The sequence below is a fragment of the Taudactylus pleione genome, unplaced genomic scaffold (genome assembly GCF_031769625.1).
Source record: "Taudactylus pleione unplaced genomic scaffold, aTauple2 ptg000139l, whole genome shotgun sequence".
Taxonomy (NCBI): Eukaryota; Metazoa; Chordata; class Amphibia; order Anura; family Myobatrachidae; genus Taudactylus; species Taudactylus pleione.
This window is the reverse complement of record NW_028284541.1, coordinates 7,718,784-7,788,155: the sequence shown is the minus strand read 5'-3', so window position 1 is coordinate 7,788,155 and position 69,372 is coordinate 7,718,784.

Sequence of the window (69,372 nt, the reverse complement as noted above, 5' to 3'; positions counted from 1 at the left end):
GTATCTCTCTATCAAAGCCCCGAGAAGTACACCGGGCACTGGGGGCAGGCTGAGGTTGCTTGGATGCCGAGTATCAGCGAATATATAGGTAAACTAGCAACAGAGCTTCGGAGCATAGCTGTTACTGCATAGATGCTGGACTGGAAGTCATCTTGCCATCTTAATTTTAAAACCAGGCAGAAGAATCAACCTTTATGATCGCAGTGATACATGTTTTATACGAACTGAAATTTTCATTTTTGGCCAGAATTGGAGGACTGGTGCATAGGGAAATTTCATGTGAAACAAAAAAACATTTCCGTCTCCCATTTTAAAACCAGGCACTGGAATAAACTTCTCTCACCACAGTTATACATTTTAGAAAGGTACCTATAATTTAAAGTGGAAAATGGGTATCTAAAGTTTAAAGTGGAATTTGGAGTATTTTTGGAATTTTACTTTTTGGCCAAAATTAAGGTTTAAAAACATTTCCATCTCTTATTTTAAGACCACACATAAAAATCAACTTTTGCAATCTCAATGCTACATTTTGAATAGGAACCTAAAGTTCAAAGCAGAAATTGGAACACTTTTGGAATATCATGTGCTGCAAAATAAATGTTTCCCTCTCCCATTTTAAAACCACGTGGTATTGTTGCTATGTGCAACATCACCACTTGTCTGTTTTAGAAGCTTTTGTAAACATATCCCTTAATGTACTGCAAAAATATTTCCATCTGCCATTTTAAAACCAGGCACAAGAATAACTTTCTGTCACCACAGTGATACATTTTGGTTAGGTACCGAAAGATTAAACTGGAAAATTGTGACATTTTTGGCCAAAGTTGAGAGTCTGGGGCTTAGAAAAATTGAATGTGCTGTAAATAACATTTCTCAACAAAATTTTTTAAATACTCTGTCATGTGAATGTGTTTTTGCCTAATTTAGGGATACTGAATACAGTGGAAAAAAATTTGATTTTCTCTATCTACATTGCTTAGTTACAAACAAATAACAAAAGTGGTAATAGCTATATCTGAAAAACATTATATTGTCATGGTCTGGGTAATATGTAGATCCAGCTCAGGACCCCTGATGTGCGTAAGAAATGAGGTGGCTTGATGATAGTTTGGCTCATGGGTAGGAACAGCAGCATACACTAGTGACAGTGTAGGATCCACAGACTTATGATAAGCATGGACACTGGACTGGAACCAGAGTGAGCAGACCAGATCCACTGGGCAACCCCTCATCTAGTGACCTGTGAAGGCCAGTAAGACCAGGAATATACTCCAGAGACAAGGGTGACCTCCGGAACTCAGTACAGTATAGTACTGGTAAATAGAAAGTGAGAACTCAAGCCAGGAATTGCAGTCTTATATAGTCAGAGTACAGAGACAGGATACGTAATCCAGTTTACTGGACAGCTCAGTGTACAGACAGTATCTGCCCACTAAACCCTAGCCCTGGAATCAGCAGCCTTCTCTAAGCCAGCCCAAGACATTAGCATACAGTGCAGGGAAACCAATACAAGGTCAGCACAATTGTATAGGTAATAAGGGGGTACACACGCGCTTAGATGCTAGACAACCTTTTTATGTGTGTACTCTGCTGCTAAGAAGTAAGAGGGTACACTTCACCTTACCCTCATCAAACAAATATAAATACACACTAAATAACTTCCAGCGCTATACAACATAGAAACGTTATCAATAATAATATCTCAAAGGTTTATTGTGGGTAAATTAAGTCAAGCTTAAAATTCATCTGCATATATATATATATATATATATATATGTATATATATATATATATGGAATAAAATAAAATTTGTGGTCCTAATACCAGTATACAACAATTACATATAACATATATAAAGTGGCAAGGTGCTTTTGATCTTGTGTGCCAACTATACTGGTAATCTGGGTGATTACCTATAAAAAAATCAATGTCAAAGTTCTATTCTATAAATCGTATAGAATATCTCTTATTTGTAAAGAGGGAGACATTATAGATCTCTACCTCAATGATCATGGAACACAGGGCCTGATTCAGACCCGCTCTCGAACGCTATGCGCTCGCAAGTGGGTCGATGGTGCCCTCAGTGCGCATGCGCACGATGGAGCTGGCTCCGTCGTACGCATGCGTAAGACCCGGATAGCAACGGGCAAACCGTCGCTCCGGGTCTCGTACCAAAGGGGGTGTGCTGTTGATGTTGCCCAGATTACCGGTATAGTTGGCACACAAGATCAAAAGCACCTTGCCACTTTATATATGTTATATGTAATTGTTTTGTCTTTATTGTTGTATACCGGTATTAGTACCACGAATGTTATTTTATTCTTAAGTTATATACAGATTAATTTTATGCTTGACTTAATTTACCCATAATAAACCTTTAAGATGTTATTATTGAATACGTTTCTATGTCTTAAAGCGCTGGAAGTAATTTAGTGTGCAGCACAATTATATAACCTGATAACCTGGACAACCACTAAGCATAGAGTAAAACAGCATAAAAAGCTTGCATGCACTGGGGAGGGGGCCCGGGGCTATCCGGGGAGGCCCCCCGCTCGATCGTGGACCCCGCGGTTCAGGAACCCCGGTCGCCTCAACTCTCGTGGGACGGCAGTCGCCTTAAGTCACTCTGGCGCACGCCGCGCTCCCCTTCCAGCTTGAGGCGACCAACTCGTTCGGTGTTACCTCGGCCGCCCCAGGTTCTGGGGTCGTGAAAATTTCGGGGGACCCCCTTGGTTCTCTGACGGTGATCCTTCAAGCAAGCATCGTCCGGGGAGTTATTTAGAATCCCCAGAGTCCAAGAGCCCAATGGTGGGGTATCTTTGAAGGGTTAGCTTTCTCAGTGGTTTCCACCAATTTGGCCCATTTTTGGTGAGGATCTAAGTCCAGGGCTTTCCAGCCGGAGGGTACCTGTCGGGAGTCTCTGGTCCCCCGGGAAGTGGGTTCAAAAGTCCCACGAAGTGAGGCGCGATTTTCTCCATGATCCTATGGAGCTAGAGCCCCAAAATTTGGTGAGGTGGTAGCCACACTCCTTTAGCTAATTTAGTGGGTATTAGCTAGTCTCTAGCCCCCTTGGTTCTCTAACGGTGATCCTTCAAGCAAGCATCGTCCGGGGACCTATTTCAATGGGGGGGTATCTTTGACGGGTTAGCTTTCTCAGCGGTTTCCACCGATTTGGCCCATTTTTGGTGAATATCTAAGTCCAGGGCTTTCCAGCCGGAGGGCACCGGTCCGGAGTCTCTGGTCCCCCGGGAAGTGGGTTCAAAAGTCCCTCGAAATTCTGCGCAATTTTCTCCATGATCCTATGGAGCTAGCCCCGAAATTTGGTGAGGTGGTAGCCCCACTCCTTTAGCTAACTTAGGAGAAAAAAGCTAGTCTCTAGCCCCCTTGGTTCTCTAACCGTGATCCTTCAAGCAAGTGTTGTCCGGGGACGCTTTCGAATCCCCCAAGTCCAAGAGCCCAATGGGGGGTATCTTTGACAGGTCAGCTTTCTCATTGTTTTCCACAGATTTGGACCATTTTTGGTGAATATCTAAGTCCAGGGCTTTCCAGCCGGAGGGCACCGGTCCGGATTCTCTAGTCCCCCAGGAAGTGGGTTCAAAAGTCCCGCGAAGTTCCGCGCAATTTTCTCCATGATCCTATGGAGCTAGCCCCGAAATTTGGTTAGGTGGTAGCCCCACTCCTTTAGCTAACTTTTGGAAAAAAAGCTAGTCTCTAGCCCCCTTGGTTCTCTAACGGTGATTCTTCATCAAGCATCGTCCGGGGAGCTATTTCGAATCCCCCGCGTCCAAGAGCCCAATGGGGGGAATCATTGACAGGTCAGCTTTCTCAGCGGTTTCCACCGATTTTACCCATTTTTGGTGAATATCTAAGTCCAGGGCTTTCCATCCGAAGGGCACCAGTCCAGAGTCTCTAGTCCCCCGGGAAGTGGGTTCAAAAGTCCGGCGAAATTCTGCACTATTTTCTCCATGATCCTATGGAGCTAGAGCCCCGAAATTTGGTGAGGTGGTAGCCCCTCTCCTTTACCTAACTTAGGAGAAAAAAAGCTAGTCTCTAGCCCCCTTGGTTCTCTAACCGCGCTCCTTCAAGCAAGTGTTGTCCAGGGACGCTTTCGAATCCCCCGCGTCCAAGAGCCCAATGGGGGAGTATCTTTGATGGGTCAGCTTTCTCAGCAGTTTCCACCGATTTGGCCCATTTTTTGTGAATATCTAAGTCCAGGGCTGTCCAGCCGGAGGGCACCAATCCGGAGTCTCTGGTCCCCCTGGAAGTGGGTACAATAGTCCTGCAAAGACTAGCGCGATTTTCTCCATGATCCTGTGGAGCTAGAGCCTCGAAATTTGGTGTGTTGGTAGCCCCACTCCTTTAGCTAATTTAGTGGGTATTAGCTAGTCTCTAGCCCCCTTGGTTCTCTAATGGTGATCCTTCAAGCAAGCGTCATCCGGGGAGCTATTTCGAATCCCCCGCGTCCAACAGCCCAATGGGGGGTATCTTTGACTGGTCAGCTTTCTCAGCGGTTTCCACCGATTTGACCCATTTTTGGTGAATATCTAAGTGCAGGGCTTTCCAGCCGGAGGGCACCGGTCCGGAGTCTCTTGTCCCCCGGGAAGTGGGTTCAAAAGTCCAGCGAAGTGAGGCGCGATTTTCTCAATGATCCTATGGAGCTAGAGCCTCGATATTTGGTGAGGTGGTAGCCCCACTCCTTTAGCTAATTTGGGAGAAAAAAGCTAGTCTCTAGCCCCCTTGGTTCTCTAACCACGATCCTTCAAGCATGTGTTGTCCGGGGACGCTATCGAATCCCCCTCGTCCAAGAGCCCAATGGGGGAATATCTTTGACGGGTCAGCTTTCTCAGCGGTTTCCACAGATTTGGCCCATTTTTGGTGAATATCTAAGTGCAGGGCTTTCCAGCCGGAGGGCACCGGTCCGGAGTCTCTAGTCCCCCGGGAAGTGGGTTCAAAAGTCCAGCGAAGTGAGGCGCGATTTTCTCAATGATCCTATGGAGCTAGAGCCTCGATATTTGGTGAGGTGGTAGCCCCACTCCTTTAGCTAATTTGGGAGAAAAAAGCTAGTCTCTAGCCCCCTTGGTTCTCTAACCGCGATCCTTCAAGCATGTGTTGTCCGGGGACGCTATCGAATCCCCCTCGTCCAAGAGCCCAATGGGGGAATATCTTTGACGGGTCAGCTTTCTCAGCGGTTTCCACAGATTTGGCCCATTTTTGGTGAATATCTAAGTCCAGGGCTTTCCATCCGAAGGGCACCAGTCCGGAGTCTCTAGTCCCATAGGAAGTGGGTTCAAAAGTCCGGCGAAATTCTGCACTATTTTCTCCATGATCCTATGGAGCTAGAGCCCCGAAATTTGGTGAGGTGGTAGCCCCACTCCTTTACCTAACTTAGGAGAAAAAAAGCTAGTCTCTAGCCCCCTTGGTTCTCTAACCGCGCTCCTTCAAGCAAAAGTTGTCCAGGGACGCTTTCGAATCCCCCGCGTCCAAGAGCCCAATGGGGGAGTATCTTTGATGGGTCAGCTTTCTCAGCAGTTTCCACTGATTTGGCCCATTTTTTGTGAATATCTAAGTCCAGGGCTGTCCAGCCGGAGGACACCAATCCGGAGTCTCTGGTCCCCCGGGAAGTGGGTTCAATAGTCCTGCAAAGACTAGCGCGATTTTCTCCATGATCCTGTGGAGCTAGAGCCTCGAAATTTGGTGTGTTGGTAGCCCCACTCCTTTAGCTAATTTAGTGGGTATTAGCTATTCTCTAGCCCCCTTGGTTCTCTAATGGTGATCCTTCAAGCAAGCGTCATCCGGGGAGCTATTTCGAATCCCCCGCGTCCAACAGCCCAATGGGGGAATATCTTTGATGGGTCAGCTTTCTCAGCAGTTTCCACAGATTTGGCCAATTTGTGGTGAATATCTATGTCCAGGGCTGTCCAGCCGGATGGCACCAGTCCGGAGTCTCTGGTCCCCCGGGAAGTGGGTTCAAAAGTCCTGCAAAGACAAGCGCGATTTTCTCCATGTATCCTGTGGAGCTAGAGCCTCGAAATTAGGTGTGTTGGTAGCCCCACTCCTTTAGCTAATTTAGTGGGTATTAGTTAGTCTCTAGCCCCCTTCGTTCTCTAATGGTGATCCTTCAAGCAAGCATCGTCCGGGGACCTATTTCGAATCCCCTGCTTCCAAGAGCCCAATGGGGGGTATCTATGACGGGTCAGCTTTCTCAGTGGTTTCCACAGATTTGGCCCATTTTTGGTAAATATCTAAGTCAAGGGCTGTCCAGCCGGAGGGCACCAGTCCGGAGTCTCTAGTCCCCCGGGAAGTGGGTTCAAAAGTCCTGCCAAGACCCGCGTGATTTTCTCCATGATCCTGTGGAGCTAGAGCCTCGAAATTTGGTGAGGTGGTAGCCCCACTCCTTTAGCTAACTTAGGAGAAAAAAAGCTAGTCTCTAGCCCCATTGCATATCTAACCATGATCCTTCAAGCAAGCGTCGTCCGGGGAGCTATTTCGAATCCCCCGCGTCCAAGAGCCCAATGGGGGGTATCTTTGACAGGTCAGCTTTCTCAGCGGTTTCAACTGATTTGGCCCGTATTTGGTGAATATCTAAGTCCAGGGCTGTCCATCCGAAGGGCACCAGTCCGGAGTCTCTAGTCCCCCGGGAAGTGGGTTCAAAAGTCCTGCAAAGACCCGCGCGATTTTCTGAATGATCCTGTGGAGCTAGAGCATCGAAATTTGGTGTGTTGGTAGCCCCACTCCTTTAACTAATTTAATGGGTATTAGTTAGTCTCTAGCCCCCTTGGTTCTCTAACGGTGATCCTTCAAGCAAGTATCATCCGGGGAGCTATTTCGAATCCCCCGCGTCCAAGAGCCCAATGGGGGTATCTTTGACGGGTCAGCTTTCTCAGCAGTTTCCACCAATTTTGCCCATTTTTGGTGTATATCTAAGTGCAGGGCTTTCCAGCCGGAGGGCACCGCTCCAGAGTCTCTAGTCCCCCGGGAAGTGGGTTCAAATGTCCAGCGAAGTGAGGCGTGATTTTCTCCATGATGCTATGGAGCTAGAGCCTCGAAATTTGGTGAGGTGGTAGCCCCACTCCTTTAGCTGATTTGGGAGAAAAAAGCTAGTCTCTAGCCCCCTTGGTTCTCTAATGGTGATCCTTCAAGCAAGCGTCATCCGGGGAGCTATTTCGAATCCCCCGCGTCCAACAGCCCAATGGGGGAATATCTTTGACGGGTCAGCTTTCTCAGCGGTTTCCACAGATTTGGCCCATTTTTGGTGAATATCTAAGTCCAGGGCTGTCCAGCCGGATGGCACCAGTCCGGAGTCTCTGGTCCCCCGGGAAGTGGGTTCAAAAGTCCTGCAAAGACAAGCGCGATTTTCTCCATGTATCCTGTGGAGCTAGAGCCTCGAAATTAGGTGTGTTGGTAGCCCCACTCCTTTAGTTAATTTAGTGGGTATTAGTTAGTCTCTAGCCCCCTTCGTTCTCTAATGGTGATCCTTCAAGCAAGCATCGTCCGGGGACCTATTTCGAATCCCCTGCTTCCAAGAGCCCAATGGGGGGTATCTATGACGGGTCAGCTTTCTCAGTGGTTCCACAGATTTGGCCCATTTTTGGTAAATATCTAAGTCAAGGGCTGTCCAGCCGGAGGGCACCAGTCCGGAGTCTCTAGTCCCCCGGGAAGTGGGTTCAAAAGTCCTGCAAAGACCCGCGTGATTTTCTCCATGATCCTGTGGAGCTAGAGCCTCGAAATTTGGTGAGGTGGTAGCCCCACTCCTTTAGCTAACTTAGGAGAAAAAAAGCTAGTCTCTAGCCCCATTGCATATCTAACCATGATCCTTCAAGCAAGCGTCGTCCGGGGAGCTATTTCGAATCCCCCGCGTCCAAGAGCCCAATGGGGGGTATCTTTGACAGGTCAGCTTTCTCAGCGGTTTCCACTGATTTGGCCCATATTTGGTGAATATCTAAGTCCAGGGCTGTCCATCCGAAGGGCACCAGTCCGGAGTCTCTAGTCCCCCGGGAAGTGGGTTCAAAAGTCCTGCAAAGATCCGCGCGATTTTCTGAATGATCCTGTGGAGCTAGAGCCTCGAAATTTGGTGTGTTGGTAGCCCCACTCCTTTAACTAATTTAATGGGTATTAGTTAGTCTCTAGCCCCCTTGGTTCTCTAACGGTGATCCTTCAAGCAAGTATCATCCGGGGAGCTATTTCGAATCCCCCGCGTCCAAGAGCCCAATGGGGGGTATCTTTGACGGGTCAGCTTTCTCAGCAGTTTCCACCAATTTTGCCGATTTTTGGTGTATATCTAAGTGCAGGGCTTTCCAGCCGGAGGGCACCGCTCCAGAGTCTCTAGTCCCCCGGGAAGTGGGTTCAAATGTCCAGCGAAGTGAGGCGTGATTTTCTCCATGATCCTATGGAGCTAGAGCCTCGAAATTTGGTGAGGTGGTAGCCCCACTCCTTTAGCTGATTTGGGAGAAAAAAGCTAGTCTCTAGCCCCCTTGGTTCTCTAACCGCGATCCTTCAAGCAAGTGTTGTCCAGGGAAGCTTTCGAATCCCCCGCGTCCAAGAGCCCAATGGGGGAGTATCTTTGATGGGTCAGCTTTCTCAGCGGTTTCCACTGGTTTGGCACATTTTTGGTGAATATCTAAGTCCATGGCTGTCCAGCCGGAGGGCACCAGCCCGTAGTCTGTGGTCCCCCGGGAAGTGGGTTCAAAAGTCCTGCAAAGACCCGCGTGATTTTCTCCATGATCCTGTGGAGCTAGAGCCTCGAAATTTGGTGTGTTGGTAGCGCCACTCCTTTAGCTAATTTAGTAGGTATTAGCTAGTCTCTAGCCCCCTTGGTTCTCTAGCGGTGATCCTTCTAGCAAGCATCATCCTGGGAGCTCTTTCGAATCCCCCGCGTCCAAGAGCCCAATGCGTGGTATTTTTGACGGGTCAGCTTTCTCAGCAGTTTCCACCGATTTTGCCCATTTTTGGTGAATATCTAAGTGCAGGGCTTTCCAGCCGGAGGGCACCGGTCTGGAGTCTCTAGTCCCCTGGGAAGTGGGTTCAAAAGTCCAGCAAAGTGAGGCGCGATTTTCTCCATGATCCTATGGAGCTAGAGCCTCGAAGGTTGGTGAGGTGGTAGCCCAACTCCTTTAGCTAATTTGGGAGAAAAAAAGCTAGTATCTAGGCCCGTTAGTTCTCTAACTGTGATCCTTCAAGCAAGTGTTGTCCGGGGACGCTTTTGAATCCCCCTCGTCCAAGAGCCCAATGGGGGAATATCTTTGATGGGTCAGCTTTCTCAGTGGTTTCCACCGATTTGGCACTTTTTTGGTGAATATCTAAGTCCAGGGCTGTCCAGCCGGAGGACACCAGTCTGGAGTCTCTGGTCCCCCGGGAAGTGGGTTCAAAAGTCCTACAAAGACCCACGCGATTTTCTGAATGATCCTGTAGAGCTAGAGCCTCGAAATTTGGTGTGGTGGTAGCCCCACTCCTTTAGCTAATTTAATGGGTATTAGTTAGTCTCTAGCCCCCTTGGTTCTCTAACGGTGATCCTTCAAGCAAGCATCATCCGGGGAGCTATTTCGAATCCCCTGCGTCCAAGAGCCCAATATATATTTGACGGGTCAGCTTTCTCAGCAGTTTCCACCAATTTTGCCCATTTTTGGTGAATATCTAAGTCCAGGGCTTTCCAGCCGGAGGGCACCGGTCCAGAGTCTCTAGTACCCTGTGAAGTGGGTTCAAATGTCCAGCGAAGTGAGGCGCGATTTTCTCCATGATCCTCCATGATTTTCTCCATGATCCACCGATTTTGCCCATTTTTGGTGAATATCTAAGTGCAGGGCTTTCCAGCCGGAGGGCACCGGTCCGGAGTCTCTAGTCCCCTGGGAAGTGGGTTCAAAAGTCCAGCAAAATGAGGCGTGATTTTCTCCATGATCTTATGGAGCTAGAGCCTCGAAGGTTGGTGAGGTGGTAGCCCCACTCCTTTAGCTAATTTGGGAGAAAAAAAGCTAGTCTCTAGGCCCCTTGGTTCTCTAACCGCGATCCTTCAAGCAAGTACAGTCCGGGGACGCTTTCGAATCCCCCTCGTCCAAGAGCCCAATGGGGGAATATCTTTGAAGGGTCAGCTTTCTCAGCGGTTTCCACCAATTTGGCACATTTTTGGTGATTATCTAAGTCCAGGGCTGTCCAGTCGGAGGGCACCAGTCCGGAGTCTCTGGTCCCCCGGGAAGTGGGTTCAAAAGTCCTGCAAAGACCCGCGCGATTTTCTCCATGATCCTGTGGAGCTAGAGCCTCGAAATTTGGTGTGTTGGTAGCGCCACTCCTTTAGCTAATTTAGTGGGTATTAGTTAGTCTGTAGCCCCCTTGGTTCTCTAACGGTGATCCTTCAAGCAAGCATCATCCGGGGAGCTATTTCGAATCCCCCGCGTCCAAGAGCCCAATGGGGGGTATCTTTGACGGGTCAGCTTTCTCAGCAGTTTCCACCAACTTTGCCCATTTTTGGTGTATATCTAAGTGCAGGGCTTTCCAGCCGGAGGGCACAAGTACAGAGTCTCTAGTCCCCCGGGAAGTGGGTTCAAAAGTCATACGAAGTGAGGCGCGATTTTCTCCATGATCCTATGGAGCTAGAGCCTCGAAATTTGGTGAGGTGGTAGCCCCACTCTTTTAGCTAATTTGGGAGAAAAAAAGCTAGTCTCTAGGCCCCTTGGTTCTCTAACCGCGATCCTTCAAGCAAGTGTTGTCCGGGGACGCTTTCGAATCCCCCTCGTCCAAGAGCCCAATGGAGGAATATCTTTGACGGGTCAGCTTTCTCAGCGGTTTCCACCGATTTGGCACATTTTTGGTGAATATCTAAGTCCAGGGCTGTCCAGCCGGAGGGCACCAGTCCGGAGTCTATGGTCACCCGGGAAGTGGGTTCAAAAGTCCTGTAAAGACCCGCGCGATTTTCTCCATGATCCTGTGGAGCTAGAGCCTCGAAATTTGGTGTGTTGGTAGCCCCACTCCTTTAGCTAATTTAGTGGGCATTAGCTAGTCTCTAGCCCCTTGGTTCTCTAACGGTGATCCTTCTAGCAAGCATCATCCGGGGAGCTCTTTCGAATCCCCCTCATCTAAGAGCCCAATGGGTGGTATTTTTGACGGGTCAGCTTTCTCAGCAGTTTCCACCGATTTTGCCCATTTTTGGTGAATATCTAAGTGCAGGGCTTTCCAGCCGGAGGGCACTGGTCCGGAGTCTCTAGTCCCCTGGGAAGTGGGTTCAAAAGTCCAGCAAAGTGAGGCACGATTTTCTCCATGATCCTATGGAGCTAGAGCCTCGAAGCTTGGTGAGGTGGTAGCCCCACTCCTTTAGCTAATTTGGGAGAAAAAATGCTAGTCTCTAGGCCCTTTGGTTCTCTAACCACGATCCTTCAAGCAAGTGTTGTCCGGGGACGCTTTTGAATCCCCCTCGTCCAAGAGCCCAATGGGGGAATATCTTTGACGGGTCAGCTTTCTCAGCGGTTTCCACCGATTTGGCACATTTTTGGTGAATATCTAAGTCCAGGGCTGTCCAGCCGGAGGGCACCAGCCTGGAGTCTGTGGTCCCCCGGGAAGTGGGTTCAAAAGTCCTGCAAAGACCCGCGCAATTTTCTCCATGATCCTGTGGAGCTAGAGCCTCGAAATTTGGTGTGTTGGTAGCACCACTCCTTTAGCTAATTTAGTAGGTATTAGCTAGTCTCTAGCCCCTTTGGTTCTCTAGCGGTGATCCTTCTAGCAAGCATCATCCAGGGAGCTCTTTCGAATCCCCCGCGTCCAAGAGCCCAATGCGTGGTATTTTTGACGGGTCAGCTTTCTCAGCAGTTTCCACCGATTTTGCCCATTTTTGGTGAATATCTAAGTGCAGGGCTTTCCAGCCGGAGGGCACCGGTCCGGAGTCTCTAGTCCCCTGGGAAGTGGGTTCAAAAGTCCAGCAAAGTGAGGCGCAATTTTCTCCATGATCCTATGGAGCTAGAGCCTCGAAGGTTGGTGAGGTGGTAGCCCCACTCCTTTAGCTAATTTGGGAGAAAAAAAGCTAGTCTCTAGGCCCCTTAGTTCTCTAACTGCGATCCTTCAAGCAAGTGTTGTCCGGGGACGCTTTCGAATCCCCCTCGTCCAAGAGCCCAATGGGGTAATATCTTTGATGGGTCAGCTTTCTCAGTGGTTTCCACCGATTTGGCACATTTTTGGTGAATATCTAAGTCCAGGGCTGTCCAGCCGGAGGACACCAGTCTGGAGTCTCTGGTCCCCCGGGAAGTGGGTTCAAAAGTCCTACAAAGACCCACGCGATTTTCTGAATGATCCTGTGGAGCTAGAGCCTCGAAATTTGGTGTGGTGGTAGCCCCAATCCTTTAGCTAATTTAATGGGTATTAGTTAGTCTCTAGCCCCCTTGGTTCTCTAACGGTGATCCTTCAAGCAAGCATCTTCCGGGGAGCTATTTCGAATCCCCTGCGTCCAAGAGCCCAATATATATTTGACGGGTCAGCTTTCTCAGCAGTTTCCACCAATTTTGCCCATTTTTGGTGAATATCTAAGTCCAGGGCTTTCCAGCCGGAGGGCAATGGTCCAGAGTCTCTAGTCCCCTGTGAAGTGGGTTCAAATGTCCAGCGAAGTGAGGCGCGATTTTCTCCATGATCCTCCACGATTTTCTCCATGATCCACCGATTTTGCCCATTTTTGGTGAATATCTATGTCCAGGGCTGTCCAGCCGGAGGGCACTGGTCCGGAGTCTCTAGTCCCCCGGGAAGTGGGTTCAAAAGTCCTGCAAAGACCCACGCGATTTTCTGAATGATCCTGTGGAGCTAGAGCTAGAAGGTTGGTGAGGTGGTAGCCCCACTCCTTTAGCTAATTTGGGAGAAAAAAAGCTAGTCTCTAGGCCCCTTCGTTCTCTAACCGCTATCCTTCAAGCAAGTGTTGTCCGGGGACGCTTTCGAATCCCCCTCGTCCAAGAGCCCAATGGGGGAATATCTTTGACGGGTCAGCTCTCTCAGCGGTTTCCACCGATTTGGCACATTTTTCGTGAATATCTAAGTCCAGGGCTGTCCAGCCGGAGGACACCAGTCTGGAGTCTCTGGTCCCCCGGGAAGTGGGTTCAAAAGTCCTGCAAAGACCCACGCAATTTTCTCCATGATCCTGTGGAGCTAGAGCCTCGAAATTTTGTGTGGTGGTAGCCCCACTCCTTTAGCTAATTTAGTGGGCATTAGCTAGTCTCTAGCCCCCTTGGTTCTCTAACGGTGATCCTTCTAGCAAGCATCATCCGGGGAGCTCTTTCAAATCCCCCTCGTCCAAGAGCCCAATGGGTGGTATTTTTGACGGGTCAGCTTTCTCAGCAGTTTCCACCGATTTTACCCATTTTTGGTGAATATCTAAGTGCAGGGCGTTCCAGCCGGAGGGCACTGGTCCGTAGTCTCTAGTCCCCTGGGAAGTGGGTTCAAAAGTCCAGCAAAGTGAGGCACGATTTTCTCAATGATCCTATGGAGCTAGAGCCTCGAAGCTTGGTGAGGTGGTAGCCCCACTCCTTTAGCTAATTTGGGAGAAAAAAAGCTAGTCTCTAGGCCCCTTGGTTCTCTAACCGTGATCCTTCAAGCAAGTGTTGTCCGGGGACGCTTTCGAATCCCCCTCGTCCAAGAGCCCAATGGGGGAGTATCTTTGATGGGTCAGCTTTCTCAGCGGTTTCCACCGATTTGGCACATTTTTGGTGAATATCTAAGTCCATGGCTGTCCAGCCGGAGGGCACCAGCCCGTAGTCTGTGGTCCCCCAGGAAGTGGGTTCAAAAGTCCTGCAAAGACCCGCGTGATTTTCTCCATGATCCTGTGGAGCTAGAGCCTCGAAATTTGGTGTGTTGGTAGCGCCACTCTTATAGCTAATTTAGTAGGTATTAGCTAGTCTCTAGCCCCCTTGGTTCTCTAGCGGTGATCCTTCTAGCAAGCATCATCCTGGGAGCTCTTTCGAATCCCCCGCGTCCAAGAGCCCAATGCGTGGTATTTTTGACGGGTCAGCTTTCTCAGCAGTTTCCACCGATTTTGCCCATTTTTGGTGAATATCTAAGTGCAGGGCTTTCCAGCCGGAGGGCACCGGTCTGGAGTCTCTAGTCCCCTGGGAAGTGGGTTCAAAAGTCCAGCAAAGTGAGGCACGATTTTCTCCATGATCCTATGGAGCTAGAGCCTCGAAGGTTGGTGAGGTGGTAGCCCAACTCCTTTAGCTAATTTGGGAGAAAAAAAGCTAGTATCTAGGCCCCTTAGTTCTCTAACTAGGATCCTTCAAGCAAGTGTTGTCCGGGGACGCTTTCGAATCCCCCTCGTCCAAGAGCCCAATGGGGGAATATCTTTGAAGGGTCAGCTTTCTCAGCGGTTTCCACCAATTTGGCACATTTTTGGTGAATATCTAAGTCCAGGGCTGTCCAGTCGGAGGGCACCAGTCCGGAGTCTCTGGTCCCCCGGGAAGTGGGTTCAAAAGTCCTGCAAAGACCCGCGCGATTTTCTCCATGATCCTGTGGAGCTAGAGCCTCGAAATTTGGTGTGTTGGTAGCGCCACTCCTTTAGCTAATTTAGTGGGTATTAGTTAGTCTGTAGCCCCCTTGGTTCTCTAACGGTGATCCTTCAAGCAAGTATCATCCGGGGAGCTATTTCGAATCCCCCGCGTCCAAGAGCCCAATCTTTGACGGGTCAGCTTTCTCAGCAGTTTCCACCAACTTTGCCCATTTTTGGTGTATATCTAAGTGCAGGGCTTTCCAGCCGGAGGGCACAAGTACAGAGTCTCTAGTCCCCTGGGAAGTGGGTTCAAAAGTCATACGAAGTGAGGCGCGATTTTCTCCATGATCCTATGGAGCTAGAGCCTCGAAATTTGGTGAGGTGGTAGCCCCACTCTTTTAGCTAATTTGGGAGAAAAAAAGCTAGTCTCTAGGCCCCTTGGTTCTCTAACCGCGATCCTTCAAGCAAGTGTTGTCCGGGGACGCTTTCGAATCCCGCTCGTCCAAGAGCCCAATGGGGGAATATCTTTGACGGGTCAGCTTTCTCAGCGGTTTCCACCGATTTGGCACTTTTTTGGTGAATATCTAAGTCCAGGGCTGTCCAGCCGGAGGACACCAGTCTGGAGTCTCTGGTCCCCCGGGAAGTGGGTTCAAAAGTCCTACAAAGACCCACGCGATTTTCTGAATGATCCTGTGGAGCTAGAGCCTCGAAATTTGGTGTGGTGGTAGCCCCACTCCTTTAGCTAATTTAATGGGTATTAGTTAGTCTCTAGCCCCCTTGGTTCTCTAACGGTGATCCTTCAAGCAAGCATCATCCGGGGAGCTATTTCGAATCCCCTGCGTCCAAGAGCCCAATATATATTTGACGGGTCAGCTTTCTCAGCAGTTTCCACCAATTTTGCCCATTTTTGGTGAATATCTAAGTCCAGGGCTTTCCAGCCAGAGGGCAATGGTCCAGAGTCTCTAGTCCCCTGTGAAGTGAGTTCAAATGTCCAGCGAAGTGAGGCGCGATTTTCTCCATGATCCTCCACGATTTTCTCCATGATCCACCGATTTTGCCCATTTTTGGTGAATATCTAAGTGCAGGGCTTTCCAGCCGGGCACTGGTCCGGAGTCTCTAGTCCCCCGGGAAGTGGGTTAAAAAGTCCAGCAAAGTGAGGCGCGATTTTCTCCATGATCCTATGGAGCTAGAGCCTCGAAGGTTGGTGAGGTGGTAGCCCCACTCCTTTAGCTAATTTGGGAGAAAAAAGCTAGTCTCTAGGCCCCTTAGTTCTCTAACCGCGATCCTTCAAGCAAGTGTTGTCCGGGGACGCTTTCGAATCCCCCTCGTCCAAGAGCCCAATGGGGGAATATCTTTGATGGGTCAGCTTTCTCAGCGGTTTCCACCGATTTGGCACATTTTTGGTGAATATCTAAGTCCAGGGCTGTCCAGTCGGAGGGCACCAGTCCGGAGTCTCTGGTCCCCCGGGAAGTGGGTTCAAAAGTCCTGCGAAGACCCGCGCGATTTTCTCCATGATCCTGTGGAGCTAGAGCCTCGACATTTGGTGTGTTGGTAGCGCCACTCCTTTAGCTAATTTAGTGGGTATTATTTAGTCTGTAGCCCCTTGGTTCTCTAACGGTGATCCTTCAAGCAAGCATCATCCGGGGAGCTATTTCGAATCCCCTGCATCCAAGAGCCCAATGGGGGGTATCTTTGATGGGTCAGCTTTCTCAGCAGTTTCCACCAATTTTGCCCATTTTTGGTGAATATCTAAGTGCAGGGCTTTCCAGCCGGAGGGCACCGGTCCAGAGTCTCTAGTCCCCCGGGAAGTGGGTTCAAAAGACCTGCAAAGACCCGCGTGATTTTCTGAATGATCCTGTGGAGCTAGAGCCTCGAAATTTGGTGTGTTGGTAGCCCCACTCCTTTAGCTAATTTAGTGGGTATTAGCTAGTCTCTAGCCCCCTTGGTTCTCTAGCGGTGATCCTTCTAGCAAGCATCATCCAGGGAGCTCTTTCGAATCCCCCGCGTCCAGGAGCCCAATGCGTGGTATTTTTGACGGGTCAGCTTTCTCAGCAGTTTCCACCGATTTTGCCCATTTTTGGTGAATATCTAAGTGCAGGGCTTTCCAGCCGGAGGGCACCGGTCCGGAGTCTCTAGTCCCCTGGGAAGTGGGTTCAAAAGTCCAGCAAAGTGAGACGTGATTTTCTCCATGATCCTATGGAGCTAGAGCTAGAAGGTTGGTGAGGTGGTAGCCCCACTCCTTTAGCTAATTTGGGAGAAAAAAAGCTAGTCTCTAGGCCCCTTGGTTCTCTAACCGCGATCCTTCAAGCAAGTGTTGTCCGTGGACGCTTTCGAATCCCCCTCGTCCAAGAGCCCAATGGGGGAATATCTTTGACGGGTCAGCTTTCTCAGCGGTTTCCACCGATTTGGCACATTTTTGGTGAATATCTAAGTCCAGGGCTGTCCAGCCGGAGGACACCAGTCTGGAGTCTCTGGTCCCCCGGGAAGTGGGTTCAAAAGTCCTACAAAGACCCACGCGATTTTCTGAATGATCCTGTGGATCTAGAGCCTCGAAATTTGGTGTGTTGGTAGCCCCACTCCTTTAGCTAATTTAATGGGTATTAGTTAGTCTCTAGCCCCTTGGTTCTCTAATGCTGATCCTTCAAGCAAGCATCATCCGGGGAGCTATTTCGAATCCCCTGCGTCCAAGAGCCCAATGGGGGGTATATTTGACGGGTCAGCTTTCTCAGCAGTTTCCACCAATTTTGCCCATTTTTGGTGAATATCTAAGTCCAGGGCTTTCCAGCCGGAGGGCAACGGTCCAGAGTCTATAGTCCCCTGGGAAGTGGGTTCAAATGTCCAGCGAAGTGAGGCGCGATTTTCTCCATGATCCTATGGAGCTAGAGCCTCGAAGGTTGGTGAGGTGGTAGCCCCACTCCTTTAGCTAATTTGGGAGAAAAAAAGCTAGTCTCTAGGCCCCTTGGTTGTCTAACCGAGATCCTTCAAGCAAGTGTTGTCCGGGGACGCTTTTGAATCCCCCTCGTCCAAGAGCCCAATGGGGGAGTATATTTGACGGGTCAGCTTTCTCAGCGGTTTCCACCGATTTGGCACATTTTTGGTGAATATCTAAGTCCAGGGCTGTCCAGCCGGAGGGCACCAGTCCGGAGTCTCTGGTCCCCCGGGAAGTGGGTTCAAAAGTCCTGCAAAGACCCGCGCAATTTTCTCCATGATCCTGTGGAGCTAGAGCCTCGAAATTTGGTGTGTTGGTAGCCCCACTCCTTTAGCTAATTTAGTGGGCATTAGCTAGTCTCTAGCCCCGTTGGTTCTCTAACGGTGATCCTTCTAGCAAGCATCATCCGGGGAGCTCTTTCGAATCCCCCTCGTCCAAGAGCCCAATGGGTGGTATTTTTGACGGGTCAGCTTTCTCAGCAGTTTCCACCGATTTTACCCATTTTTGGTGAATATCTAAGTGCAGGGCTTTCCACCCGGAGGGCACCGGTCCGGAGTCTCTTGTCCCCTGGGAAGTGGGTTCAAAAGTCCAGCAAAGTGAGGCACGATTTTCTCAATGATCCTTTGGAGCTAGAGCCTCGAAGCTTGGTGAGGTGGTAGCCCCACTCCTTTAGCTAATTTGGGAGAAAAAAAGCTAGTCTCTAGGCCCCTTGGTTCTCTTACCGCGATCCTTCAAGCAAGTGTTGTCCGGGGACACTTTCGAATCCCCCTCGTCCAAGAGCCCAATGGGGGAGTATCTTTGACGGGTCAGCTTTCTCAGCGGTTTCCACAGATTTGGCCCATTTTTGGTGAATATCTAAGTCCAGGGCTGTCCAGCCGGAGGGCACCAGCCGGGAGTCTGTGGTCCCCCGGGAAGTGGGTTCAAAAGTCCTGCAAAGACCCGCGCGATTTTCTCCATAATCCTGTGGAGCTAGAGCCTCGAAATTTGGTGTGTTGGTAGCGCCACTCCTTTAGCTAATTTAGTGGGTATTAGCTAGTCTCTAGCCCCCTTGGTTCTCTAGCGGTGATCCTTCTAGCAAGCATCATCCGGGGAGCTCTTTCGAATCCACCGCGTCCAAGAGCCCAATGCGTGGTATTTTTGATGGGTCAGCTTTCTCAGCAGTTTCCACCGATATTGCCCATTTTTGGTGAATATCTAAGTGCAGGGCTTTCCAGCTGGAGGGCACCGGTCCAGAGTCTCTAGTCCCCTGGGAAGTGGGTTCAAAAGTCCACCAAAGTGAGGCGCGATTTTCTCCATGATCCTATGGAGCTAGAGCCTCGAAGGTTGGTGAGGTGGTAGCCCCACTCCTTTAGCTAATTTGGGAGAAAAAAAGCTAGTCTCTAGGCCCCTTAGTTCTCTAACCGCGATCCTTCAAGCAAGTGTTGTCCGGGGACGCTTTCGAATCCCCCTCGTCCAAGAGCCCAATGGGGGAATATCTTTGATGGGTCAGCTTTCTCAGCGGTTTCCACCGATTTGGCACATTTTTGGTGAATATCTAAGTCAAGGGCTGTCTATCCGGAGGACACCAGTCTGGAGTCTCTGGTCCCCCGGGAAGTGGGTTCAAAAGTCCTACAAAGACCCACGCGATTTTCTGAATGATCCTGTGGAGCTAGAGCCTCGAAATTTGGTGTGGTGGTAGCCCCACTCCTTTAGCTAATTTAATGGGTATTAGTTAGTCTCTAGCCCTCTTGGTTCTCTAACGGTGATCCTTCAAGCAAGCATCATCCGGGGAGCTATTTCGAATCCCCTGCGTCCAAGAGCCCAATATATATTTGACGGGTCAGCTTTCTCAGCAGTTTCCACCAATTTTGCCCATTTTTGGTGAATATCTAAGTTCAGGGCTTTCCAGCCGGAGGGCTCCGGTCCAGAGTCTCTAGTCCCCTGTGAAGTGGGTTCAAATGTCCAGCGAAGTGAGGCGCGATTTTCTCCATGATCCTCCACGATTTTCTCCATGATCCACCGATTTTGCCCATTTTTGGTGAATATCTAAGTGCAGGGCTTTCCAGCCGGAGGGCCCTGGTCTGGAGTCTCTAGTCCCCCGGGAAGTGGGTTCAAAAGTCCAGCAAAGTGAGGCGCGATTTTCTCCATGATCCTATGGAGCTAGAGCCTCGAAGGTTGGTGAGGTGGTAGCCCCACTCCTTTAGCTAATTTGGGAGAAAAAAAGCTAGTCTCTAGGCCCCTTAGTTCTCTAACCGCGATCCTTCAAGCAGGTGTTGTCCGGGGACGCTTTCGAATCCCCCTCGTCCAAGAGCCCAATGGGGGAATATCTTTGATGGGTCAGCTTTCTCAGCGGTTTCCACTGATTTGGCACATTTTTGGTGAATATCTAAGTCCAGGGCTGTCCAGTCGGAGGGCACCAGTCCGGAGTCTCTGGTCCCCCGGGAAGTGGGTTCAAAAGTCCTGCGAAGACCCGCGCAATTTTCTCCATGATCCTGTGGAGCTAGAGCTTCGACATTTGGTGTGTTGGTAGCGCCACTCCTTTAGCTAATTTAGTGGGTATTAGTTAGTCTCTAGCCCCCTTGGTTCTCTAACGGTGATCCTTCAAGCAAGCATCATCCGGGGAGCTATTTCGAATCCCCCGCGTCCAAGAGCCCAATGGGGGGTATCATTGACGGGTCAGCTTTCTCAGCAGTTTCCACCAATTTTGCCCATTTTTGGTGTATATCTAAGTGCAGGGCTTTCCAGCCGGAGGGCACCAGTCCAGAGTCTCTAGTCCCCCGGGAAGTGGGTTCAAAAGTCATGCGAAGTGAGGCGCGATTTTCTCCATGATCCTATGGAGCTAGAGCCTCGAAATTTGGGGAGGTGGTAGCCCCACTCCTTTAGCTAATTTGTGAGAATAAAGCTAGTCTCTAGCCCCCTTGGTTCTCTAACCGCGATCCTTCAAGCAAGTGTTGTCCAGGGACGCTTTTGAATCCCCCGCGTCCAAGAGCCCAATGGGGGAGTATCTTTGACGGGTCAGCTTTCTCAGCAGTTTCCACCAATTTTGCCCATTTTTGGTGAATATCTAAGTGCAGGGCTTTCCAGCCGGAGGGTACTGGTCCAGAGTCTCTAGTCCCCCGGGAAGTGGGTTCAAATGTCCAGCGAAGTGAGGCGCGATTTTCTCCATGATCCTATGGAGCTAGAGCCTCGAAAGTTGGTGAGGTGGTAGCCCCACTCCTTTAGCTAATTTGGGAGAAAAAAAGCTAGTCTCTAGCCCCCTTGGTTCTCTAACCGTGATCCTTCAAGCAAGTGTTGTCTGGGGACACTTTCGAATCCCCCTCGTCCAAGAGCCCAATGGGGAATATCTTTGACGGGTCAGCTTTCTCAGCGGTTTCCACCAATTTGGCACATTTTTGGTGAATATCTAAGTCCAGGGCTGTCCAGCCGGAGGGCACCAGTCCGGACCCTCTGGTCCCCTGGGAAGTGGGTTCAAAAGTCCTGCAAAGACCCGCGCGATTTTCTGAATGATCCTGTGGAGCTAGAGCCTCGAAATTTGGTGTGTTGGTAGCCCCACTCCTTTAGCTAATTTAATGGGTATTAGTTAGTCTCTAGCCCCCTTGGTTCTCTAACGGCGATCCTTCAAGCAAGCATCATCCGGGGAGCTATTTCGAATCCCCTGCGTCCAAGAGCCCAATGGGGGGTATTTTTGACGGGTCAGCTTTCTCAGCAGTTTCCACCAATTTTGCCCATTTTTGGTGAATATCTAAGTGCAGGGCTTTCCAGCCGGAGGGCACCGGTCCAGAGTCTCTAGTCCCCCGGGAAGTGGGTTCAAATGTCCAGCGAAGTGAGGCGCGATTTTCTCCATGATACTATGGAGCTAGAGCCTCGAAATTTGGTGAGGTGGTAGCCCCTCTCCTTTAGCTAATTTGGGAGAAAAAAAGCTAGTCTCTAGGCCCCTTGGTTCTCTAACCGCGATCCTTCAAGCAAGTGTTGTGCGGGGACGCTTTCGAATCCCCCTCGTCCAAGAGCCCAATGGGGGAATATCTTTGACGGGTCAGCTTTCTCAGCGGTTTCCACTGATTTGGCAAATTTTTGGTGAATATCTAAGTCCAGGGCTGTCCAGCCGGAGGACACCAGTCCGGAGACTCTGGTCCCCCGGGAAGTGGGTTCAAAAGTCCTACAAAGACCCGCGCGATTTTCTGAATGATCCTGTGGAGCTAGAGCCTCGAAATTTGTTGTGTTGGTAGCCCCACTCCTTTAGCTAATTTAATGGTTATTAGTTAGTCTCTAGGCCCCTTGGTTCTCTAACGGTGATCCTTCAAGCAAGCATCATCCGGGGAGCTATTTCGAATCCCCCACGTCCAAGAGCCCAATGGGGGTATATTTGATGGGTCAGCTTTCTCAGCAGTTTCCACCAATGTTGCCCATTTTTGGTGAATATCTAAGTGCAGGGCTTTCCAGCCGGAGGGCACCGGTTTAGAGTCTCTAGTCCCCTGGGAAGTGGGTTCAAATGTCCAGCGAAGTGAGGCGCGATTTTCTCCATGATCCTATGGAGCTAGAGCCTCGAAAGTTGGTGAGGTGGTAGCCCCACTCCTTTAGCTAATTTGGGAGAAAAAAAGCTAGTCTCTAGCCCCCTTGGTTCTCTAACCGCGATCCTTCAAGCAAGTCTTGTCCTGGGACGCTTTCGAATCCCCCTCGTCCAAGAGCCCAATGGGGGAATATCTTTGACGGGTCAGCTTTCTCAGCGGTTTCCACCGATTTGGCACATTTTTGATGAATATCTAAGTCCAGGGCTGTCCAGCCGGAGGGCACCAGTCCGGAGTCTCTGGTCCCCTGGGAAGTGGGTTCAAAAGTCCTGCAAAGACCCGCGCGATTTTCTCCATGATCCTGTGGAGCTAGAGCATCGAAATTTGGTGTGTTGGTAGCCCCACTCCTTTAGCTAATTTAGTGGGTATTAGTTAGTCTCTAGCCCCCTAGGTTCTCTAACAGTGATCCTTCTAGCAAGCATCATCCTGGGAGCTCTTTCGAATCCCCCGCGTCCAAGAGCCCAATGGGTGGTATTTTTGACGGGTCAGCTTTCTCAGCAGTTTCCACCGATTTTGCCCATTTTTGGGGAATATCTAAGTGCAGGGCTTTCCAGCCGGTGGGCACTGGTCCGGAGTCTCTAGTCCCATGGGAAGTTGGTTCAAAAGTCCAGCGAAGTGAGGCGCGATTTTCTCCATGATCCTATGGAGCTAGAGCCTCGAAAGTTGGTGAGGTGGTAGCCCCACTTCTTTCGCTAATTTGGGAGAAAAAAATCTAGTCTCTAGCCCCCTTGGTTCTCTAACCGCAATCCTTCAAGCAAGTGTTGTCCTGGGACGCTTTCGAATCCCCCTCGTCCAAGAGCCCAATGGGGGAATATCTTTGACGGGTCTGCTTTCTCAGCGGTTTCCACCGATTTGGCAAATTTTTGGTGAATATCTAAGTCCAGGGCTGTCCAGCCAGAGGGCACCAGTCTGGAGTCTCTGGTCCCCCGGGAAGTGGGTTCAAAAGTCCTGCAAAGACCCGCGTGATTTTCTGAATGATCCTGTGGAGCTAGAGCCTCGAAATTTGGTGTGTTGGTAGCCCCACTCCTTTAGCTAATTTAATGGTTATTAGTTAGTCTCTAGGCCCCTTGGTTCTCTAACGGTGATCCTTCAAGCAAGCATCATCCGGGGAGCTATTTCGAATCCCCCGCGTCCAAGAGCCCAATGGGGGTATATTTGATGGGTCAGCTTTCTCAGCAGTTTCCACCAATGTTGCCCATTTTTGGTGAATATCTAAGTGCAGGGCTTTCCAGCCGGAGGGCACCGGTTTAGAGTGTCTAGTCCCCTGGGAAGTGGGTTCAAATGTCCAGCGAAGTGAGGCGCGATTTTCTCCATGATCCTATGGAGCTAGAGCCTCGAAAGTTGGTGAGGTGGTAGCCCCACTCCTTTAGCTATTTTGGGAGAAAAAAAGCTAGTCTCTAGCCCCCTTGGTTCTCTAACCGCGATCCTTCAAGCAAGTCTTGTCCTGGGACGCTTTCGAATCCCCCTCGTCCAAGAGCCCAATGGGGGAATATCTTTGACGGGTCAGCTTTCTCAGCGGTTTCCACCGATTTAGCACATTTTTGGTGAATATCTAAGTCCAGGGCTGTCCAGCCGGAGGGCACCAGTCTGGAGTCTCTGGTCCCCCGGGAAGTGGGTTCAAAAGTCCTGCAAAGACCCGCGCGATTTTCTGAATGATCCTGTGGAGCTAGAGCCTCGAAATTTGGTGTGTTGGTAGCCCCACTCCTTTAGCTAATTTAATGGTTATTAGTTAGTCTCTAGGCCCCTTGGTTCTCTAACGGTGATCCTTCAAGCAAGCATCATCCGGGGAGCTATTTCGAATCCCCCGCGTCCAAGAGCCCAATGGGGGTATATTTGACGGGTCAGCTTTCTCAGCAGTTTCCACCAATGTTGCCCATTTTTGGTGAATATCTAAGTGCAGGGCTTTCCAGCCGGAGGGCACCGGTTTAGAGTGTCTAGTCCCCTGGGAAGTGGGTTCAAATGTCCAGCGAAGTGAGGCGCGATTTTCTCCATGATCCTATGGAGCTAGAGCCTCGAAAGTTGGTGAGGTGGTAGCCCCACTCCTTTAGCTATTTTGGGAGAAAAAAAGCTAGTCTCTAGCCCCCTTGGTTCTCTAACCGCGATCCTTCAAGCAAGTCTTGTCCTGGGACGCTTTCGAATCCCCCTCGTCCAAGAGCCCAATGGGGGAATATCTTTGACGGGTCAGCTTTCTCAGCGGTTTCCACCGATTTAGCACATTTTTGGTGAATATCTAAGTCCAGGGCTGTCCAGCCGGAGGGCACCAGTCCGGAGTCTCTGGTCCCCTGGGAAGTGGGTTCAAAAGTCCTGCAAAGACCCGCGCGATTTTCTCCATGATCCTGTGGAGCTAGAGCCTCGAAATTTGGTGTGTTGGTAGCACCACTCCTTTAGCTAATTTAGTGGGTATTAGTTAGTCTCTAGCCCCCTTGGTTCTCTAATGCTGATCCTTCAAGCAAGCATCATCTGGGGAGCTATTTCGAATCCCCTGCGTCCAAGAGCCCAATGGGGGGTATCTTTGACGGGTCAGCTTTCTCAGCAGTTTCCACCAATTTTGCCTATTTTTGGTGTATATCTATGTCCAGTGCTGTACAGCCGGAGGGCACCAGTCCGGATTCTCTGGTCCCCCGGGAAGTGGGTTCAAAAGTCCTGCAAAGACCCGCGCGATTTTCTCCACGATACTGTGGAGCTAGAGCCTCGAAATTTGGTGAGGTGGTAGCCCCTCTCCTTTAGCTAATTTGGGAGAAAAAAAGCTAGTCTCTAGGCCCCTTGGTTCTCTAACCGCGATCCTTCAAGCAAGTGTTGTGCGGGGATGCTTTCGAATCCCCCTCGTCCAAGAGCCCAATGGGGGAATATCTTTGACGGGTCAGCTTTCTCAGCGGTTTCCACCGATTTGGCAAATTTTTGGTGAATATCTAAGTCCAGGGCTGTCCAGCCGGAGGACACCAGTCCGGAGACTCTGGTCCCCCGGGAAGTGGGTTCAAAAGTCCTACAAAGACCCGCGCGATTTTCTGAATGATCCTGTGGAGCTAGAGCCTCGAAATTTGTTGTGTTGGTAGCCCCACTCCTTTAGCTAATTTAATGGTTATTAGTTAGTCTCTAGGCCCCTTGGTTCTCTAACGGTGATCCTTCAAGCAAGCATCATCCGGGGAGCTATTTCGAATCCCCCGCGTCCAAGAGCCCAATGGGGGTATATTTGACGGGTCAGCTTTCTCAGCAGTTTCCACCAATGTTGCCCATTTTTGGTGAATATCTAAGTGCAGGGCTTTCCAGCCGGAGGGCACCGGTTTAGAGTCTCTAGTCCCCTGGGAAGTGGGTTCAAATGTCCAGCGAAGTGAGGCGCGATTTTCTCCATGATCCTATGGAGCTAGAGCCTCGAAAGTTGGTTATGTGGTAGCCCCACTCCTTTAGCTAATTTGGGAGAAAAAAAGCTAGTCTCTAGCCCCCTTGGTTCTCTAACCGCGATCCTTCAAGCAAGTCTTGTCCTGGGACGCTTTCGAATCCCCCTCGTCCAAGAGCCCAATGGGGGAATATCTTTGACGGGTCAGCTTTCTCAGCGGTTTCCACCGATTTGGCACATTTTTGGTGAATATCTAAGTCCAGGGCTGTCCAGCCGGAGGGCACCAGTCCGGAGTCTCTGGTCCCCTGGGAAGTGGGTTCAAAAGTCCTGCAAAGACCCGCGCGATTTTCTCCATGATCCTGTGGAGCTAGAGCCTCGAAATTTGGTGTGTTGGTAGCCCCACTCCTTTAGCTAATTTAGTGGGTATTAGTTAGTCTCTAGCCCCCTTGGTTCTCTAACGGTGATCCTTCTAGCAAGCATCATCCTGGGAGCTCTTTCGAATCCCCCGCGTCCAAGAGCCCAATGGGTGGTATTTTTGACGGGTCAGCTTTCTCAGCAGTTTCCACCGATTTTGCCCATTTTTGGTGAATATCTAAGTGCAGGGCTTTCCAGCCGGTGGGCACTGGTCCGGAGTCTCTAGTCCCATGGGAAGTTGGTTCAAAAGTCCAGCGAAGTGAGGCGCGATTTTCTCCATGATCCTATGGAGCTAGAGCCTCGAAAGTTGGTGAGGTGGTAGCCCCACTCCTTTCGCTAATTTGGGAGAAAAAAATCTAGTCTCTAGCCCCCTTGGTTCTCTAACCGCAATCCTTCAAGCAAGTGTTGTCCTGGGACGCTTTCGAATCCCCCTCGTCCAAGAGCCCAATGGGGGAATATCTTTGACGGGTCTGCTTTCTCAGCGGTTTCCACCGATTTGGCAAATTTTTGGTGAATATCTAAGTCCAGGGCTGTCCAGCCGGAGGGCACCAGTCTGGAGTCTCTGGTCCCCCGGGAAGTGGGTTCAAAAGTCCTGCAAAGACCCGCGCGATTTTCTGAATGATCCTGTGGAGCTAGAGCCTCGAAATTTGTTGTGTTGGTAGCCCCACTCCTTTAGCTAATTTAATGGGTATTAGTTAGTCTCTAGCCCCCTTGGTTCTCTAATGCTGATCCTTCAAGCAAGCATCATCCGGGGAGCTATTTCGAATCCCCTGCGTCCAAGAGCCCAATGGGGGGTATCTTTGACGGGTCAGCTTTCTCAGCAGTTTCCACCAATTTTGCCTATTTTTGGTGTATATCTATGTCCAGGGCTGTACAGCCAGAGGGCACCAGTCCGGATTCTCTGGTCCCCCGGGAAGTGGGTTCAAAAGTCCTGCAAAGACCCGCGCGATTTTCTCCACGATCCTGTGGAGCTAGAGCCTCGAAATTTGGTGTGTTGGTAGCGCCACTCCTTTAGCTAATTTAGTGGGTATTAGCTAGTCTCTAGCCCCCTTGGTTCTCTAACGGTGATCCTTCTAGCAAGCATCATCCTGGGAGCACTTTCGAATCCCCCGCGTCCAAGAGCCCAATCGGTGGTATTTTTGACGGGTCAGCTTTCTCAGCAGTTTCCACCGATTTTGCCCATTTTTGGTGAATATTTAAGTGCAGGGCTTTCCAGCCGGAGGGCACCGGTCCGGAGTCTGTAGTCCCCTGGGAAGTGGGTTCAAAAGTCCAGCGAAGTGAGGCGCGATTTTCTCCATGATCCTATGGAGCTAGAGCCTCGAAAGTTGGTGAGGTGGTAGCCCCACTCCTTTAGCTAATTTGGGAGAAAAAAAGCTAGTCTCTAGCCCCCTTGGTTCTCTAACCGCTATCCTTCAAGCAAGTGTTGTCCGGGGACGCTTTCGAATCCCCCTCGTCCAAGAGCCCAATGGGGGAATATCTTTGACGGGTCAGCTTTCTCAGTGGTTTCCACCGATTTGGCACATTTTTGGTGAATATCTAAGTCCAGGGCTGTCCAGCCGGAGGGCACCAGTCCGGAGTCTCTGGTCCCCCGGGAAGTGGGTTCAAAAGTCCTGCAAAGACCCGCGTGATTTTCTCCAAGATCCTGTGGAGCTAGAGCCTCGAAATTTGGTGTGTTGGTAGCCCCACTCCTTTAGCTAATTTAATGGGTATTAGTTAGTCTCTAGCCCCCTTGGTTCTCTAACGGCGATCCTTCTAGCAAGCATCATCCTGGGAGCTCTTTCGAATCCCCTGCGTCCAAGAGCCCAATGGGTGGTATTTTTGACGGGTCAGCTTTCTCAGCAGTTTCCACCGATTTTGCCCATTTTTGGTGAATATCTAAGTGCAGGGCTTTCCAGCCGGTGGGCACTGGTCCGGAGTCTCTAGTCCCATGGGAAGTGGGTTCAAAAGTCCAGCGAAGTGAGGCGCGATTTTCTCCATGATCCTATGGAGCTAGAGCCTCGAAAGTTGGTGAGGTGGTAGCCCCACTCCTTTAGCTAATTTGGGAGAAAAAAAGCTAGTCTCTAGCCCCCTTGGTTCTCTAACCGCGATCCTTCAAGCAAGTGTTGTCCTGGGACGCTTTCGAATCCCCCTCGTCCAAGAGCCCAATGGGGGAATATCTTTGACGGGTCAGCTTTCTCAGTGGTTTCCACCGATTTGGCACATTTTTGGTGAATATCTAAGTCCAGGGCTGTCCAGCCGGAGGGCACCAGTCTGGAGTCCCTGGTCCCCCGGGAAGTGGGTTCAAAAGTCCTGCAAAAACCCGTGAGATTTTCTGAATGATCCTGTGGAGCTAGAGCCTCGAAATTTGGTGTGTTGGTAGCCCCACTCCTTTAGCTAATTTAGTGGGTTTTAGTTAGTCTCTAGCCCCCTTGGTTCTCTAACGCTGATCCTTCAAGCAAGCATCATCCTGGGGAGCTATTTTGAATCCCCTGCGTCCAAGAGCCCAATGGGGGGTATCTTTGACGGGTCAGCTTTCTCAGCAGTTTCCACCAATTTTGCCCATTTTTGGTGAATATCTAAGTGCAGGGCTTTCCAGCCGGTGGGCACTGGTCCGGAGTCTCTAGTCCCATGGGAAGTTGGTTCAAAAGTCCAGCGAAGTGAGGCGCGATTTTCTCCATGATCCTATGGAGCTAGAGCCTCGAAAGTTGGTGAGGTGGTAGCCCCACTCCTTTCGCTAATTTGGGAGAAAAAAATCTAGTCTCTAGCCCCCTTGGTTCTCTAACCGCAATCCTTCAAGCAAGTGTTGTCCTGGGACGCTTTCGAATCCCCCTCGTCCAAGAGCCCAATGGGGGAATATCTTTGACGGGTCTGCTTTCTCAGCGGTTTCCACCGATTTGGCAAATTTTTGGTGAATATCTAAGTCCAGGGCTGTCCAGCCGGAGAGCACCAGTCTGGAGTCTCTGGTCCCCCGGGAAGTGGGTTCAAAAGTCCTGCAAAGACCCGCGCGATTTTCTGAATGATCCTGTGGAGCTAGAGCCTCGAAATTTGTTGTGTTGGTAGCCCCACTCCTTTAGCTAATTTAATGGGTATTAGTTAGTCTCTAGCCCCCTTGGTTCTCTAATGCTGATCCTTCAAGCAAGCATCATCCGGGGAGCTATTTCGAATCCCCTGCGTCCAAGAGCCCAATGGGGGGTATTTTTGACGGGTCAGCTTTCTCAGCAGTTTCCACCAATTTTGCCTATTTTTGGTGTATATCTATGTCCAGGGCTGTACAGCCGGAGGGCACCAGTCCGGATTCTCTGGTCCCCCGGGAAGTGGGTTCAAAAGTCCTGCAAAGACCCACGTGATTTTCTCCACGATCCTGTGGAGCTAGAGCCTCGAAATTTGGTGTGTTGGTAGCGCCACTCCTTTAGCTAATTTAGTGGGTATTAGCTAGTCTCTAGCCCCCTTGGTTCTCTAACGGTGATCCTTCTAGCAAGCATCATCCTGGGAGCTCTTTCGAATCCCCCACGTCCAAGAGCCCAATCGGTGGTATTTTTGACGGGTCAGCTTTCTCAGCAGTTTCCACCGATTTTGCCCATTTTTGGTGAATATTTAAGTGCAGGGCATTTCCAGCCGGAGGGCACCGGTCCGGAGTCTGTAGTCCCCTGGGAAGTGGGTTCAAAAGTCCAGCGAAGTGAGGCGCGATTTTCTCCATGATCCTATGGAGCTAGAGCCTCGAAAGTTGGTGAGGTGGTAGCCCCACTCCTTTAGCTAATTTGGGAGAAAAAAAGCTAGTCTCTAGCCCCCTTGGTTCTCTAACCGCTATCCTTCAAGCAAGTGTTGTCCGGGGACGCTTTCGAATCCCCCTCGTCCAAGAGCCCAATGGGGGAATATCTTTGACGGGTCAGCTTTCTCAGTGGTTTCCACCGATTTGGCACATTTTTGGTGAATATCTAAGTCCAGGGCTGTCCAGCCGGAGGGCACCAGTCCGGAGTCTCTGGTCCCCCGGGAAGTGGGTTCAAAAGTCCTGCAAAGACCCGCGTGATTTTCTCCAAGATCCTGTGGAGCTAGAGCCTCGAAATTTGGTGTGTTGGTAGCCCCACTCCTTTAGCTAATTTAATGGGTATTAGTTAGTCTCTAGCCCCCTTGGTTCTCTAACGGCGATCCTTCAAGCAAGCATCATCCTGGGAGCTCTTTCGAATCCCCTGCGTCCAAGAGCCCAATGGGTGGTATTTTTGACGGGTCAGCTTTCTCAGCAGTTTCCACCGATTTTGCCCATTTTTGGTGAATATCTAAGTGCAGGGCTTTCCAGCCGGTGGGCACTGGTCCGGAGTCTCTAGTCCCATGGGAAGTGGGTTCAAAAGTCCAGCGAAGTGAGGCGCGATTTTCTCCATGATCCTATGGAGCTAGAGCCTCGAAAGTTGGTGAGGTGGTAGCCCCACTCCTTTAGCTAATTTGGGAGAAAAAAAGCTAGTCTCTAGCCCCCTTGGTTCTCTAACCGCGATCCTTCAAGCAAGTGTTGTCCTGGGACGCTTTCGAATCCCCCTCGTCCAAGAGCCCAATGGGGGAATATCTTTGACGGGTCAGCTTTCTCAGTGGTTTCCACCGATTTGGCACATTTTTGGTGAATATCTAAGTCCAGGGCTGTCCAGCCGGAGGGCACCAGTCTGGAGTCCCTGGTCCCCCGGGAAGTGGGTTCAAAAGTCCTGCAAAGACCCGTGAGATTTTCTGAATGATCCTGTGGAGCTAGAGCCTCGAAATTTGGTGTGTTGGTAGCCCCACTCCTTTAGCTAATTTAGTGGGTTCTAGTTAGTCTCTAGCCCCCTTGGTTCTCTAACGCTGATCCTTCAAGCAAGCATCATCCGGGGAGCTATTTCGAATCCCCTGCGTCCAAGAGCCCAATGGGGGGTATCTTTGACGGGTCAGCTTTCTCAGCAGTTTCCACCAATTTTGCTTATTTTTGGTGTATATCTAAGTCCAGGGCTGTCCAGCCGGAGGGCACCAGTCCGGAGTCTCTGGTCCCCTGGGAGGTGGGTTCAAAAGTCCTGCAAAGACCCGCACGATTTTCTCCACGATCCTGTGGAGCTAGAGCCTCGAAATTTGGTGTGTTGGTAGCGCCACTCCTTTAGCTGATTTAGTGGGTATTAGCTAGTCTCTAGCCCCCTTGGTTCTCTAACGGTGATCCTTCTAGCAAGCATCATCCTGGGAGCTCTTTCGAATCCCCCGCGTCCAAGAGCCCAATGGGTGGTATTTTTGACGGGTCAGCTTTCTCAGCAGTTTCCACCGATTTTGCCCATTTTTGGTGAATATCTAAGTGCAGGGCTTTCCAGCCGGAGGGCACCGGTCCGGAGTCTGTAGTCCCCTGGGAAGTGGGTTCAAAAGTCCAGCGAAGTGAGGCGCGATTTTCTCCATGATCCTATGGAGCTAGAGCCTCGAAAGTTGGTGAGGTGGTAGCCCCACTCCTTTAGCTAATTTGGGAGAAAAAAAGCTAGTCTCTAGCCCCCTTGGTTCTCTAACCGCGATCCTTCAAGCAAGTGTTGTCAAGGGACGCTTTCGAATCCCCCTCGTCCAAGAGCCCAATGGGGGAATATCTTTGACGGGTCAGCTTTCTCAGCGGTTTCCACCGATTTGGCACATTTTTGGTGAATATCTAAGTCCAGGGCTGTCCAGCCGGAGGGCACCAGTCCAGAGTCTCTGGTCCCCTGGGAAGTGGGTTCAAAAGTCCTGCAAAGACCCGCGTGATTTTTTCCATGATCCGGTGGAGCTAGAGCCTCGAAATTTGGTGTGTTGGTAGCCCCACTCCTTTAGCTAATTTAATGAGTATTAGTTAGTCTCTAGCCCCCTTGGTTCTCTAACGGTGATCCTTCTAGCAAGCATCATCCTGGGAGCTCTTTCGAATCCCCTGCGTCCAAGAGCCCAATGTGTGGTATTTTTGACGGGTCAGCTTTCTCAGCAGTTTCCACCGATTTTGCCCATTTTTGGCGAATATCTAAGTGCAGGGCTTTCCAGCCGGTGGGCACTGGTCCGGAGTCTCTAGTCCCATGGGAAGTGGGTTCAAAAGTCCAGCGAAGTGAGGCGCGATTTTCTCCATGATCCTATGGAGCTAGAGCCTCGAAAGTTGGTGAGGTGGTAGCCCCACTCCTTTAGCTAATTTGGGAGAAAAAAAGCTAGTCTCTAGCCCCCTTGGTTCTCTAACCGCGATCCTTCAAGCAAGTGTTGTCCTGGGATGCTTTCGAATCCCCCTCGTCCAAGAGCCCAATGGGGGAATATCTTTGACAGGTCAGCTTTCTCAGCGGTTTCCACCGATTTGGCACATTTTTGGTGAATATCTAAGTCCAGGGCTGTCCAGCCGGAGGGCACCAGTCCGGAGTCTCTGGTTCCCCGGGAAGTGGGTTCAAAAGTCCTGCAAAGACCCGCGCGATTTTCTCCATGATCCTGTGGAGCTAGAGCCTCGAAATTTGGTTATTAGTTAGTCTCTAGCCCCCTTGGTTCTCTAACGGTGATCCTTCTAGCAAGCATCATCCTGGGAGCTCTTTCGAATCCCCCACGTCCAAGAGCCCAATGGGTGGTATTTTTGACGGGTCAGCTTTCTCAGCAGTTTCCACCGATTTTGCCCATTTTTGGTGAATATCTAAGTGCAGGGCTTTCCAGCCGGTGGGCACTGGTCCGGAGTCTCTAGTCCCATGGGAAGTGGGTTCAAAAGTCCAGCGAAGTGAGGCGCGATTTTCTCCATGATCCTATGGAGCTAGAGCCTCGAAAGTTGGTGAGGTGGTAGCCCCACTCCTTTAGCTAATTTGGGAGGAAAAAATCTAGTCTCTAGCCCCCTTGGTTCTCTAACCGCAATCCTTCAAGCAAGTGTTGTCCTGGGACGCTTTCGAATCCCCCTCGTCCAAGAGCCCAATGGGGGAATATCTTTGACGGGTCTGCTTTCTCAGCGGTTTCCACCGATTTGGCAAATTTTTGGTGAATATCTAAGTCCAGGGCTGTCCAGCCGGAGGGCACCAGTCTGGAGTCTCTGGTCCCCCGGGAAGTGGGTTCAAAAGTCCTGCAAAGACCCGCGCGATTTTCTGAATGATCCTGTGGAGCTAGAGCCTCGAAATTTGGTGTGTTGGTAGCCCCACTCCTTTAGCTAATTTAGTGGGTATTAGTTAGTCTCTAGCCCCCTTGGTTCTCTAACGCTGATCCTTCAAGCAAGCATCATCCGGGGAGCTATTTCGAATCCCCCGCGTCCAAGAGCCCAATGGGGGGTATCTTTGACGGGTCAGCTTTCTCAGCAGTTTCCACCAATTTTGCTTATTTTTGGTGTATATCTAAGTCCAGGGCTGTCCAGCTGGAGGGCACCAGTCCGGAGTCTCTGGTCCCCCGGGAAGTGGGTTCAAAAGTCCTGCAAAGACCCGCGCAATTTTCTCCACGATCCTGTGGAGCTAGAGCCACGAAATTTGGTGTGTTGGTAGCGCCACTCCTTTAGCTGATTTAGTGGGTATTAGCTAGTCTCTAGCCCCCTTGGTTCTCTAACGGTGATCCTTCTAGCAAGCATCATCCTGGGAGCTCTTTCGAATCCCCCGCGTCCAAGAGCCCAATGGGTGGTATTTTTGACGGGTCAGCTTTCTCAGCAGTTTCCACCGATTTTGCCCATTTTTGGTGAATATGTAAGTGCAGGGCTTTCCAGCCGGAGGGCACCGGTCCGGAGTCTGTAGTCCCCTGGGAAGTGGGTTCAAAAGTCCAGCGAAGTGAGGCGCGATTTTCTCCATGATCCTATGGAGCTAGAGCCTCGAAAGTTGGTGAGGTGGTAGCCCCACTCCTTTAGCTAATTTGGGAGAAAAAAAGCTAGTCTCTAGCCCCCTTGGTTCTCTAACCGCGATCCTTCAAGCAAGTGTTGTCAAGGGACGCTTTCGAATCCCCCTCGTCCAAGAGCCCAATGGGGGAATATCTTTGACGGGTCAGCTTTCTCAGCGGTTTCCACCGATTTGGCACATTTTTGGTGAATATCTAAGTCCAGGGCTGTCCAGCCGGAGGGCACCAGTCCGGAGTCTCTGGTCCCCCGGGAAGTGGGTTCAAAAGTCCTGCAAAGACCCGCGCGATTTTCTCCATGATCCTGTGGAGCTAGAGCCTCGAAATTTGGTGTGTTGGTAGCCCAACTCCGTTAGCTAATTTAATGGGTATTAGTTAGTCTCTAGCCCCCTTGGTTCTCTAACGGTGATCCTTCTAGCAAGCATCATCCGGGGAGCTCTTTCGAATCCCCCGCGTCCAAGAGCCCAATGGGTGGTATTTTTGACGTGTCAGCTTTCTCAGCAGTTTCCACCGATTTTGCCCATTTTTGGTGAATATCTAAGTGCAGGGCTTTCCAGCCGGTGGGCACTGGTCCGGAGTCTCTAGTCCCATGGTAAGTGGGTTCAAAAGTCCAGCGAAGTGAGGCGCGATTTTCTCCATGATCCTATGGAGCTAGAGCCTCGAAAGTTGGTGAGGTGGTAGCCCCACTCCTTTAGCTAATTTGGGAGAAAAAAAGCTAGTCTTTAGCCCCCTTGGTTCTCTAACCGCGATCCTTCAAGCAAGTGTTGTCCTGGGACGCTTTCAAATCCCCCTCGTCCAAGAGCCCAATGGGGGAATATCTTTGACGGGTCAGCTTTCTCAGCGGTTTCCACCGATTTGGCACATTTTTGGTGAATATCTAAGTCCAGGGCTGTCCAGCCGGAGGGCACCAGTCCGGAGTCTCTGGTCCCCCGGGAAGTGAGTTCAAAAGTCCTGCAAAGACCTGCGCGATTTTCTCCATGATCCTGTGGAGCTAGAGCCTCGAAATTTGGTGTGTTGGTAGCCCCACTCCTTTAGCTAATTTAATGGGTATTAGTTAGTCTCTAGCCCCCTTGGTTCTCTAACGGTGATCCTTCTAGCAAGCATCATCCTGGGAGCTCTTTCGAATCCCCCGCGTCCAAGAGCCCAATGGGTGGTATTTTTGACGGGTCAGCTTTCTCAGCAGTTTCCACCGATTTTGCCCATTTTTGGTGAATATCTAAGTGCAGGGCTTTCCAGCCGGTGGGCACTGGTCCGGAGTCTCTAGTCCCATGAGAAGTGGGTTCAAAAGTCCAGCGAAGTGAGGCGCGATTTTCTCCATGATCCTATGGAGCTAGAGCCTCGAAAGTTGGTGAGGTGGTAGCCCCACCCCTTTAGCTAATTTGGGAGAAAAAAAGCTAGTGTTTAGCCCCCTTGGATCTCTAACCGCGATCCTTCAAGCAAGTGTTGTCCTGGGACGCTTTCGAATCCCCCTCGTCCAAGAGCCCAATGGGGGAATATCTTTGACGGGTCAGCTTTCTCAGCGGTTTCCACCGATTTGGCACATTTTTGGTGAATATCTAAGTCCAGGGCTGTCCAGCCGGAGGGCACCAGTTCGGAGTCTCTGGTCCCCCGGGAAGTGGGTTCAAAAGTCCTGCAAAGACCCGCGCGATTTTCTCCATGATCCTGTGGAGCTAGAGCCTCGAAAGTTGGTGAGGTGGTAGCCCCACTCCTTTAGCTAATTTAGTGGGTATTAGCTAGTCTCTAGCCCCCTTGGTTCTCTAACGGTGATCCTTCTAGCAAGCATCATCCTGGGAGCTCTTTCGAATCCCCCGCGTCCAAGAGCCCAATGGGTGGTATTTTTGACGGGTCAGCTTTCTCAGCAGTTTCCACCGATTTTGCCCATTTTTGGTGAATATCTAAGTGCAGGGCTTTCCAGCCGGAGGGCACCGGTCCGGAGTCTGTAGTCCCCTGGGAAGTGGGTTCAAAAGTCCAGCGAAGTGAGGCGCGATTTTCTCCATGATCCTATGGAGCTAGAGCCTCGAAAGTTGGTGAGGTGGTAGCCCCACTCCTTTAGCTAATTTGGGAGAAAAAAAGCTAGTCTCTAGCCCCCTTGGTTCTCTAACCGCGATCCTTCAAGCAAGTGTTGTCCGGGGACGCTTTCGAATCCCCCTCGTCCAAGAGCCCAATGGGGGAATATCTTTGACGGGTCAGCTTTCTCAGCGGTTTCCACCGATTTGCCACATTTTTGGTGAATATCTAAGTCCAGGGCTGTCCAGCCGGAGGGCACCAGTCCGGAGTCTCTGGTCCCCCGGGAAGTGGGTTCAAAAGTCCTGCAAAGACCCACGCGATTTTCTGAATGATCCTGTGGAGCTAGAGCCTCGAAATTTGGTGTGTTGGTAGCCCCACTCCTTTAGCCAATTTAATGGGTATTAGTTAGCCTCTAGCCCCCTTGGTTCTCTAATGGTGATCCTTCAAGCAAGCATCATCCGGGGAGCTATTTCGAATCCCCTGCGTCCAAGAGCCCAATGGGGGGTATCTTTGACGGGTCAGCTTTCTCTGCAGTTTCCACCAATTTTGCCCATTTTTGGTGAATATCTAAGTGCAGGGCTTTCCAGCCAGAGGGCACCGGTCCAGAGTCTCTAGTCCCCTTGGAAGTGGTATCAAATGTCCAGCGAAGTGAGGCGCGATTTTCTCCATGATCCTATGGAGCTAGAGCCTCGAAAGTTGGTGAGGTGGTAGCCCCACTCCTTTAGCTAATTTGGGAGAAAAAAAGCTAGTCTCTAGCCCCCTTGGTTCTCTAACCGCGATCCTTCAAGCAAGTGTTGTCCTGGGACGCTTTCGAATCCCCCTCGTCCAAGAGCCCAATGGGGGAATATCTTTGACGGGTCAGCTTTCTCAGTGGTTTCCACCGATTTGGCACATTTTTGGTGAATATCTAAGTCCAGGGCTGTCCAGCCGGAGGGCACCAGTCTGGAGTCCCTGGTCCCCCGGGAAGTGGGTTCAAAAGTCCTGCAAAGACCCGTGAGATTTTCTGAATGATCCTGTGGAGCTAGAGCCTCGAAATTTGGTGTGTTGGTAGCCCCACTCCTTTAGCTAATTTAGTGGGTTTTAGTTAGTCTCTAGCCCCCTTGGTTCTCTAACGCTGATCCTTCAAGCAAGCATCATCCGGGGAGCTATTTCGAATCCCCTGCGTCCAAGAGCCCAATGGGGGGTATCTTTGACGGGTCAGCTTTCTCAGCAGTTTCCACCAATTTTGCCCATTTTTGGTGAATATCTAAGTGCAGGGCTTTCCAGCCGGTGGGCACTGGTCCGGAGTCTCTAGTCCCATGGGAAGTTGGTTCAAAAGTCCAGCGAAGTGAGGCGCGATTTTCTCCATGATCCTATGGAGCTAGAGCCTCGAAAGTTGGTGAGGTGGTAGCCCCACTCCTTTCGCTAATTTGGGAGAAAAAAATCTAGTCTCTAGCCCCCTTGGTTCTCTAACCGCAATCCTTCAAGCAAGTGTTGTCCTGGGACGCTTTCGAATCCCCCTCGTCCAAGAGCCCAATGGGGGAATATCTTTGACGGGTCTGCTTTCTCAGCGGTTTCCACCGATTTGGCAAATTGTTGGTGAATATCTAAGTCCAGGGCTGTCCAGCCGGAGGGCACCAGTCTGGAGTCTCTGGTCCCCCGGGAAGTGGGTTCAAAAGTCCTGCAAAGACCCGCGCGATTTTCTGAATGATCCTGTGGAGCTAGAGCCTCGAAATTTGTTGTGTTGGTAGCCCCACTCCTTTAGCTAATTTAATGGGTATTAGTTAGTCTCTAGCCCCCTTGGTTCTCTAATGCTGATCCTTCAAGCAAGCATCATCCGGGGAGCTATTTCGAATCCCCTGCGTCCAAGAGCCCAATGGGGGGTATCTTTAACGGGTCAGCTTTCTCAGCAGTTTCCACCAATTTTGCCTATTTTTGGTGTATATCTATGTCCAGGGCAGTACAGCCGGAGGGCACCAGTCCGGATTCTCTGGTCCCCCGGGAAGTGGGTTCAAAAGTCCTGCAAAGACCCGCGTGATTTTCTCCACGATCCTGTGGAGCTAGAGCCTCGAAATTTGGTGTGTTGGTAGCGCCACTCCTTTAGCTAATTTAGTGGGTATTAGCTAGTCTCTAGCCCCCTTGGTTCTCTAACGGTGATCCTTCTAGCAAGCATCATCCTGGGAGCTCTTTCGAATCCCCTGCGTCCAAGAGCCCAATGGGTGGTATTTTTGACGGGTCAGCTTTCTCAGCAGTTTCCACCGATTTTGCCCATTTTTGGTGAATATCTAAGTGCAGGGCTTTCCAGCCGGTGGGCACTGGTCCGGAGTCTCTAGTCCCATTGGAAGTGGGTTCAAAAGTCCAGCGAAGTAAGGCGCGATTTTCTCCATGATCCTATGGAGCTAGAGCCTCGAAAGTTGGTGAGGTGGTAGCCGCACTCCTTTAGCTAATTTGGGAGAAAAAAAGCTAGTCTCTAGCCCCCTTGGTTCTCTAACCGCGATCCTTCAAGCAAGTGTTGTCCTGGGACGCTTTCGAATCCCCCTCGTCCAAGAGCCCAATGGGGGAATATCTTTGACGGGTCAGCTTTCTCAGTGGTTTCCACCGATTTGGCACATTTTTGGTGAATATCTAAGTCCAGGGCTGTCCAGCCGGAGGGCACCAGTCTGTAGTCCCTGGTCCCCCGGGAAGTGGGTTCAAAAGTCCTGCAAAGACCCGTGAGATTTTCTGAATGATCCTGTGGAGCTAGAGCCTCGAAATTTGGTGTGTTGGTAGCCCCACTCCTTTAGCTAATTTAATGGGTATTAGTTAGCCTCTAGCCCCCTTGGTTCTCTAATGCTGATCCTTCAAGCAAGCATCATCCGGGGAGCTATTTCGAATCCCCTGCGTCCAAGAGCCCAATGGGGGGTATCTTTGACGGGTCAGCTTTCTCAGCAGTTTCCACCAATTTTGCCTATTTTTGGTGTATATCTATGTCCAGGGCTGTACAGCCGGAGGGCACCAGTCCGGATTCTCTGGTCCCCCTGGAAGTGGGTTCAAAAGTCCTGCAAAGACCCGCGCGATTTTCTCCACGATCCTGTGGAGCTAGAGCCTCGAAATTTGGTGTGTTGGTAGCGCCACTCCTTTAGCTAATTTAGTGGGTATTAGCTAGTCTCTAGCCCCCTTGGTTCTCTAACGGTGATCCTTCTAGCAAGCATCATCCTGGGAGCTCTTTCGAATCCCCCGCGTCCAAGAGCCCAATCGGTGGTATTTTTGACGGGTCAGCTTTCTCAGCAGTTTCCACCGATTTTGCCCATTTTTGGTGAATATTTAAGTGCAGGGCTTTCCAGCCGGAGGGCACCGGTCCGGAGTCTGTAGTCCCCTGGGAAGTGGGTTCAAAAGTCCAGCGAAGTGAGGCGCGATTTTCTCCATGATCCTATGGAGCTAGAGCCTCGAAAGTTGGTGAGGTGGTAGCCCCACTCCTTTAGCTAATTTGGGAGAAAAAAAGCTAGTCTCTAGCCCCCTTGGTTCTCTAACCGCTATCCTTCAAGCAAGTGTTGTCCGGGGACGCTTTCGAATCCCCCTCGTCCAAGAGCCCAATGGGGGAATATCTTTGACGGGTCAGCTTTCTCAGTGGTTTCCACCGATTTGGCACATTTTTGGTGAATATCTAAGTCCAGGGCTGTCCAGCCGGAGGGCACCAGTCCGGAGACACTGGTCCCCCGGGAAGTGGGTTCAAAAGTCCTGCAAAGACCCGCGTGATTTTCTCCAAGATCCTGTGGAGCTAGAGCCTCGAAATTTGGTGTGTTGGTAGCCCCACTCCTTTAGCTAATTTAATGGGTATTAGTTAGTCTCTAGCCCCCTTGGTTCTCTAACGGCGATCCTTCTAGCAAGCATCATCCTGGGAGCTCTTTCGAATCCCCTGCGTCCAAGAGCCCAATGGGTGGTATTTTTGACGGGTCAGCTTTCTCAGCAGTTTCCACCGATTTTGCCCATTTTTGGTGAATATCTAAGTGCAGGGCTTTCCAGCCGGTGGGCACTGGTCCGGAGTCTCTAGTCCCATGGGAAGTGGGTTCAAAAGTCCAGCAAAGTGAGGCGCGATTTTCTCCATGATCCTATGGAGCTAGAGCCTCGAAAGTTGGTGAGGTGGTAGCCCCACTCCTTTAGCTAATTTGGGAGAAAAAAAGCTAGTCTCTAGCCCCCTTGGTTCTCTAACCGCGATCCTTCAAGCAAGTGTTGTCCTGGGACGCTTTCGAATCCCCCTCGTCCAAGAGCCCAATGGGGGAATATCTTTGACGGGTCAGCTTTCTCAGTGGTTTCCACCGATTTGGCACATTTTTGGTGAATATCTAAGTCCAGGGCTGTCCAGCCGGAGGGCACCAGTCTGGAGTCCCTGGTCCCCCGGGAAGTGGGTTCAAAAGTCCTGCAAAGACCCGTGAGATTTTCTGAATGATCCTGTGGAGCTAGAGCCTCGAAATTTGGTGTGTTGGTAGCCCCACTCCTTTAGCTAATTTAATGGGTATTAGTTAGCCTCTAGCCCCCTTGGTTCTCTAACAGTGATCCTTCAAGCAAGCATCATCCGGGGAGCTATTTCGAATCCCCTGTGTCCAAGAGCCCAATGGGGGGTATCTTTGACGGGTCAGCTTTCTCAGCAGTTTCCACCAATTTTGCCTATTTTTGGTGTATATCTAAGTCCAGGGCTGTCCAGCCGGAGGGCACCAGTTCGGAGTCTCTGGTCCCCCGGGAAGTGGGTTCAAAAGTCCTGCAAAGACCCGCGCGATTTTCTCCATGATCCTGTGGAGCTAGAGCCTCGAAAGTTGGTGAGGTGGTAGCCCCACTCCTTTAGCTAATTTAGTGGGTATTAGCTAGTCTCTAGCCCCCTTGGTTCTCTAACGGTGATCCTTCTAGCAAGCATCATCCTGGGAGCTCTTTCGAATCCCCCGCGTCCAAGAGCCCAATGGGTGGTATTTTTGACGGGTCAGCTTTCTCAGCAGTTTCCACCGATTTTGCCCATTTTTGGTGAATATCTAAGTGCAGGGCTTTCCAGCCGGAGGGCACCGGTCCGGAGTCTGTAGTCCCCTGGGAAGTGGGTTCAAAAGTCCAGCGAAGTGAGGCGCAATTTTCTCCATGATCCTATGGAGCTAGAGCCTCGAAAGTTGGTGAGGTGGTAGCCCCACTCCTTTAGCTAATTTGGGAGAAAAAAAGCTAGTCTCTAGCCCCCTTGGTTCTCTAACCGCGATCCTTCAAGCAAGTGTTGTCCGGGGACGCTTTCGAATCCCCCTCGTCCAAGAGCCCAATGGGGGAATATCTTTGACGGGTCAGCTTTCTCAGCGGTTTCCACCGATTTGCCACATTTTTGGTGAATATCTAAGTCCAGGGCTGTCCAGCCGGAGGGCACCAGTCCGGAGTCTCTGGTCCCCCGGGAAGTGGGTTCAAAAGTCCTGCAAAGACCCGCGCGATTTTCTGAATGATCCTGTGGAGCTAGAGCCTCGAAATTTGGTGTGTTGGTAGCCCCACTCCTTTAGCCAATTTAATGGGTATTAGTTAGCCTCTAGCCCCCTTGGTTCTCTAACGGTGATCCTTCAAGCAAGCATCATCCGGGGAGCTATTTCGAATCCCCTGCGTCCAAGAGCCCAATGGGGGGTATCTTTGACGGTTCAGCTTTCTCTGCAGTTTCCACCAATTTTGCCCATTTTTGGTGAATATCTAAGTGCAGGGCTTTCCAGCCAGAGGGCACCGGTCCAGAGTCTCTAGTCCCCTTGGAAGTGGGATCAAATGTCCAGCGAAGTGAGGCGCGATTTTCTCCATGATCCTATGGAGCTAGAGCCTCGAAAGTTGGTGAGGTGGTAGCCCCACTCCTTTAGCTAATTTGGGAGGAAAAAAGCTAGTCTCTACCCCCCTTGGTTCTCTAACCGCGATCCTTCAAGCAAGTGTTGTCCTGGGACGCTTTCGAATCCCCCTCGTCCAAGAGCCCAATGGGGGAATATCTTTGACGGGTCAGCTTTCTCAGTGGTTTCCACCGATTTGGCACATTTTTGGTGAATATCTAAGTCCAGGGCTGTCCAGCCGGAGGGCACCAGTCTGGAGTCCCTGGTCCCCCGGGAAGTGGGTTCAAAAGTCCTGCAAAGACCCGTGAGATTTTCTGAATGATCCTGTGGAGCTAGAGCCTCGAAATTTGGTGTGTTGGTAGCCCCACTCCTTTAGCTAATTTAGTGGGTTTTAGTTAGTCTCTAGCCCCCTTGGTTCTCTAACGGTGATCCTTCTAGCAAGCATCATCCTGGGAGCTCTTTCGAATCCCCCGCGTCCAAGAGCCCAATCGGTGGTATTTTTGACGGGTCAGCTTTCTCAGCAGTTTCCACCGATTTTGCCCATTTTTGGTGAATATTTAAGTGCAGGGCTTTCCAGCCGGAGGGCACCGGTCCGGAGTCTGTAGTCCCCTGGGAAGTGGGTTCAAAAGTCCAGCGAAGTGAGGCGCGATTTTCTCCATGATCCTATGGAGCTAGAGCCTCGAAAGTTGGTGAGGTGGTAGCCCCACTCCTTTAGCTAATTTGGGAGAAAAAAAGCTAGTCTCTAGCCCCCTTGGTTCTCTAACCGCTATCCTTCAAGCAAGTGTTGTCCGGGGACGCTTTCGAATCCCCCTCGTCCAAGAGCCCAATGGGGGAATATCTTTGACGGGTCAGCTTTCTCAGTGGTTTCCACCGATTTGGCACATTTTTGGTGAATATCTAAGTCCAGGGCTGTCCAGCCGGAGGGCACCAGTCCGGAGTCTCTGGTCCCCCGGGAAGTGGGTTCAAAAGTCCTGCAAAGACCCGCGTGATTTTCTCCAAGATCCTGTGGAGCTAGAGCCTCGAAATTTGGTGTGTTGGTAGCCCCACTCCTTTAGCTAATTTAATGGGTATTAGTTAGTCTCTAGCCCCCTTGGTTCTCTAACGGCGATCCTTCTAGCAAGCATCATCCTGGGAGCTCTTTCGAATCCCCTGCGTCCAAGAGCCCAATGGGTGGTATTTTTGACGGGTCAGCTTTCTCAGCAGTTTCCACCGATTTTGCCCATTTTTGGTGAATATCTAAGTGCAGGGCTTTCCAGCCGGTGGGCACTGGTCCAGAGTCTCTAGTCCCATGGGAAGTGGGTTCAAAAGTCCAGCGAAGTGAGGCGCGATTTTCTCCATGATCCTATGGAGCTAGAGCCTCGAAAGTTGGTGAGGTGGTAGCCCCACTCCTTTAGCTAATTTGGGAGAAAAAAAGCTAGTCTCTAGCCCCCTTGGTTCTCTAACCGCGATCCTTCAAGCAAGTGTTGTCCTGGGACGCTTTTGAATCCCCCTCGTCCAAGAGCCCAATGGGGGAATATCTTTGACGGGTCAGCTTTCTCAGTGGTTTCCACCGATTTGGCACATTTTTGGTGAATATCTAAGTCCAGGGCTGTCCAGCCGGAGGGCACCAGTCTGGAGTCCCTGGTCCCCCGGGAAGTGGGTTCAAAAGTCCTGCAAAGACCCGTGAGATTTTCTGAATGATCCTGTGGAGCTAGAGCCTCGAAATTTGGTGTGTTGGTAGCCCCACTCCTTTAGCTAATTTAGTGGGTTTTAGTTAGTCTCTAGCCCCCTTGGTTCTCTAACGCTGATCCTTCAAGCAAGCATCATCCGGGGAGCTATTTCGAATCCCCTGCGTCCAAGAGCCCAATGGGGGGTATCTTTGACGGGTCAGCTTTCTCAGCAGTTTCCACCAATTTTGCTTATTTTTGGTGTATATCTAAGTCCAGGGCTGTCCAGCCGGAGGGCACCAGTCCGGAGTCTCTGGTCCCCTGGGAAGTGGGTTCAAAAGTCCTGCAAAGACCTGCGCGATTTTCTCCACGATCCTGTGGAGCTAGAGCCTCGAAATTTGGTGTGTTGGTAGCGCCACTCCTTTAGCTGATTTAGTGGGTATTAGCTAGTCTCTAGCCCCCTTGGTTCTCTAACGGTGATCCTTCTAGCAAGCATCATCCTGGGAGCTCTTTCGAATCCCCCGCGTCCAAGTGCCCAATGGGTGGTATTTTTGACGGGTCAGCTTTCTCAGCAGTTTCCACCGATTTTGCCCATTTTTGGTGAATATCTAAGTGCAGGGCTTTCCAGCCGGAGGGCACCGGTCCGGAGTCTGTAGTCCCCTGGGAAGTGGGTTCAAAAGTCCAGCGAAGTGAGGAGCGATTTTCTCCATGATCCTATGGAGCTAGAGCCTCGAAAGTTGGTGAGGTGGTAGCCCCACTCCTTTAGCTAATTTGGGAGGAAAAAATCTAGTCTCTAGCCCCCTTGGTTCTCTAACCGCAATCCTTCAAGCAAGTGTTGTCCTGGGACGCTTTCGAATCCCCCTCGTCCAAGAGCCCAATGGGGGAATATCTTTGACGGGTCTGCTTTCTCAGCGGTTTCCACCGATTTGGCAAATTTTTGGTGAATATCTAAGTCCAGGGCTGTCCAGCCGGAGGGCACCAGTCTGGAGTCTCTGGTCCCCCGGGAAGTGGGTTCAAAAGTCCTGCAAAGACCCGCGCGATTTTCTGAATGATCCTGTGGAGCTAGAGCCTCGAAATTTGGTGTGTTGGTAGCCCCACTCCTTTAGCTGATTTAGTGGGTATTAGCTAGTCTCTAGCCCCCTTGGTTCTCTAACGGTGATCCTTCTAGCAAGCATCATCCTGGGAGCTCTTTCGAATCCCCCGCGTCCAAGAGCCCAATGGGTGGTATTTTTGACGGGTCAGCTTTCTCAGCAGTTTCCACCGATTTTGCCCATTTTTGGTGAATATCTAAGTGCAGGGCTTTCCAGCCGGAGGGCACCGGTACGGAGTCTGTAGTCCCCTGGGAAGTGGGTTCAAAAGTCCAGCGAAGTGAGGCGCGATTTTCTCCATGATCCTATGGAGCTAGAGCCTCGAAAGTTGGTGAGGTGGTAGCCCCACTCCTTTAGCTAATTTGGGAGAAAAAAAGCTAGTCTCTAGCCCCCTTGGTTCTCTAACCGCGATCCTTCAAGCAAGTGTTGTCAAGGGACGCTTTCGAATCCCCCTCGTCCAAGAGCCCAATGGGGGAATATCTTTGACGGGTCAGCTTTCTCAGCGGTTTCCACCGATTTGGCACATTTTTGGTGAATATCTAAGTCCAGGGCTGTCCAGCCGGAGGGCACCAGTCCGGAGTCTCTGGTCCCCCGGGAAGTGGGTTCAAAAGTCCTGCAAAGACCCGCGCGATTTTCTCCATGATCCTGTGGAGCTAGAGCCTCGAAATTTGGTGTGTTGGTAGCCCAACTCCGTTAGCTAATTTAATGGGTATTAGTTAGTCTCTAGCCCCCTTGGTTCTCTAACGGTGATCCTTCTAGCAAGCATCATCCGGGGAGCTCTTTCGAATCCCCCGCGTCCAAGAGCCCAATGGGTGGTATTTTTGACGTGTCAGCTTTCTCAGCAGTTTCCACCGATTTTGCCCATTTTTGGTGAATATCTAAGTGCAGGGCTTTCCAGCTGGTGGGCACTGGTCCGGAGTCTCTAGTCCCATGGTAAGTGGGTTCAAAAGTCCAGCGAAGTGAGGCGCGATTTTCTCCATGATCCTATGGAGCTAGAGCCTCGAAAGTTGGTGAGGTGGTAGCCCCACTCCTTTAGCTAATTTGGGAGAAAAAAAGCTAGTCTTTAGCCCCCTTGGTTCTCTAACCGCGATCCTTCAAGCAAGTGTTGTCCTGGGACGCTTTCAAATCCCCCTCGTCCAAGAGCCCAATGGGGGAATATCTTTGACGGGTCAGCTTTCTCAGCGGTTTCCACCGATTTGGCACATTTTTGGTGAATATCTAAGTCCAGGGCTGTCCAGCCGGAGGGCACCAGTCCGGAGTCTCTGGTCCCCCGGGAAGTGAGTTTAAAAGTCCTGCAAAGACCTGCGCGATTTTCTCCATGATCCTGTGGAGCTAGAGCCTCGAAATTTGGTGTGTTGGTAGCCCCACTCCTTTAGCTAATTTAATGGGTATTAGTTAGTCTCTAGCCCCCTTGGTTCTCTAACGGTGATCCTTCTAGCAAGCATCATCCTGGGAGCTCTTTCAAATCCCCCGCGTCCAAGAGCCCAATGGGTGGTATTTTTGACGGGTCAGCTTTCTCAGCAGTTTCCACCGATTTTGCCCATTTTTGGTGAATATCTAAGTGCAGGGCTTTCCAGCCGGTGGGCACTGGTCCGGAGTCTCTAGTCCCATGGGAAGTGGGTTCAAAAGTCCAGCGAAGTGAGGCGCGATTTTCTCCATGATCCTATGGAGCTAGAGCCTCGAAAGTTGGTGAGGTGGTAGCCCCACCCCTTTAGCTAATTTGGGAGAAAAAAAGCTAGTCTTTAGCCCCCTTGGTTCTCTAACCGCGATCCTTCAAGCAAGTGTTGTCCTGGGACGCTTTCGAATCCCCCTCGTCCAAGAGCCCAATGGGGGAATATCTTTGACGGGTCAGCTTTCTCAGCGGTTTCCACCGATTTGGCACATTTTTGGTGAATATCTAAGTCCAGGGCTGTCCAGCCGGAGGGCACCAGTCCGGAGTCTCTGGTCCCCCGGGAAGTGAGTTCAAAAGTCCTGCAAAGACCCGCGCGATTTTCTCCATGATCCTGTGGAGCTAGAGCCTCGAAAGTTGGTGAGGTGGTAGCCCCACTCCTTTAGCTAATTTGGGAGAAAAAAAGCTAGTCTCTAGCCCCCTTGGTTCTCTAACCGCGATCCTTCAAGCAAGTGTTGTCCTGGGACGCTTTTGAATCCCCCTCGTCCAAGAGCCCAATGGGGGAATCTCTTTGACGGGTCAGCTTTCTCAGTGGTTTCCACCGATTTGGCACATTTTTGGTGAATATCTAAGTCCAGGGCTGTCCAGCCGGAGGGCACCAGTCTGGAGTCCCTGGTCCCCCGGGAAGTGGGTTCAAAAGTCCTGCAAAGACCCGTGAGATTTTCTGAATGATCCTGTGGAGCTAGAGCCTCGAAATTTGGTGTGTTGGTAGCCCCACTCCTTTAGCTAATTTAGTGGGTTTTAGTTAGTCTCTAGCCCCCTTGGTTCTCTAACGCTGATCCTTCAAGCAAGCATCATCCGGGGAGCTATTTCGAATCCCCTGCGTCCAAGAGCCCAATGGGGGGTATCTTTGACGGGTCAGCTTTCTCAGCAGTTTCCACCAATTTTGCTTATTTTTGGTGTATATCTAAGTCCAGGGCTGTCCAGCCGGAGGGCACCAGTCCGGAGTCTCTGGTCCCCTGGGAAGTGGGTTCAAAAGTCCTGCAAAGACCTGCGCGATTTTCTCCACGATCCTGTGGAGCTAGAGCCTCGAAATTTGGTGTGTTGGTAGCGCCACTCCTTTAGCTGATTTAGTGGGTATTAGCTAGTCTCTAGCCCCCTTGGTTCTCTAACGGTGATCCTTCTAGCAAGCATCATCCTGGGAGCTCTTTCGAATCCCCTGCGTCCAAGTGCCCAATGGGTGGTATTTTTGACGGGTCAGCTTTCTCAGCAGTTTCCACCGATTTTGCCCATTTTTGGTGAATATCTAAGTGCAGGGCTTTCCAGCCGGAGGGCACCGGTCCGGAGTCTGTAGTCCCCTGGGAAGTGGGTTCAAAAGTCCAGCGAAGTGAGGAGCGATTTTCTCCATGATCCTATGGAGCTAGAGCCTCGAAAGTTGGTGAGGTGGTAGCCCCACTCCTTTAGCTAATTTGGGAGGAAAAAATCTAGTCTCTAGCCCCCTTGGTTCTCTAACCGCAATCCTTCAAGCAAGTGTTGTCCTGGGACGCTTTCGAATCCCCCTCGTCCAAGAGCCCAATGGGGGAATATCTTTGACGGGTCTGCTTTCTCAGCGGTTTCCACCGATTTGGCAAATTTTTGGTGAATATCTAAGTCCAGGGCTGTCCAGCCGGAGGGCACCAGTCTGGAGTCTCTGGTCCCCCGGGAAGTGGGTTCAAAAGTCCTGCAAAGACCCGCGCGATTTTCTGAATGATCCTGTGGAGCTAGAGCCTCGAAATTTGGTGTGTTGGTAGCCCCACTCCTTTAGCTGATTTAGTGGGTATTAGCTAGTCTCTAGCCCCCTTGGTTCTCTAACGGTGATCCTTCTAGCAAGCATCATCCTGGGAGCTCTTTCGAATCCCCCGCGTCCAAGAGCCCAATGGGTGGTATTTTTGACGGGTCAGCTTTCTCAGCAGTTTCCACCGATTTTGCCCATTTTTGGTGAATATCTAAGTGCAGGGCTTTCCAGCCGGAGGGCACCGGTACGGAGTCTGTAGTCCCCTGGGAAGTGGGTTCAAAAGTCCAGCGAAGTGAGGCGCGATTTTCTCCATGATCCTATGGAGCTAGAGCCTCGAAAGTTGGTGAGGTGGTAGCCCCACTCCTTTAGCTAATTTGGGAGAAAAAAAGCTAGTCTCTAGCCCATTTGGTTCTCTAACCGCGATCCTTCAAGCAAGTGTTGTCAAGGGACGCTTTCGAATCCCCCTCGTCCAAGAGCCCAATGGGGGAATATCTTTGACGGGTCAGCTTTCTCAGCGGTTTCCACCGATTTGGCACATTTTTGGTGAATATCTAAGTCCAGGGCTGTCCAGCCGGAGGGCACCAGTCCGGAGTCTCTGGTCCCCCGGGAAGTGGGTTCAAAAGTCCTGCAAAGACCCGCGCGATTTTCTCCATGATCCTGTGGAGCTAGAGCCTCGAAATTTGGTGTGTTGGTAGCCCAACTCCGTTAGCTAATTTAATGGGTATTAGTTAGTCTCTAGCCCCCTTGGTTCTCTAACGGTGATCCTTCTAGCAAGCATCATCCGGGGAGCTCTTTCGAATCCCCCGCGTCCAAGAGCCCAATGGGTGGTATTTTTGACGTGTCAGCTTTCTCAGCAGTTTCCACCGATTTTGCCCATTTTTGGTGAATATCTAAGTGCAGGGCTTTCCAGCTGGTGGGCACTGGTCCGGAGTCTCTAGTCCCATGGTAAGTGGGTTCAAAAGTCCAGCGAAGTGAGGCGCGATTTTCTCCATGATCCTATGGAGCTAGAGCCTCGAAAGTTGGTGAGGTGGTAGCCCCACTCCTTTAGCTAATTTGGGAGAAAAAAAGCTAGTCTTTAGCCCCCTTGGTTCTCTAACCGCGATCCTTCAAGCAAGTGTTGTCCTGGGACGCTTTCAAATCCCCCTCGTCCAAGAGCCCAATGGGGGAATATCTTTGACGGGTCAGCTTTCTCAGCGGTTTCCACCGATTTGGCACATTTTTGGTGAATATCTAAGTCCAGGGCTGTCCAGCCGGAGGGCACCAGTCCGGAGTCTCTGGTCCCCCGGGAAGTGAGTTCAAAAGTCCTGCAAAGACCTGCGCGATTTTCTCCATGATCCTGTGGAGCTAGAGCCTCGAAATTTGGTGTGTTGGTAGCCCCACTCCTTTAGCTAATTTAATGGGTATTAGTTAGTCTCTAGCCCCCTTGGTTCTCTAACGGTGATCCTTCTAGCAAGCATCATCCTGGGAGCTCTTTCGAATCCCCCGCGTCCAAGAGCCCAATGGGTGGTATTTTTGACGGGTCAGCTTTCTCAGCAGTTTCCACCGATTTTGCCCATTTTTGGTGAATATCTAAGTGCAGGGCTTTCCAGCCGGTGGGCACTGGTCCGGAGTCTCTAGTCCCATGGGAAGTGGGTTCAAAAGTCCAGCGAAGTGAGGCGCGATTTTCTCCATGATCCTATGGAGCTAGAGCCTCGAAAGTTGGTGAGGTGGTAGCCCCACCCCTTTAGCTAATTTGGGAGAAAAAAAGCTAGTCTTTAGCCCCCTTGGTTCTCTAACCGCGATCCTTCAAGCAAGTGTTGTCCTGGGACGCTTTCGAATCCCCCTCGTCCAAGAGCCCAATGGGGGAATATCTTTGACGGGTCAGCTTTCTCAGCGGTTTCCACCGATTTGGCACATTTTTGGTGAATATCTAAGTCCAGGGCTGTCCAGCCGGAGGGCACCAGTCCGGAGTCTCTGGTCCCCCGGGAAGTGAGTTCAAAAGTCCTGCAAAGACCCGCGCGATTTTCTCCATGATCCTGTGGAGCTAGAGCCTCGAAAGTTGGTGAGGTGGTAGCCCCACCCCTTTAGCTAATTTGGGAGAAAAAAAGCTAGTCTTTAGCCCCCTTGGTTCTCTAACCGCGATCCTTCAAGCAAGTGTTGTCCTGGGACGCTTTTGAATCCCCCTCGTCCAAGAGCCCAATGGGGGAATCTCTTTGACGGGTCAGCTTTCTCAGTGGTTTCCACCGATTTGGCACATTTTTGGTGAATATCTAAGTCCAGGGCTGTCCAGCCGGAGGGCACCAGTCTGGAGTCCCTGGTCCCCCGGGAAGTGGGTTCAAAAGTCCTGCAAAGACCCGTGAGATTTTCTGAATGATCCTGTGGAGCTAGAGCCTCGAAATTTGGTGTGTTGGTAGCCCCACTCCTTTAGCTAATTTAGTGGGTTTTAGTTAGTCTCTAGCCCCCTTGGTTCTCTAACGCTGATCCTTCAAGCAAGCATCATCCGGGGAGCTATTTCGAATCCCCTGCGTCCAAGAGCCCAATGGGGGGTATCTTTGACGGGTCAGCTTTCTCAGCAGTTTCCACCAATTTTGCTTATTTTTGGTGTATATCTAAGTCCAGGGCTGTCCAGCCGGAGGGCACCAGTCCGGAGTCTCTGGTCCCCTGGGAAGTGGGTTCAAAAGTCCTGCAAAGACCTGCGCGATTTTCTCCACGATCCTGTGGAGCTAGAGCCTCGAAATTTGGTGTGTTGGTAGCGCCACTCCTTTAGCTGATTTAGTGGGTATTAGCTAGTCTCTAGCCCCCTTGGTTCTCTAACGGTGATCCTTCTAGCAAGCATCATCCTGGGAGCTCTTTCGAATCCCCCGCGTCCAAGTGCCCAATGGGTGGTATTTTTGACGGGTCAGCTTTCTCAGCAGTTTCCACCGATTTTGCCCATTTTTGGTGAATATCTAAGTGCAGGGCTTTCCAGCCGGAGGGCACCGGTCCGGAGTCTGTAGTCCCCTGGGAAGTGGGTTCAAAAGTCCAGCGAAGTGAGGAGCGATTTTCTCCATGATCCTATGGAGCTAGAGCCTCGAAAGTTGGTGAGGTGGTAGCCCCACTCCTTTAGCTAATTTGGGAGGAAAAAATCTAGTCTCTAGCCCCCTTGGTTCTCTAACCGCAATCCTTCAAGCAAGTGTTGTCCTGGGACGCTTTCGAATCCCCCTCGTCCAAGAGCCCAATGGGGGAATATCTTTGACGGGTCTGCTTTCTCAGCGGTTTCCACCGATTTGGCAAATTTTTGGTGAATATCTAAGTCCAGGGCTGTCCAGCCGGAGGGCACCAGTCTGGAGTCTCTGGTCCCCCGGGAAGTGGGTTCAAAAGTCCTGCAAAGACCCGCGCGATTTTCTGAATGATCCTGTGGAGCTAGAGCCTCGAAATTTGGTGTGTTGGTAGCCCCACTCCTTTAGCTGATTTAGTGGGTATTAGCTAGTCTCTAGCCCCCTTGGTTCTCTAACGGTGATCCTTCTAGCAAGCATCATCCTGGGAGCTCTTTCGAATCCCCCGCGTCCAAGAGCCCAATGGGTGGTATTTTTGACGGGTCAGCTTTCTCAGCAGTTTCCACCGATTTTGCCCATTTTTGGTGAATATCTAAGTGCAGGGCTTTCCAGCCGGAGGGCACCGGTACGGAGTCTGTAGTCCCCTGGGAAGTGGGTTCAAAAGTCCAGCGAAGTGAGGCGCGATTTTCTCCATGATCCTATGGAGCTAGAGCCTCGAAAGTTGGTGAGGTGGTAGCCCCACTCCTTTAGCTAATTTGGGAGAAAAAAAGCTAGTCTCTAGCCCCCTTGGTTCTCTAACCGCGATCCTTCAAGCAAGTGTTGTCAAGGGACGCTTTCGAATCCCCCTCGTCCAAGAGCCCAATGGGGGAATATCTTTGACGGGTCAGCTTTCTCAGCGGTTTCCACCGATTTGGCACATTTTTGGTGAATATCTAAGTCCAGGGCTGTCCAGCCGGAGGGCACCAGTCCGGAGTCTCTGGTCCCCCGGGAAGTGGGTTCAAAAGTCCTGCAAAGACCCGCGCGATTTTCTCCATGATCCTGTGGAGCTAGAGCCTCGAAATTTGGTGTGTTGGTAGCCCAACTCCGTTAGCTAATTTAATGGGTATTAGTTAGTCTCTAGCCCCCTTGGTTCTCTAACGGTGATCCTTCTAGCAAGCATCATCCGGGGAGCTCTTTCGAATCCCCCGCGTCCAAGAGCCCAATGGGTGGTATTTTTGACGTGTCAGCTTTCTCAGCAGTTTCCACCGATTTTGCCCATTTTTGGTTAATATCTAAGTGCAGGGCTTTCCAGCTGGTGGGCACTGGTCCGGAGTCTCTAGTCCCATGGTAAGTGGGTTCAAAAGTCCAGCGAAGTGAGGCGCGATTTTCTCCATGATCCTATGGAGCTAGAGCCTCGAAAGTTGGTGAGGTGGTAGCCCCACTCCTTTAGCTAATTTGGGAGAAAAAAAGCTAGTCTTTAGCCCCCTTGTTTCTCTAACCGCGATCCTTCAAGCAAGTGTTGTCCTGGGACGCTTTCAAATCCCCCTCGTCCAAGAGCCCAATGGGGGAATATCTTTGACGGGTCAGCTTTCTCAGCGGTTTCCACCGATTTGGCACATTTTTGGTGAATATCTAAGTCCAGGGCTGTCCAGCCGGAGGGCACCAGTCCGGAGTCTCTGGTCCCCCGGGAAGTGAGTTCAAAAGTCCTGCAAAGACCTGCGCGATTTTCTCCATGATCCTGTGGAGCTAGAGCCTCGAAATTTGGTGTGTTGGTAGCCCCACTCCTTTAGCTAATTTAATGGGTATTAGTTAGTCTCTAGCCCCCTTGGTTCTCTAACGGTGATCCTTCTAGCAAGCATCATCCTGGGAGCTCTTTCGAATCCCCCGCGTCCAAGAGCCCAATGGGTGGTATTTTTGACGGGTCAGCTTTCTCAGCAGTTTCCACCGATTTTGCCCATTTTTGGTGAATATCTAAGTGCAGGGCTTTCCAGCCGGAGGGCACCGGTACGGAGTCTGTAGTCCCCTGGGAAGTGGGTTCAAAAGTCCAGCGAAGTGAGGCGCGATTTTCTCCATGATCCTATGGAGCTAGAGCCTCGAAAGTTGGTGAGGTGGTAGCCCCACTCCTTTAGCTAATTTGGGAGAAAAAAAGCTAGTCTCTAGCCCATTTGGTTCTCTAACCGCGATCCTTCAAGCAAGTGTTGTCAAGGGACGCTTTCGAATCCCCCTCGTCCAAGAGCCCAATGGGGGAATATCTTTGACGGGTCAGCTTTCTCAGCGGTTTCCACCGATTTGGCACATTTTTGGTGAATATCTAAGTCCAGGGCTGTCCAGCCGGAGGGCACCAGTCCGGAGTCTCTGGTCCCCCGGGAAGTGGGTTCAAAAGTCCTGCAAAGACCCGCGCGATTTTCTCCATGATCCTGTGGAGCTAGAGCCTCGAAATTTGGTGTGTTGGTAGCCCAACTCCGTTAGCTAATTTAATGGGTATTAGTTAGTCTCTAGCCCCCTTGGTTCTCTAACGGTGATCCTTCTAGCAAGCATCATCCGGGGAGCTCTTTCGAATCCCCCGCGTCCAAGAGCCCAATGGGTGGTATTTTTGACGTGTCAGCTTTCTCAGCAGTTTCCACCGATTTTGCCCATTTTTGGTGAATATCTAAGTGCAGGGCTTTCCAGCTGGTGGGCACTGGTCCGGAGTCTCTAGTCCCATGGTAAGTGGGTTCAAAAGTCCAGCGAAGTGAGGCGCGATTTTCTCCATGATCCTATGGAGCTAGAGCCTCGAAAGTTGGTGAGGTGGTAGCCCCACTCCTTTAGCTAATTTGGGAGAAAAAAAGCTAGTCTTTAGCCCCCTTGGTTCTCTAACCGCGATCCTTCAAGCAAGTGTTGTCCTGGGACGCTTTCAAATCCCCCTCGTCCAAGAGCCCAATGGGGGAATATCTTTGACGGGTCAGCTTTCTCAGCGGTTTCCACCGATTTGGCACATTTTTGGTGAATATCTAAGTCCAGGGCTGTCCAGCCGGAGGGCACCAGTCCGGAGTCTCTGGTCCCCCGGGAAGTGAGTTCAAAAGTCCTGCAAAGACCTGCGCGATTTTCTCCATGATCCTGTGGAGCTAGAGCCTCGAAATTTGGTGTGTTGGTAGCCCCACTCCTTTAGCTAATTTAATGGGTATTAGTTAGTCTCTAGCCCCCTTGGTTCTCTAACGGTGATCCTTCTAGCAAGCATCATCCTGGGAGCTCTTTCGAATCCCCCGCGTCCAAGAGCCCAATGGGTGGTATTTTTGACGGGTCAGCTTTCTCAGCAGTTTCCACCGATTTTGCCCATTTTTGGTGAATATCTAAGTGCAGGGCTTTCCAGCCGGTGGGCACTGGTCCGGAGTCTCTAGTCCCATGGGAAGTGGGTTCAAAAGTCCAGCGAAGTGAGGCGCGATTTTCTCCATGATCCTATGGAGCTAGAGCCTCGAAAGTTGGTGAGGTGGTAGCCCCACCCCTTTAGCTAATTTGGGAGAAAAAAAGCTAGTCTTTAGCCCCCTTGGTTCTCTAACCGCGATCCTTCAAGCAAGTGTTGTCCTGGGACGCTTTCGAATCCCCCTCGTCCAAGAGCCCAATGGGGGAATATCTTTGACGGGTCAGCTTTCTCAGCGGTTTCCACCGATTTGGCACATTTTTGGTGAATATCTAAGTCCAGGGCTGTCCAGCCGGAGGGCACCAGTCCGGAGTCTCTGGTCCCCCGGGAAGTGAGTTCAAAAGTCCTGCAAAGACCCGCGCGATTTTCTCCATGATCCTGTGGAGCTAGAGCCTCGAAAGTTGGTGAGGTGGTAGCCCCACCCCTTTAGCTAATTTGGGAGAAAAAAAGCTAGTCTTTAGCCCCCTTGGTTCTCTAACCGCGATCCTTCAAGCAAGTGTTGTCCTGGGACGCTTTTGAATCCCCCTCGTCCAAGAGCCCAATGGGGGAATCTCTTTGACGGGTCAGCTTTCTCAGTGGTTTCCACCGATTTGGCACATTTTTGGTGAATATCTAAGTCCAGGGCTGTCCAGCCGGAGGGCACCAGTCTGGAGTCCCTGGTCCCCCGGGAAGTGGGTTCAAAAGTCCTGCAAAGACCCGTGAGATTTTCTGAATGATCCTGTGGAGCTAGAGCCTCGAAATTTGGTGTGTTGGTAGCCCCACTCCTTTAGCTAATTTAGTGGGTTTTAGTTAGTCTCTAGCCCCCTTGGTTCTCTAACGCTGATCCTTCAAGCAAGCATCATCCGGGGAGCTATTTCGAATCCCCTGCGTCCAAGAGCCCAATGGGGGGTATCTTTGACGGGTCAGCTTTCTCAGCAGTTTCCACCAATTTTGCTTATTTTTGGTGTATATCTAAGTCCAGGGCTGTCCAGCCGGAGGGCACCAGTCCGGAGTCTCTGGTCCCCTGGGAAGTGGGTTCAAAAGTCCTGCAAAGACCTGCGCGATTTTCTCCACGATCCTGTGGAGCTAGAGCCTCGAAATTTGGTGTGTTGGTAGCGCCACTCCTTTAGCTGATTTAGTGGGTATTAGCTAGTCTCTAGCCCCCTTGGTTCTCTAACGGTGATCCTTCTAGCAAGCATCATCCTGGGAGCTCTTTCGAATCCCCCGCGTCCAAGTGCCCAATGGGTGGTATTTTTGACGGGTCAGCTTTCTCAGCAGTTTCCACCGATTTTGCCCATTTTTGGTGAATATCTAAGTGCAGGGCTTTCCAGCCGGAGGGCACCGGTCCGGAGTCTGTAGTCCCCTGGGAAGTGGGTTCAAAAGTCCAGCGAAGTGAGGAGCGATTTTCTCCATGATCCTATGGAGCTAGAGCCTCGAAAGTTGGTGAGGTGGTAGCCCCACTCCTTTAGCTAATTTGGGAGGAAAAAATCTAGTCTCTAGCCCCCTTGGTTCTCTAACCGCAATCCTTCAAGCAAGTGTTGTCCTGGGACGCTTTCGAATCGCCCTCGTCCAAGAGCCCAATGGGGGAATATCTTTGACGGGTCTGCTTTCTCAGCGGTTTCCACCGATTTGGCAAATTTTTGGTGAATATCTAAGTCCAGGGCTGTCCAGCCGGAGGGCACCAGTCTGGAGTCTCTGGTCCCCCGGGAAGTGGGTTCAAAAGTCCTGCAAAGACCCGCGCGATTTTCTGAATGATCCTGTGGAGCTAGAGCCTCGAAATTTGGTGTGTTGGTAGCCCCACTCCTTTAGCTGATTTAGTGGGTATTAGCTAGTCTCTAGCCCCCTTGGTTCTCTAACGGTGATCCTTCTAGCAAGCATCATCCTGGGAGCTCTTTCGAATCCCCCGCGTCCAAGAGCCCAATGGGTGGTATTTTTGACGGGTCAGCTTTCTCAGCAGTTTCCACCGATTTTGCCCATTTTTGGTGAATATCTAAGTGCAGGGCTTTCCAGCCGGAGGGCACCGGTACGGAGTCTGTAGTCCCCTGGGAAGTGGGTTCAAAAGTCCAGCGAAGTGAGGCGCGATTTTCTCCATGATCCTATGGAGCTAGAGCCTCGAAAGTTGGTGAGGTGGTAGCCCCACTCCTTTAGCTAATTTGGGAGAAAAAAAGCTAGTCTCTAGCCCCCTTGGTTCTCTAACCGCGATCCTTCAAGCAAGTGTTGTCAAGGGACGCTTTCGAATCCCCCTCGTCCAAGAGCCCAATGGGGGAATATCTTTGACGGGTCAGCTTTCTCAGCGGTTTCCACCGATTTGGCACATTTTTGGTGAATATCTAAGTCCAGGGCTGTCCAGCCGGAGGGCACCAGTCCGGAGTCTCTGGTCCCCCGGGAAGTGGGTTCAAAAGTCCTGCAAAGACCCGCGCGATTTTCTCCATGATCCTGTGGAGCTAGAGCCTCGAAATTTGGTGTGTTGGTAGCCCAACTCCGTTAGCTAATTTAATGGGTATTAGTTAGTCTCTAGCCCCCTTGGTTCTCTAACGGTGATCCTTCTAGCAAGCATCATCCGGGGAGCTCTTTCGAATCCCCCGCGTCCAAGAGCCCAATGGGTGGTATTTTTGACGTGTCAGCTTTCTCAGCAGTTTCCACCGATTTTGCCCATTTTTGGTTAATATCTAAGTGCAGGGCTTTCCAGCTGGTGGGCACTGGTCCGGAGTCTCTAGTCCCATGGTAAGTGGGTTCAAAAGTCCAGCGAAGTGAGGCGCGATTTTCTCCATGATCCTATGGAGCTAGAGCCTCGAAAGTTGGTGAGGTGGTAGCCCCACTCCTTTAGCTAATTTGGGAGAAAAAAAGCTAGTCTTTAGCCCCCTTGTTTCTCTAACCGCGATCCTTCAAGCAAGTGTTGTCCTGGGACGCTTTCAAATCCCCCTCGTCCAAGAGCCCAATGGGGGAATATCTTTGACGGGTCAGCTTTCTCAGCGGTTTCCACCGATTTGGCACATTTTTGGTGAATATCTAAGTCCAGGGCTGTCCAGCCGGAGGGCACCAGTCCGGAGTCTCTGGTCCCCCGGGAAGTGAGTTCAAAAGTCCTGCAAAGACCTGCGCGATTTTCTCCATGATCCTGTGGAGCTAGAGCCTCGAAATTTGGTGTGTTGGTAGCCCCACTCCTTTAGCTAATTTAATGGGTATTAGTTAGTCTCTAGCCCCCTTGGTTCTCTAACGGTGATCCTTCTAGCAAGCATCATCCTGGGAGCTCTTTCGAATCCCCCGCGTCCAAGAGCCCAATGGGTGGTATTTTTGACGGGTCAGCTTTCTCAGCAGTTTCCACCGATTTTGCCCATTTTTGGTGAATATCTAAGTGCAGGGCTTTCCAGCCGGTGGGCACTGGTCCGGAGTCTCTAGTCCCATGGGAAGTGGGTTCAAAAGTCCAGCGAAGTGAGGCGCGATTTTCTCCATGATCCTATGGAGCTAGAGCCTCGAAAGTTGGTGAGGTGGTAGCCCCACCCCTTTAGCTAATTTGGGAGAAAAAAAGCTAGTCTTTAGCCCCCTTGGTTCTCTAACCGCGATCCTTCAAGCAAGTGTTGTCCTGGGACGCTTTCGAATCCCCCTCGTCCAAGAGCCCAATGGGGGAATATCTTTGACGGGTCAGCTTTCTCAGCGGTTTCCACCGATTTGGCACATTTTTGGTGAATATCTAAGTCCAGGGCTGTCCAGCCGGAGGGCACCAGTCCGGAGTCTCTGGTCCCCCGGGAAGTGAGTTCAAAAGTCCTGCAAAGACCCGCGCGATTTTCTCCATGATCCTGTGGAGCTAGAGCCTCGAAAGTTGGTGAGGTGGTAGCCCCACTCCTTTAGCTAATTTGGGAGAAAAAAAGCTAGTCTCTAGCCCCCTTGGTTCTCTAACCGCGATCCTTCAAGCAAGTGTTGTCCTGGGACGCTTTTGAATCCCCCTCGTCCAAGAGCCCAATGGGGGAATCTCTTTGACGGGTCAGCTTTCTCAGTGGTTTCCACCGATTTGGCACATTTTTGGTGAATATCTAAGTCCAGGGCTGTCCAGCCGGAGGGCACCAGTCTGGAGTCCCTGGTCCCCCGGGAAGTGGGTTCAAAAGTCCTGCAATGACCCGTGAGATTTTCTGAATGATCCTGTGGAGCTAGAGCCTCGAAATTTGGTGTGTTGGTAGCCCCACTCCTTTAGCTAATTTAGTGGGTTTTAGTTAGTCTCTAGCCCCCTTGGTTCTCTAACGCTGATCCTTCAAGCAAGCATCATCCGGGGAGCTATTTCGAATCCCCTGCGTCCAAGAGCCCAATGGGGGGTATCTTTGACGGGTCAGCTTTCTCAGCAGTTTCCACCAATTTTGCTTATTTTTGGTGTATATCTAAGTCCAGGGCTGTCCAGCCGGAGGGCACCAGTCCGGAGTCTCTGGTCCCCTGGGAAGTGGGTTCAAAAGTCCTGCAAAGACCTGCGCGATTTTCTCCACGATCCTGTGGAGCTAGAGCCTCGAAATTTGGTGTGTTGGTAGCGCCACTCCTTTAGCTGATTTAGTGGGTATTAGCTAGTCTCTAGCCCCCTTGGTTCTCTAACGGTGATCCTTCTAGCAAGCATCATCCTGGGAGCTCTTTCGAATCCCCCGCGTCCAAGTGCCCAATGGGTGGTATTTTTGACGGGTCAGCTTTCTCAGCAGTTTCCACCGATTTTGCCCATTTTTGGTGAATATCTAAGTGCAGGGCTTTCCAGCCGGAGGGCACCGGTCCGGAGTCTGTAGTCCCCTGGGAAGTGGGTTCAAAAGTCCAGCGAAGTGAGGAGCGATTTTCTCCATGATCCTATGGAGCTAGAGCCTCGAAAGTTGGTGAGGTGGTAGCCCCACTCCTTTAGCTAATTTGGGAGGAAAAAATCTAGTCTCTAGCCCCCTTGGTTCTCTAACCGCAATCCTTCAAGCAAGTGTTGTCCTGGGACGCTTTCGAATCCCCCTCGTCCAAGAGCCCAATGGGGGAATATCTTTGACGGGTCTGCTTTCTCAGCGGTTTCCACCGATTTGGCAAATTTTTGGTGAATATCTAAGTCCAGGGCTGTCCAGCCGGAGGGCACCAGTCTGGAGTCTCTGGTCCCCCGGGAAGTGGGTTCAAAAGTCCTGCAAAGACCCGCGCGATTTTCTGAATGATCCTGTGGAGCTAGAGCCTCGAAATTTGGTGTGTTGGTAGCCCCACTCCTTTAGCTGATTTAGTGGGTATTAGCTAGTCTCTAGCCCCCTTGGTTCTCTAACGGTGATCCTTCTAGCAAGCATCATCCTGGGAGCTCTTTCGAATCCCCCGCGTCCAAGAGCCCAATGGGTGGTATTTTTGACGGGTCAGCTTTCTCAGCAGTTTCCACCGATTTTGCCCATTTTTGGTGAATATCTAAGTGCAGGGCTTTCCAGCCGGAGGGCACCGGTACGGAGTCTGTAGTCCCCTGGGAAGTGGGTTCAAAAGTCCAGCGAAGTGAGGCGCGATTTTCTCCATGATCCTATGGAGCTAGAGCCTCGAAAGTTGGTGAGGTGGTAGCCCCACTCCTTTAGCTAATTTGGGAGAAAAAAAGCTAGTCTCTAGCCCCCTTGGTTCTCTAACCGCGATCCTTCAAGCAAGTGTTGTCAAGGGACGCTTTCGAATCCCCCTCGTCCAAGAGCCCAATGGGGGAATATCTTTGACGGGTCAGCTTTCTCAGCGGTTTCCACCGATTTGGCACATTTTTGGTGAATATCTAAGTCCAGGGCTGTCCAGCCGGAGGGCACCAGTCCGGAGTCTCTGGTCCCCCGGGAAGTGGGTTCAAAAGTCCTGCAAAGACCCGCGCGATTTTCTCCATGATCCTGTGGAGCTAGAGCCTCGAAATTTGGTGTGTTGGTAGCCCAACTCCGTTAGCTAATTTAATGGGTATTAGTTAGTCTCTAGCCCCCTTGGTTCTCTAACGGTGATCCTTCTAGCAAGCATCATCCGGGGAGCTCTTTCGAATCCCCCGCGTCCAAGAGCCCAATGGGTGGTATTTTTGACGTGTCAGCTTTCTCAGCAGTTTCCACCGATTTTGCCCATTTTTGGTGAATATCTAAGTGCAGGGCTTTCCAGCTGGTGGGCACTGGTCCGGAGTCTCTAGTCCCATGGTAAGTGGGTTCAAAAGTCCAGCGAAGTGAGGCGCGATTTTCTCCATGATCCTATGGAGCTAGAGCCTCGAAAGTTGGTGAGGTGGTAGCCCCACTCCTTTAGCTAATTTGGGAGAAAAAAAGCTAGTCTTTAGCCCCCTTGGTTCTCTAACCGCGATCCTTCAAGCAAGTGTTGTCCTGGGACGCTTTCAAATCCCCCTCGTCCAAGAGCCCAATGGGGGAATATCTTTGACGGGTCAGCTTTCTCAGCGGTTTCCACCGATTTGGCACATTTTTGGTGAATATCTAAGTCCAGCGCTGTCCAGCCGGAGGGCACCAGTCCGGAGTCTCTGGTCCCCCGGGAAGTGAGTTCAAAAGTCCTGCAAAGACCTGCGCGATTTTCTCCATGATCCTGTGGAGCTAGAGCCTCGAAATTTGGTGTGTTGGTAGCCCCACTCCTTTAGCTAATTTAATGGGTATTAGTTAGTCTCTAGCCCCCTTGGTTCTCTAACGGTGATCCTTCTAGCAAGCATCATCCTGGGAGCTCTTTCGAATCCCCCGCGTCCAAGAGCCCAATGGGTGGTATTTTTGACGGGTCAGCTTTCTCAGCAGTTTCCACCGATTTTGCCCATTTTTGGTGAATATCTAAGTGCAGGGCTTTCCAGCCGGTGGGCACTGGTCCGGAGTCTCTAGTCCCATGGGAAGTGGGTTCAAAAGTCCAGCGAAGTGAGGCGCGATTTTCTCCATGATCCTATGGAGCTAGAGCCTCGAAAGTTGGTGAGGTGGTAGCCCCACCCCTTTAGCTAATTTGGGAGAAAAAAAGCTAGTCTTTAGCCCCCTTGGTTCTCTAACCGCGATCCTTCAAGCAAGTGTTGTCCTGGGACGCTTTCGAATCCCCCTCGTCCAAGAGCCCAATGGGGGAATATCTTTGACGGGTCAGCTTTCTCAGCGGTTTCCACCGATTTGGCACATTTTTGGTGAATATCTAAGTCCAGGGCTGTCCAGCCGGAGGGCACCAGTCCCGAGTCTCTGGTCCCCCGGGAAGTGAGTTCAAAAGTCCTGCAAAGACCCGCGCGATTTTCTCCATGATCCTGTGGAGCTAGAGCCTCGAAATTTGGTGAGGTGGTAGCCCTACTCCTTTAGCTAATTTAGTGGGTATTAGCTAGTCTCTAGCCCCCTTGGTTCTCTAACGGTGATCCTTCTAGCAAGCATCATCCTGGGAGCTCTTTCGAATCCCCCGCGTCCAAGAGCCCAATGGGTGGTATTTTTGACGGGTCAGCTTTCTCAGCAGTTTCCACCGATTTTGCCCATTTTTGGTGAATATCTAAGTGCAGGGCTTTCCAGCCGGAGGGCACCGGTCCGGAGTCTGTAGTCCCCTGGGATGTGGGTTCAAAAGTCCAGCGAAGTGAGGCGCGATTTTCTCCATGATCCTATGGAGCTAGAGCCTCGAAAGTTGGTGAGGTGGTAGCCCCACTCCTTTAGCTAATTTGGGAGAAAAAAAGCTAGTCTCTAGCCCCCTTGGTTCTCTAACCGCGATCCTTCAAGCAAGTGTTGTCCGGGGACGCTTTCGAATCCCCCTCGTCCAAGAGCCCAATGGGGGAATATCTTTGACGGGTCAGCTTTCTCAGCGGTTTCCACCGATTTTGCCCATTTTTGGTGAATATCTAAGTGCAGGGCTTTCCAGCCGGAGGGCACCGGTCCGGAGTCTGTAGTCCCCTGGGAAGTGGGTTCAAAAGTCCAGCGAAGTGAGGCGCGATTTTCTCCATGATCCTATGGAGCTAGAGCCTCGAAATTTGGTGTGTTGGTAGCCCCACTCCTTTAGCTAATTTAATGGGTATTAGTTAGCCTCTAGCCCCCTTGGTTCTCTAACAGTGATCCTTCAAGCAAGCATCATCCGGGGAGCTATTTCGAATCCCCTGTGTCCAAGAGCCCAATGGGGGGTATCTTTGACGGGTCAGCTTTCTCAGCAGTTTCCACCAATTTTGCCTATTTTTGGTGTATATCTAAGTCCAGGGCTGTCCAGCCGGAGGGCACCAGTTCGGAGTCTCTGGTCCCCCGGGAAGTGGGTTCAAAAGTCCTGCAAAGACCCGCGCGATTTTCTCCATGATCCTGTGGAGCTAGAGCCTCGAAAGTTGGTGAGGTGGTAGCCCCACTCCTTTAGCTAATTTAGTGGGTATTAGCTAGTCTCTAGCCCCCTTGGTTCTCTAACGGTGATCCTTCTAGCAAGCATCATCCTGGGAGCTCTTTCGAATCCCCCGCATCCAAGAGCCCAATGGGTGGTATTTTTGACGGGTCAGCTTTCTCAGCAGTTTCCACCGATTTTGCCCATTTTTGGTGAATATCTAAGTGCAGGGCTTTCCAGCCGGAGGGCACCAGTCCGGAGTCTCTGGTCCCCCGGGAAGTGGGTTCAAAAGTCCTGCAAAGACCCGCGCGATTTTCTGAATGATCCTGTGGAGCTAGAGCCTCGAAATTTGGTGTGTTGGTAGCCCCACTCCTTTAGCCAATTTAATGGGTATTAGTTAGCCTCTAGCCCCCTTGGTTCTCTAACGGTGATCCTTCAAGCAAGCATCATCCGGGGAGCTATTACGAATCCCCTGCGTCCAAGAGCCCAATGGGGGGTATCTTTGACGGGTCAGCTTTCTCTGCAGTTTCCACCAATTTTGCCCATTTTTGGTGAATATCTAAGTGCAGGGCTTTCCAGCCAGAGGGCACCGGTCCAGAGTCTCTAGTCCCCTCGGAAGTGGGATCAAATGTCCAGCGAAGTGAGGCGCGATTTTCTCCATGATCCTATGGAGCTAGAGCCTCGAAAGTTGGTGAGGTGGTAGCCCCACTCCTTTAGCTAATTTGGGAGAAAAAAAGCTAGTCTCTAGCCCCCTTGGTTCTCTAACCGCGATCCTTCAAGCAAGTGTTGTCCTGGGACGCTTTCGAATCCCCCTCGTCCAAGAGCCCAATGGGGGAATATCTTTGACGGGTCAGCTTTCTCAGCGGTTTCCACCGATTTGGCACATTTTTGGTGAATATCTAAGTCCAGGGCTGTCCAGCCGGAGGGCACCAGTCTGGAGTCTCTGGTCCCCTGGGAAGTGGATTCAAAAGTCCTGCAAAGACCCGCGCGATTTTCTGAATGATCCTGTGGAGCTAGAGCCTCGAAATTTGGTGTGTTGGTAGCCCCACTCCTTTAGCTAATTTAATGGGTATTAGTTAGTCTCTAGCCCCCTTGGTTCCCTAACGGTGATCCTTCTAGCAAGCATCATCCTGGGAGCTCTTTCGAATCCCCCGCGTCCAAGAGCCCAATGGGTGGTATTTTTGACGGGTCAGCTTTCTCAGCAGTTTCCACCGATTTTGCCCATTTTTGGTGAATATCTAAGTGCAGGGCTTTCCAGCCGGTGGGCACTGGTCCGGAGTCTCTAGTCCCATGGGAAGTGGGTTCAAAAGTCCAGCGAAGTGAGGCGCGATTTTCTCCATGATCCTATGGAGCTAGAGCCTCGAAAGTTGGTGAGGTGGTAGCCCCACCCCTTTAGCTAATTTGGGAGAAAAAAAGCTAGTCTCTAGCCCCCTTGGTTCTCTAACCGCGATCCTTCAAGCAAGTGTTGTCCTGGGACGCTTTCGAATCCCCCTCGTCCAAGAGCCCAATGGGGGAATATCTTTGACGGGTCTGCTTTCTCAGCGGTTTCCACCGATTTGGCACATTTTTGGTGAATATCTAAGTCCAGGGCTGTCCAGCCGGAGGGCACCAGTCTGGAGTCTCAGGTCCCCCGGGAAGTGGGTTCAAAAGTCCTGCAAAGACCCGCGCGATTTTCTGAATGATCCTGTGGAGCTAGAGCCTCGAAATTTGGTGTGTTGGTAGCCCCACTCCTTTAGCTAATTTAGTGGGTATTAGTTAGTCTCTAGCCCCCTTGGTTCTCTAACGCTGATCCTTCAAGCAAGCATCATCCGGGGAGCTATTTCGAATCCCCTGCGTCCAAGAGCCCAATGGGGGGTATCTTTGATGGGTCAGCTTTCTCTGCAGTTTCCACCAATTTTGCCTATTTTTGGTGTATATCTAAGTCCATGGCTGTCCAGCCGGAGGGCACCAGTCCGGAGTCTCTGGTCCCCCGGGAAGTGGGTTCAAAAGTCCTGCAAAGACCGTGCAATTTTCTAAATGATCCTGTGGAGCTAGAGCCTCGAAATTTGGTGTGTTGGTAGCGCCACTCCTTTAGCTAATTTAGTGGGTATTAGCTAGTCTCTAGCCCCCTTGGTTCTCTAACGGTGATCCTTCTAGCAAGCATCATCCTGGGAGCTATTTCGAATCCCCTGCGTCCAAGTGCCCAATGGGGGGTATCTTTGACGGGTCAGCTTTCTCAGCAGTTTCCACCAATTTGGCAAATTTTTGGTGAATATCTAAGTCCAGGGCTGTCCAGCCGGAGGGCACCAGTCTGGAGTCTCTGGTCCCCCGGGAAGTGGGTTCAAAAGTCCTGCAAAGACCCGCGCGATTTTCTCCATGATCCTGTGGAGCTAGAGCCTCGAAATTTGGTGTGTTGGTAGCCCAACTCCGTTAGCTAATTTAATGGGTATTAGTTAGTCTCTAGCCCCCTTGGTTCTCTAACGGTGATCCTTCTAGCAAGCATCATCCGGGGAGCTCTTTCGAATCCCCCGCGTCCAAGAGCCCAATGGGTGGTATTTTTGACGTGTCAGCTTTCTCAGCAGTTTCCACCGATTTTGCCCATTTTTGGTGAATATCTAAGTGCAGGGCTTTCCAGCCGGTGGGCACTGGTCCGGAGTCTCTAGTCCCATGGTAAGTGGGTTCAAAAGTCCAGCGAAGTGAGGCGCGATTTTCTCCATGATCCTATGGAGCTAGAGCCTCGAAAGTTGGTGAGGTGGTAGCCCCACTCCTTTAGCTAATTTGGAAGAAAAAAAGCTAGTCTTTAGCCCCCTTGGTTCTCTAACCGCGATCCTTCAAGCAAGTGTTGTCCTGGGACGCTTTCGAATCCCCCTCGTCCAAGAGCCCAATGGGGGAATATCTTTGACGGGTCTGCTTTCTCAGCGGTTTCCACCGATTTGGCACATTTTTGGTGAATATCTAAGTCCAGGGCTGTCCAGCCGGAGGGCACCAGTCTGGAGTCTCAGGTCCCCCGGGAAGTGGGTTCAAAAGTCCTGCAAAGACCCGCGCGATTTTCTGAATGATCCTGTGGAGCTAGAGCCTCGAAATTTGGTGTGTTGGTAGCCCCACTCCTTTAGCTAATTTAGTGGGTATTAGTTAGTCTCTAGCCCCCTTGGTTCTCTAACGCTGATCCTTCAAGCAAGCATCATCCGGGGAGCTATTTCGAATCCCCTGCGTCCAAGAGCCCAATGGGGGGTATCTTTGATGGGTCAGCTTTCTCTGCAGTTTCCACCAATTTTGCCTATTTTTGGTGTATATCTAAGTCCATGGCTGTCCAGCCGGAGGGCACCAGTCCGGAGTCTCTGGTCCCCCGGGAAGTGGGTTCAAAAGTCCTGCAAAGACCGTGCAATTTTCTAAATGATCCTGTGGAGCTAGAGCCTCGAAATTTGGTGTGTTGGTAGCGCCACTCCTTTAGCTAATTTAGTGGGTATTAGCTAGTCTCTAGCCCCCTTGGTTCTCTAACGGTGATCCTTCTAGCAAGCATCATCCTGGGAGCTATTTCGAATCCCCTGCGTCCAAGTGCCCAATGGGGGGTATCTTTGACGGGTCAGCTTTCTCAGCAGTTTCCACCAATTTGGCAAATTTTTGGTGAATATCTAAGTCCAGGGCTGTCCAGCCGGAGGGCACCAGTCTGGAGTCTCTGGTCCCCCGGGAAGTGGGTTCAAAAGTCCTGCAAAGACCCGCGCGATTTTCTCCATGATCCTGTGGAGCTAGAGCCTCGAAATTTGGTGTGTTGGTAGCCCAACTCCGTTAGCTAATTTAATGGGTATTAGTTAGTCTCTAGCCCCCTTGGTTCTCTAACGGTGATCCTTCTAGCAAGCATCATCCGGGGAGCTCTTTCGAATCCCCCGCGTCCAAGAGCCCAATGGGTGGTATTTTTGACGTGTCAGCTTTCTCAGCAGTTTCCACCGATTTTGCCCATTTTTGGTGAATATCTAAGTGCAGGGCTTTCCAGCCGGTGGGCACTGGTCCGGAGTCTCTAGTCCCATGGTAAGTGGGTTCAAAAGTCCAGCGAAGTGAGGCGCGATTTTCTCCATGATCCTATGGAGCTAGAGCCTCGAAAGTTGGTGAGGTGGTAGCCCCACTCCTTTAGCTAATTTGGAAGAAAAAAAGCTAGTCTTTAGCCCCCTTGGTTCTCTAACCGCGATCCTTCAAGCAAGTGTTGTCCGGGGACGCTTTCAAATCCCCCTCGTCCAAGAGCCCAATGGGGGAATATCTTTGACGGGTCAGCTTTCTCAGCGGTTTCCACCGATTTGGCACATTTTTGGTGAATATCTAAGTCCAGGGCTGTCCAGCCGGAGGGCACCAGTCCGGAGTCTCTGGTCCCCCGGGAAGTGAGTTCAAAAGTCCTGCAAAGACCTGCGCGATTTTCTCCATGATCCTGTGGAGCTAGAGCCTCGAAATTTGGTGTGTTGGTAGCCCCACTCCTTTAGCTAATTTAATGGGTATTAGTTAGTCTCTAGCCCCCTTGGTTCTCTAACGGTGATCCTTCTAGCAAGCATCATCCTGGGAGCTCTTTCGAATCCCCCGCGTCCAAGAGCCCAATGGGTGGTATTTTTGACGGGTCAGCTTTCTCAGCAGTTTCCACTGATTTTGCCCATTTTTGGTGAATATCTAAGTGCAGGGCTTTCCAGCCGGTGGGCACTGGTCCGGAGTCTCTAGTCCCATGGGAAGTGGGTTCAAAAGTCCAGCGAAGTGAGGCGCGATTTTCTCCATGATCCTATGGAGCTAGAGCCTCGAAAGTTGGTGAGGTGGTAGCCACACTCCTTTAGCTAATTTGGGAGAAAAAAAGCTAGTCTCTAGCCCCCTTGGTTCTCTAACCGCAATCCTTCAAGCAAGTGTTGTCCTGGGACGCTTTCGAATCCCCCTCGTCCAAGAGCCCAATGGGGGAATATCTTTGACGGGTCTGCTTTCTCAGCGGTTTCCACCGATTTGGCACATCTTTGGTGAATATCTAAGTCCAGGGCTGTCCAGCCGGAGGGCACCAGTCTGGAGTCTCAGGTCCCCCGGGAAGTGGGTTCAAAAGTCCTGCAAAGACCCGCGCGATTTTCTGAATGATCCTGTGGAGCTAGAGCCTCGAAATTTGGTGTGTTGGTAGCCCCACTCCTTTAGCTAATTTAGTGGGTATTAGTTAGTCTCTAGCCCCCTTGGTTCTCTAACGCTGATCCTTCAAGCAAGCATCATCCAGGGAGCTATTTCGAATCCCCTGCGTCCAAGAGCCCAATGGGGGGTATCTTTGATGGGTCAGCTTTCTCTGCAGTTTCCACCAATTTTGCCTATTTTTGGTGTATATCTAAGTCCATGGCTGTCCAGCCGGAGGGCGCCAGTCCGGAGTCTCTGGTCCCCCGGGAAGTGGGTTCAAAAGTCCTGCAAAGACCGTGCAATTTTCTAAATGATCCTGTGGAGCTAGAGCCTCGAAATTTGGTGTGTTGGTAGCGCCACTCCTTTAGCTAATTTAGTGGGTATTAGCTAGTCTCTAGCCCCCTTGGTTCTCTAACGGTGATCCTTCTAGCAAGCATCATCCTGGGAGCTATTTCGAATCCCCTGCGTCCAAGTGCCCAATGGGGGGTATCTTTGACGGGTCAGCTTTCTCAGCAGTTTCCACCAATTTGGCAAATTTTTGGTGAATATCTAAGTCCAGGGCTGTCCAGCCGGAGGGCACCAGTCTGGAGTCTCTGGTCCCCCGGGAAGTGGGTTCAAAAGTCCTGCAAAGACCCGCGCGATTTTCTCCATGATCCTGTGGAGCTAGAGCCTCGAAATTTGGTGTGTTGGTAGCCCAACTCCGTTAGCTAATTTAATGGGTATTAGTTAGTCTCTAGCCCCCTTGGTTCTCTAACGGTGATCCTTCTAGCAAGCATCATCCAGGGAGCTCTTTCGAATCCCCCGCGTCCAAGAGCCCAAATGGTTGTATTTTTGACGTGTCAGCTTTCTCAGCAGTTTCCACCGATTTTGCCCATTTTTGGTGAATATCTAAGTGCAGGGCTTTCCAGCCGGTGGGCACTGGTCCGGAGTCTCTAGTCCCATGGTAAGTGGGTTCAAAAGTCCAGCGAAGTGAGGCGCGATTTTCTCCATGATCCTATGGAGCTAGAGCCTCGAAAGTTGGTGAGGTGGTAGCCCCACTCCTTTAGCTAATTTGGGAGAAAAAAAGCTAGTCTTTAGCCCCCTTGGTTCTCTAACCGCGATCCTTCAAGCAAGTGTTGTCCTGGGACGCTTTCAAATCCCCCTCGTCCAAGAGCCCAATGGGGGAATATCTTTGACGGGTCAGCTTTCTCAGCTGTTTCCACCGATTTGGCACATTTTTGGTGAATATCTAAGTCCAGGGCTGTCCAGCCGGAGGGCACCAGTCCGGAGTCTCTGGTCCCCCGGGAAGTGAGTTCAAAAGTCCTGCAAAGACCTGCGCGATTTTCTCCATGATCCTGTGGAGCTAGAGCCTCGAAATTTGGTGTGTTGGTAGCCCCACTCCTTTAGCTAATTTAATGGGTATTAGTTAGTCTCTAGCCCCCTTGGTTCTCTAACGGTGATCCTTCTAGCAAGCATCATCCTGGGAGCTCTTTCGAATCCCCCGCGTCCAAGAGCCCAATGGGTGGTATTTTTGACGGGTCAGCTTTCTCAGCAGTTTCCACCGATTTTGCCCATTTTTGGTGAATATCTAAGTGCAGGGCTTTCCAGCCGGTGGGCACTGGTCCGGAGTCTCTAGTCCCATGGGAAGTGGGTTCAAAAGTCCAGCGAAGTGAGGCGCGATTTTCTCCATGATCCTATGGAGCTAGAGCCTCGAAAGTTGGTGAGGTGGTAGCCCCACCCCTTTAGCTAATTTGGGAGAAAATAAGCTAGTCTTTAGCCCCCTTGGTTCTCTAACCGCGATCCTTCAAGCAAGTGTTGTCCTGGGACGCTTTCGAATCCCCCTCGTCCAAGAGCCCAATGGGGGAATATCTTTGACGGGTCAGCTTTCTCAGCGGTTTCCACCGATTTGGCACATTTTTGGTGAATATCTAAGTCCAGGGCTGTCCTGCCGGAGGGCACCAGTCCGGAGTCTCTGGTCCCCCGGGAAGTGAGTTCAAAAGTCCTGCAAAGACCTGCGCGATTTTCTCCATGATCCTGTGGAGCTAGAGCCTCGAAATTTGGTGTGTTGGTAGCCCCACTCCTTTAGCTAATTTAATGGGTATTAGTTAGTCTCTAGCCCCCTTGGTTCTCTAACGGTGATCCTTCTAGCAAGCATCATCCTGGGAGCTCTTTCGAATCCCCCGCGTCCAAGAGCCCAATGGGTGGTATTTTTGACGGGTCAGCTTTCTCAGCAGTTTCCACCGATTTTGCCCATTATTGGTGAATATCTAAGTGCAGGGCTTTCCAGCCGGAGGGCACCGGTCCGGAGTCTGTAGTCCCCTGGGATGTGGGTTCAAAAGTCCAGCGAAGTGAGGCGTGATTTTCTCCATGATCCTATGGAGCTAGAGCCTCGA